The sequence below is a fragment of the Orbicella franksi genome, chromosome 9 (assembly GCF_964199315.1).
Source record: "Orbicella franksi chromosome 9, jaOrbFran1.1, whole genome shotgun sequence".
Classification (NCBI taxonomy): domain Eukaryota; kingdom Metazoa; phylum Cnidaria; class Anthozoa; order Scleractinia; family Merulinidae; genus Orbicella; species Orbicella franksi.
The window spans coordinates 5634897-5705923 of record NC_138153.1 but is presented as its reverse complement, the minus strand read 5'-3'; the positions used below and the strand labels follow the sequence as shown (position 1 = coordinate 5705923).

Genomic DNA, 71027 nt, shown 5'->3' with positions numbered 1-71027 from the left:
GAAGATGGTGTGTACAAAACATTTCCTCTCTGAGTAGTGTCGCAGTTTTACACGGGCGTTCCATTCAGAGGCCCTTTCGACAGTCAATTGTCAAGTGCTCGTACATGACGCACTTAGTGAACTCTTGAACTTCTTTCCCAGCCAGGTTGCGGTGCGATCACGGGATTAGCCGCTGGAGGTTCGCTCGCCGGCGCATCTGCTAAGGGTTGCTGCTGTTCATATGCTAGTGGCGGTGGAAAAAAATTACTCTGTTCGCTTGGTGGTAGTTTATCGTTTTGAAGCCCCGGCCCCTGATTTTCATTTTGGAGGGCGTTAATCAAGGAAGCATCGCTAAGACCAGTTTCCATACCAGGTTGATTTCCTCCTAAACCGGGTAATAAACCGGCTTCATTACCAAGTTCGTCGTTTTGAAATGCACCCATAGGTGGCATTCCCGGTGGCATGGCCGGTGGCATGGCTGCTGTCATGGGCGCCATTGGTGGCTGCATGAAAGACGCTTGAGGTGCCTGTGGCTGCGGTTGGTATGCCAGCGGTTGCTGGGCCATAGGAGGTCCATAGGCTCCTTGGGCCGGGATCGCTGGTGCTGCCGGAGGCATTGCTGCGAGAAAACAAAAAGTACAGTCTGTTTCTTTTGACCAATTTCAATACAACATTGGGGAATGGAACCTTTACTTCTTGAACAATGGACACATATATGGACGAACAGACGATGAAAGGTAGTTGCACTAAGAAAGGACATCAGTTGCGTTTTCTCTCGGCTGACACCAGTTCACCGTAGCTTGGGTTGGCTCAGCCTGTTCTAGGCTCTGGGTTGGCGAGGGCGTACGAAAGGGGACCAAGGCGAGTGCAAGAACGAGTGGAATCTGGGAAGAAAGTGACCCCTTCTCGCCCCAATTTCCTCGCCTTTTCAGTTTCCACTCGTGCTTCGCATTGACTTCCCACTTCTAACCAAACGAATAGAACAGGCTAGGTTGGGCTCGGTAAAGGCAACGGAAGTTGCTGTGACGTCTTACTAGCCCTCCCGCGATGCCATACGTTCAATTCTATTTTAGAGACAAAAGCTTTTAATTCTCCAAATCTGATTTTCCTTACCTGGAGGAGGTGCGGCCGCTGTAGAAGAAGCAGGATCACATAGAACCAAAGAGAGCAACGTTTAAAAGATGTTGATAATTGAAAATAGATAGAAAATTGTTAGCTCGTTAGTTAGATAGGAAAACAAACGCAATGTTCCTTACTACCGGGTCAGAGCGCGGAACGTGACACAAACGCTTAGCGCCTCACGTTCTACCTCACCAAACTACCTGTTCTGCGGGCTTATCATGTCAAGAGCGTTCTATATGGCAGTACATAAAGACATATGGTTAATGTGAAGCCCGCAGTACGCTCTCGACTTTCCTGATTCTCGCAGTTTGTGAAACTTTTGTCTATATGAGCCTGGTACATGCCCTTGCCCACCCTGAGTCTCTTCGTAGGGGATAGAGCGCATGCTCGGTGTCAGAGAGTTCCTGGGTTTGAATCCCGTTGGGGAATCAAATTTTTTTTTTTCCTGGTTATTCACACGCTCGTGTGTAAATAAACATTATCTTTCTATTAAAGGAGCCCAGTCACGGTTTGCGCATATTGAAAAGTTTAGCCTCAATTTTTCAAATTCGTCGTTTGTAATCTGTGTCAGTCATCTCCATCCCTAGCCATCCTTGTTCCTTTATGGTTTATAATTATCTCTTTGGTGTTTTCTATCCTATTAAACTGTTATTTTCAGGTTTCCTACCATTTAAAGGTAATTTTGTATGTGGCCAAAATAACTCAAAATACAGTGACTGAGCTCGTTTAAGTTGTTGGCGGAAAATTCCCCATTTTGTCTCTCACCAACCCCACCATTCTCAACAGAAACAGTTTGTTTTCTCCACACTGCACGCTGTAGATCGGAAAGAGGCGAGACCAAGATAGGTCAGTTTGTCAAACGTACCTGATGGATCCTTAATACATGTTGGTCTGTTGACGGCGATGGCGTCTTTGCATTTGGGCATCACGCATGGAACGTACTGAACCTTGCATGTTTGACCGACAGGACACTTGAATTGCTGATAAAACACCAAAAAGGAAGAAAACGAGATTAGTGTTATTTTGTCTTCCCCATTTCTTAGAAAATAGTTTTTGTGAGAGCGAACCGGGAATTACTTTCACCGGAAGTCACACGCGAGGATTGATTTACACATTGATTGATTGACATAAGTCACACGCGAGGATTGATTGACATATTGAAATTTAGAGTTGCAAATAAAAGTTCCCGGATTTTGCGGAAGAGCGCTTGCGCCATGGAAAATTTGTTGTGTTGTTGTTTTGTTGTGGTTTTCTCGGGGAAATTTTGTCAATTGAAACTCGGGAGTTTTGGATTGTCAACCGCGAACTGAAATACAGGAACTTATGGAGAAACAATCAGACAGCCTTTTAAAGGAACGGAATGCAGATATATCAGATAATGAGATGCAGGTGGTTGTAAATTTGCAGCGTCTCAATCAATAAGCCATTTCCAAGTTGCTCTTACCTCTGTTTCAAAACGAGTCTCCGTTCACAAGCTTTCATATTAAAGCTAGTTTTTCTAGCATGTTCATTGTCTTGCAAATCAAACTCATTTCCATATGAAAGATAATGAAAGGTTGTGCACCAGGACTCGTTTTGAACAGAGGTAAAAAGTAACTCGGAAATCGCTTATTGCAAAAAATCGGGTTTTAATAGAAATCGCTTTCAAATAATATCCTTGGCACGTAGCTTAACTTAACATACCTTGCACGGGTCTGGATCTCGCACTGAAAGAAAAGAAGAGATACAAGGTTAAGATTTTTAAAAGGGCCATCTCACCACACAACATGAAAGTTTAGAATCATTGTTGGTGACATCAAAATTGTTGTGACAAGGTAAAAAGGAAAAAGCTAGAGAATAACCTGCGACAAGATCATGGTCTCTTGCCTGCAATGGATAAGCTTTCTGTCCAGGGAAGGTATATCTTCACTCCTTGCCCCTTTATCGTAGATAAACCTTAGCCCTGCATGCAAGTGAGCCCTGCGGCCGATCCCTTACGCTGAATCCTGAGGCTTTAAACTAACTTTCAATTCCTTTATTAAAGGAGCTCAGTCACGGTTTCCGCATATTGAAAAGTTTAGCCTCAATTTTTCAAATTCGTCGTTTGTAATCCGTGTTAATCTTCTCCATCCTTAGCCATCCTTGTTCCTTTATGGTTTATCATTAAGTCTTTGGTGTTTTTCTATCTTATTAAACTGTTATTTTCAGATTTCCTACCATTTAAAGGTAATTTTGTACGTGGCCAAAATAATTCAAAATACCGTGACTGAGCTCTTTAACAATTTAAGCGAAAGCATTTCACTCCTAAGTGGGAAACTCTCATTAACGGAAGGCGTCAACCTTGCCCTGTAGCGTTCTTCGTAAATAGGCCATTTCCGAGTTACCTTGTGTCTCTGTTTCAAAACGAACCTTTTATATGAAAATGAGTGTGATTTGCATGAAAATGAACCAGTAGGCGGAACGCATTTTCATATGAATGGTTTGGCATGAAGACTCGTTTTGACACCCAGGCAAAAGGCAACTCGGAAGTGGCCGAGAAGAATAGTGCTTACTTGTAGGTGTGCACACCATGCCTCCACAGTAGTTCCTACAGCACTTCCGGTCAGCGTCACAGTGACTGTCTTCCGAACACTCAGACTCAGTACATTTGGGGTTAGCGTCATCTGGCAGCACATATGCCACGCCCCAAAAATTCAGCCGAGGGTCTTTTATTTTAAAGTTGGCCTCAGGCTTAACACACAAACCAGTCCTCGAGAGGTATCCTGTGGGAGAAAAGAACTTCTAGAGTTATAAAACCAGTCGCGTTGCTAAGCAACAAACGGTATTACTATAACAATAAGTTGTCGTGGGTGATCCGGTGAAGCTCTTGCTATGATCAGGGTAGATGTGCGTGTTTCCGAGGACTTGAGCCTTAGTTGTCAGTGGACTGCAACGATGTCTCATTAGGAGAAGGAAAGCTTATTCTACGCTTCTTGGACTTATATAGTAGGTTAATCACCTGAGTTCAAGCCCTTGCAGAGATCATCTTTGTATATTCGGCTTGGACAAGACGCTCTTTTCTTACAGTGTCTTTCCCCCACCAGGAGTATTAATAGATACTAGTGAGCCGTTACGGCGACCTTGCAGAATGCTGAACTAGCATCTTATTCGGGGATGGAAAAACCTATTCTCAAAGTCGCCTCCTTTACCGAAACAGTTCGTGTGAGCAACGTGACCCGAATGCCATCCTTAATACTACACACTTTCACATACGGTAATTCTTACCTCTTTTAATTCTCTTTATGGATCCTGCATGGAAATAAAAAAAAGCAAACAAGTAAGTTAGAGCAGTTTGAGACGTTGCACATTTGCTGCGAGATAATGGTTTTGACAAGTCTCTGAATTGTTTCCTGTAAATTAAATCTACAACCTCCTTAATTACTTAATCAACAATTCAAGCGAAATTACTAAATTCTTTAAACCCTACGACAATTCTGGCCTCGGACAATGTTTAATGTTAAAAGTGGCGTGCAAATTTTTGTGCGCGGAGGCGAGGACCCGTGGTATAAATGCCGCGCGTGCATATGCATAAACCAGTCATGGGACAAAGTTACAACCTTTCATCCACATAATCATTATAACAAATCAGTAGTGGGCTCTCAGCTTTCTTCTGTTGGAAATACGCGAATCTGATTGGTTCCCTCGTTGTTTTCTATTCGGTGATAGACAAAGATCGCGCTCGCCTTGACTGCTCTTGAAACTGAAAAGTATTCTAACTTATAGGTTAAAAATTCACAAAATTGTCGGCTTTGTGTTCTAATCTTTAGAGTGTCTACCAAAACAATTAGACTACTTGCCCTCGTTTTCTGTGAGCAAATTGTCAACTCCGGCTACGTCTCTTTGACTATTCGCTCATAGAAAACGAGGACAAGTAACCTGATTGTAAAATAGATCTCCAAATAAACGAATTGAAACTGTGCTTACCTGACTGGCATAACATAGCATATCCAGCCAAGAGTAAAACTACAAATGCCCTCATCCTTCACCTCATCCAGGGATTCGTTTCCTAATAAGGGAGGAAAACTAACAAATAAAACCACAAATGGAAAAACGTAGTGCGCATTGTTTACTGGCGTGATCGCCCTGGCTATATAGAACTGACAGCGATGCTCGTTGTATCTTTAGGAGGTTAAGGATGTTGTTTGGCTACCACTTAAGATGTGTAGCATAAAATCCCACTTTGTTATAGTTACAGTTGCTAAGACATGGCATTTATTTAGTTAAGGGGCTCACAATCCACTAGAAATACAAAGAATCCGTTAGAATTCTGTACAAATAGGTGTTCGTTGGAATCTTCTTGGTATAACTCTTCCTGCCGGCAAACCTGAACCACACCCGTAGAGGTAGAATCTAGAAATTTTAACGGTTCGTTGTATGATTTCCGACTTGCATCCGTGTCATTCCGCTGACCATATGGCGGCCGGATCGGAGCCCGGGCTTCTTCCCACCCCTTTCCCTTCAACCCACCTCTCACCTCTGTCACGTGAGGAAAATAGTTCTTTTAATGGCCTGCGAAGCTGAGTAATTATTTGCGAAGATACAGTACCGGTCGCAAGATCAAATTTAAGATGTTCATATTTGATTTCTGACATTTTGCTAACTAGTTAGCTCGTGTGGCTCTATTTAATTATTATGCCAAGTGATGAAATCTACCGGCCGAGGGAGATTAAACCCGGGAAGCGCATTTAGCCTTCCTTGATTGACATGTGCTAAACTCAACATTTACTGGTGTATGCTTCTGTTAAACATTTTGGATTGTTGCCTGCGAGAGAGAGCTTTCTGGCAAAAACGTGTGCAAAGACTGACAAACAGTAAGCAAGAAATGTTTCTCGCTTTTTCCGTTGCTTTTTCACAACTTCATTCCTGTTATCTGCCTGACGTACATTTCAGACTACAACTTAAGATAGAAAGCCTCGCCTGAGGTCTTCAAAGACTTCATATTGTATGTTTCGAGAGTGTTACGCTCTGCGAGTCCGTGATTGTTCTGTTTATTTCTATATTTATTCTGTCGCGATCACTGGGCACCCGTTTGTTTCAACGGCAGGTTGTTGATACTTTCGCACACAAGTAGATTTTAAATATTCTCCAGGCGGCTAAGTAAATCAAAAGTACTTCAATTAGAAATATTCTACTATGGGGGAAATACCGTATATCTGTCGACAACAGAGGTGTAGAGCGATTTTTGTTTTTAAAAAAGCACACTGGTAAAAACGTAAAATGACCCAAAGTAAACGAGTTATATTTCCCTTGTGCAGGCCATGTCCAAGTGTCGAGAACTTAACAACAAAATATCGACAATTCTTTGAGACTTTGAGACTGAAGTTTAAGCATCCAATTACGTCTTTACCATATTGCAGATCTTACAGCAAAAGGGTGAAACACTCCGGTAGAACGTAAGGATAAATGGCAATATTAATTTGATTCCGTCGAAACTGCCCCCAATGTTTTCCAGTTATCTCGATCTCTCAGCGACGAAGCAAGCGAAATAACCTGACGAATGTTTCGCAAGAATCAAATTCAGACCCAGTAGAAAATATCTCTTAAAATTATTTAACTTACCTTTGTTAGGGCAACTTGAAATTTTCAATATTTTTTCGTCTCCTTTCCTTCGCGCATAACTAATTCTCAGGTATTACCTCATTTCCTGAGTATGAAGGAATGAAGGAATCGACACCATAAACCGCTGACCAGGTGAATCGTCATTTAGCACAAAATGGAGCGTGATTTGATATGTTTTAGCCGTGCGATATTCAGTTTTCTGCGAGGACAGCAAAAACATGAAGTTCCTAATTTTAATGCCTTATATAAGTTGATTCGGCCAGAGTAGACCTTTTCGCAAATATCCGGATATTTTTGGGGATATTTAGAAGTTTTCGAGATATTTAGAAAAAAATGGTGTTTTGAGGATTATTCACAGCTTTTTTTGGCCCTGTGTTTTCTTCGCCGTTTTCTTGAAGCATTACTCAATTCTATGCTAGACTGAACAATTTAGTTCAGCGATTTTCCACTTGGAAAATGTATGTCACTGAACGCGCTAAAGTAGCAATTTTGGAAACTGGCGGATACTGGTAACATCGGAGCGCCTGAAACTTCTTCCTGAACTCCTACTACTGCAAGAAAATTTAGAAAATTTTGGCCTAAGTGATTCAAAATCGATTAATTTTTAAAACAAACAAAAACTTTTGGATATTTAGGGGATTTTTCCAGATATTTAGAAAACTGTTTCTGATATTTAGAAAATTGTTTGAGAATTTCCGGAGAGATAATTAAATAGGCGATTTTATGTGATATTTGTGTAAAAGGCTTAGGCCAAATTTAAAAGTCTGCACATTGTGAAGTATGGCGTTTCCGTGGTCTATAATAAATCTTAAAGACTTCTGGCGGGATTTATTAAATCGCAGAATATAACTATTTACATTACTGTCCTAACATTCAGTTATAAGCTTTCCCAACTGATTATTTATGTTGCTCATATATCGTCTGAATTTTCAATGTCCTCTTTGACGTGCAACGCGCGTATATCGAATCCACTGACAACTTTTGTCAATATTTGCATCTCGTTTTGTAACACAAAATAAACTCTTGACAGTCCCTTGCACTTTTCCCCGACGAATGTGCATTAAGTTCTGTTATAATTTTTTGTTCCGCTGTTATATGGTGCAAACGTTTTCAAAACAAAGTGAATTTTCTCAGGAAGGCAGGCTCTAAAATTCTTCTTTCCTCTCCCGAAAGCCCTTCACCGTATTTATTCATGTTTAACTAACTCTGTCTGTTTCAATCAATTCACTAAAACAACTATCTTGCTATAGTGTCAAGCGTCGCGAATAATTTTCAATAGCATTTTCGCGGCGTAAGTGCTATTAATTTATTTTTTGTCGCACGAAAACCGTCAAGGACAACAAAGAAAGCTAAAGAACATCAAAAGAACGTGGGTTGAAAAATGGTTTACTCATTTGTCAACTTTTTTTCCTCCCACATCGATCTCTCGAGCCAATATTTAGCCTTAATTGCTAGTGTCGCACACTCCGCCCGATAGCAACTCTTTCGCGTGCTGGAGTATGTCTGCGACTAGGAGAAACTTCCAGAAGTGCAACATAACTGCCAACATGAGCGATTATTAATCGAAAACAGAGTGCATTCAGTTACTGAATTAAAATATAAACTTTAAAATTGACTGGTAAAACGATTAGCTTTGAACTTTCAGCTTTGACATAGATTTCTAACCTGCGTTGTGGCGACAGATCCAGTAAACAAGCATTGCTACTTGTGCCTTTCGGCTTATACATAGTTTATGAAATCCATTTTTCAATTTTCCTCACAAATTTTCAGTCAATTGATCCATACATAAAGATGTCGCTTTGCAGATTACCATAATGCTTACTAGGGAATTGCTCTTGTTTATTTCATCGATTATGCAAGTGGAACTGAAAGAAGCTACACGCAGGGAACTGTTTTTTGCGAAGTTTCTCTCAACAAAATTAATTCTGCAAATTAAACACCATTGAGTACCGAGTTGGAAACTGCTGTTTAATCACAAGCTATAAGTTGGAAACGACGGAAGGCATGCTAATAAAAGTTATGAAACATGTCAACATCGATGAGTATAATCTATAATTTTTGCGTCCGCATTTTCAATAAAATATTGCACACAAATTTAATGGCCAAAATCACACTGTCTTCTCAAAGTTAATATTGGAATAAATCGGAAATAAGTTACAAAGAACTCTGCATTTTCAGGGCTATTTTTTCCTCTCTGACCATAGTGCATGTCAATTAATCAAGAAATTAGTTTTTCTGACTAAAAGCTCTTTTATATTCGAGTCTATTTTTATTTTTTACATCTACATAAGAATTATTCGACCACTCTGCGTTTACAGGTTTTAGACAGGCAGCTGAATCAATTTGAGCGCTTTAATTGCTGTTTATCCTAGGAGTAGATATTTTTTTCAGTGTCAAAATTTACACGCTCGCTTGAATGAATATGTGCGGTGGAAGCCTTGCGGGGTTTCGGTCAAGTCCGTTCCCATTGCGGTGAAAGTGCAGGGAAGCAGAACCCATGTTTGGCCGCGTGTGATTGTTGATCATGGAAGGCTGGGTAAGACCAATTAAGGAAACATGGCGGAAAAAAGCGTCGAAGAGAGCATTCTGTTGAAAATCGGCTAAATTTTTCCCGGGATCATGAGTCTTATGAGACAGGTTAGTCTTTTAGCAGCTGGTTGTCAGCCTTGGAACCTCGATGTGTGCGCAGCAAGCAGCAATGGGGACCGTTTTGCTTACTGTGCGACGCTCGCCGTTTACGTTTACGAGGTACGTAAATGACCTCGCGGTCACTATAGCGATAACTAGTGGAACGATATTGAACAATGGTTGAACTCTTTGCTCCTTAATCTAGCAGTATTCCAACGTCTTTCTGGTGGTAATATTTCTAGTAAGCGTGGTTCACGACTGCTGTCTCTCTTATTTGCACTGTCGCCTTTAATTAAGGGAATTGGAATTCTCACTGTATTTTGTTTATTTTGCTCGGAGAATCTGTAAGAACTGCTGGAGTGGTTTCTCAAAATTCCTTTTTCCCTCAGTAAACAACGTCGCTCCTTACCACCCACTGCTAGAACTACGGCACTCTCCATTCTACCGGAACAAATGTTAGCAGCGTTTTGATGTTAAGCTTATAAGATCTATTTTGATGTAAATTCGCAAAATTGGGGACAATATCTTTTAGTGCGCAAACTTTGAACTTAAACTTAAAGCTTGTGCTTAATATATTTCAGCGACATAAGCTTAACTGTGTCAACTCGGTAGAATATTCCAGAAAAAACCCACAAGAAATTAACTTTGACATTTGTAGGGTCAGTAGGGATCCCTTTTTCGATCTGTTCGATGTGCTTAAGCTATAATTGTAAACATTATCGGGTTAGGTATCTCTAATCACAATTTTATGATAGTCAATTGACAATATTTAGAATTTTGATGCATTTTAATTTGCGCAATTCTTATCAAATTTCTTTTAAGTAAAACCTTGCAAAATTTTTGATTGCTTTTTTTTTTTAAATTGACATGACTACACTGTAGTTTCTTAATATATAATAGACAGCACGCTCTCTGGCCTTGCTGTTTCTCAATTCTTGCGTGAAAATACAATAATTTGATTTAAATTTCTTGAAGTGTTTTAGATTTTTTACATTTTCCAGCTGGATTAGACAGATTTTCTCTGTTTCCATAACACTTGTTGATGTAATATGTGTGGTGTGAAAATCAGCCCAAACAGGAGGGGGACATTACCGCAATACCGCAAAAAAAAAAAAAAAAAAATCGCGGAATACCACAATACTTCAATACCGAGTGGAAATGCGAGGTCATACCGAAACCACTACTCTTCATGTTAAAGTTTAGGGCAAATAAAATGGAAATAACAATTGAGAATTTGATAATGAACGTTAGGTCAGGTAATTTTTGATTTAGACAAAATAAGTAACATCCATTGGCTGGGTAGCTAATAATTAACAAAAAGTAACATAACCTTTTACGATTTGCAGTTTACCATTACCATGAGAGCTAAGTTTCATTGGGAATGTCCAATTGGAAACTGGAAAAGGCTCAGAAAATGTCGGAGGACTAGGAGGATACAATGTAATTTTTAATACCATCCAAAATGCTGAAAAACCACATCCCACAGGTTCGGAGAATACTGCGATACCACATTTTGAGAGTCAAATTACCGAAATACCACTGGAAAAATTGTCCAATACCGCAATGCTGCAAACCCCAATGTCCCCCTCTAAACAGCAATCCTGCAAGATTTGCACAGTCCAAGTAATTAGACAATTGACTCCCTTAAGATCAGGGTTGACTTTGACCAACACATACAGTCATTTTGCATGGGAAAGTTACATAGCTAGGTTGCACTTCTTGCATTGTGTAAAAACAGACTACAACTTTTGCTGTCTGAGGTAACAATTTTCACAGGAATTTAGTACATATGTTGTTTCTAAATTCTATGACATGTTGCATACAAAGATCAGGAGCCAGGAGGGGGCAGGGGGGGTAATACTCCAAGAAATATTTGGTTGGGGTGTGTGGCTAGCTTCCCAAAACCCTTACCCTATTTATTACCAAAATCAGGGATTTTCAATATCCTATGACTTTGTATGACCTGATCCAAAATCAATACCCTGTTTCAGACCTGCCTTATACTTAGTTTGCTTGTTCAGACCGACGTTAAAGGTATCGTGAAGGGCGTTTGTTGATCAGTCTTATTGATAATGATGAAAAAGTAGCTTCTTCTAAGAAAACATGCCCAATTCAAGACTAGAGTGCAAAAACCAGACCCTTTTAATGATCAAAATGGCTAAAATTGATACCCTATTTATGACCAAACGGCTGAAAAACCATACCCTTTGGGGCCGCACATATAGCCCATATAAGGGAGTAGCTCCCCCCCCCCTGGATCAGGGCTCTCAATAAGGGCTGTGACCTGTTGACCTGTTGCACCTGTTACAGCTGAGTATGCTTGAAATTGGCTGTAGTTGATGCGATTCACCCATAAAGTAACAAATTTGTAATGGGTGTGAAGATGAAGGCTACCTGTAGGTGAATCAAAACTTAGTGAGAGCCCTGGTCATACACTTATTAATATATGCAAAAATTAAGTTAGCCCTGGGAAGAAAAAATATCGTGCTTGCTCAGTGATTTACCAGTCTGCTGTCATATAGGCATGTTGAAACTAAAGTAATTTACCATAACACAGTGAGCCCATATTTTCTATGGGCAAAATTTTTTATAAAGTCAATGAGCTGCAGCCAAGTGCCGGTGTTACCGATGAAACTATCACCAAACACGGCAGCTGTGTGGGCGAATATTGGTCCCAGATCTTTATGTAGTGGACCGTTTTACCGATGTCACGCAATATACATATCAACAATTTTTGGTCTTTTTCAAATAAACAAATATCACCTCCATAGTCCAACATGTATTATTCTGTATTTAGTAAATCTACAAAGTTTTATAAGAATCCATTGGAAACTCATGACAATATGGGACTCCAACCTTACAAAAAATTGTATGCCAAGGGGCAAGCATTGTCCCCTGGCATACATTTTGTTGTAAAAATTGGAAAATTAGGGATCTCATATTTTTATGTGTTTGCAACAGATTTTAATGAAACTTTCACAGATGTACTAAATTGGCATTATAAATTGAGCAATGTAATTTATTTTTTACTGGAATGGAAAAAAAAACTAAATGGAAAAGTGTGACACTTTTAAAAAGGTCCATTGTTGAAGTGCAATTAAAACATGTGAGCTTTAAGATGGTAATGCAGGTCTAGTTCATAAGGATGCCACAACAATGGGAGTCAACGTCCGTAACTTAAGGGTTTGCATGTTGTTGAAAAGCACAGTAAATACTTAGTACATGTACATGTACAGCCCCGAATTGATTCTTGTTTCTTTTCTTTAATTTGTAGTTGGATCAACAATTCAATGAATTCCGTCTATCTGCCATCATGGCACAGCATAAGAAGACCATCACCTGCATTTCATGGCATCCCAAAAACCCTGACCTCCTTGCAACATCTAGTAGTTATAGTTGCATTTGTGTATGGAGTGTGTCACAACAAAGTGTCATTGCTACACTAGAGAATGTCAAGTCTGCACCAATTACAAGCATTGGGTGGTGTCCACATGATTCTGATTGTATAGCTTATATATGCGGCCGAGGGCCTATGCACATTTGGAACTATACCTCTACCAATGGAGGGGTGTTGTCCAAGCATTTAGAATCCATGATGTTTTTTTCTGAGGTGTGTCAATTTCGCTGGAATCAAAGAAAGATAGGGAAACTTGTGTTTGGGCATAATGACGGAAGTATATCTGTCGTAAGTCCAGGACAGAAAGCTTTCAAACATTATTTAAGACCTGAATCTGTTGATGATCCTGATGATGAAGATCCTGTGACAAGCCTCGAATGGGATCCATTGTCTGCGGATTACTTGTTGGTTTCAAATGCTCATCATGGAATGAGGCTGATTGACACCGATTCTATGACTGTGGTTATGAATTTTAAGTTACCAAGCTCTGCAATAAAGATTCATACATTGGCATGGGTCCCCTCTGCACCTGGAGTGTTTGTAACTGGAGGTAAAAATTGCGATTAGAGCAGTTTTAACATGAGTGGTGAAAAGTAACTGGTTTTGTTGAAATCATGATTCATTGGCTTCAAAACTCATACCATTTTTTTATCCAATCATGCATGTAAGTAATTTAACGAAAACCAATCGTGGCTCGTTGGCATACGTTTTCATGCGCTTTGTGTCGGTTAGATGTCATTACTTCAAGTTTTGATTGGTTCACTGCATTGTCCATGTCCTTTGTGATTGGCTAGTCAAGAGTGATTACTTTGGTTTTGACAGTTTTACGACACTCAGTTGAAAACTACTATGTTTTACAATCTGATCTCTCAAGTAATTTCCTTATAATTTACTGAGTGCATATTCTGAAAACTTTGCTTCTCAGTTTTGAATTTCATACAAGTAATAGCCAAGGATGTTACTTTGCATGGAGAACTTATCTGATAATGATTCTGTTTAGAGCCGTCCTTCCAATAAATGCTCCCTTTGTAATGAGCACTCCCCATTGATTTCATGAGTGCTGTTGTCTAATAACCCCCCCCCCATTCCAATAAGCACCCCCATAGTGAAAGTAGCATTCAAGACACTGACGCAATAGACTGATTAGACAGATGAATATGAAGTTATGAACTTAGAAAATTTAACTTGATTTATAAATCTGCCATTCTTTCTAGATACTCAAGCTGGCATTCTGCGGGTCTGGAATGTGTCCAAGAGTTCTCCTATGATCAGCATTAAATTAAAAATGACTGGCTTTCATGCTCTCATTGTAGTAGAACCATTCCAGAGCACATCAACCAACAATATTGAAACATCTGTTGGACTTTCATCAACTTCAGTGGCAAGTATGCCACCATCTCAGCCAAATCACATCACATATTCTCTACCTCCCGCAAGCATTCTGTGTACATTTATGGATGGGGGGGTTGGGTTATATGATTTGGGGAAACGTAAATGGAGCTTTCTTCGAGAAATGGTGAGTTAACTTGAACACATACTGGTACATCTATCATGTCTGCTCAGTGATAATGGTTACTTAGTAAATGGTTTGACCCCAGGAGTATCAGTAGTTCGTATAGTGTGATCGTCCGGGTGAGGGTAGTTGTGAAAAGAACTGTTGTTGGTGACTGACGTTTCGACAACCTGAGCGGAAGTCATCTTCAGAGTCAAGTGAATAGTGTTTGTCAGTTGATGATGTTATAAGTCTGGTCTGTTGCACATGATTGGTCAGTTTAGCCATGATGGTATTGGCTGACTGTAATGACTTGTGTAAAGTTTGTCATCAGTCATTGGTTGGTATCTGTCTATTGTTAGTCAAATTGGTCGGTTTTTGGTTCGTCTATTGTTGGTCAAATTAAGTCGAATTGGTACTGATAGGTAATTCGTAATTGGATCAAGTGGAGTAAAATTCCAGGAGTAATCACACAAAGCAAAATTATAAAATCTTTCAATCTTTTGTATAATAGTAGTTGATTCTAATCATTTTAATTTGGTAATTTTCAGGGGCATGTAGAGACAATATTTGATTGCAAATTCAAGCCAGAAAGTCCAGACTTGTTAGCCACAGCATCATTTGATGGGACCATCAAAGTCTGGGATGTTAACACAATGAATGCTGTAAGTATCTATTCTGTTTGTATTGGCTGACTTACTTTGTATATAGCTGTTTTGAGGAAGGTTGTCCCATGAAAACATAAGCACAATGTGACTTTCTCGTCAAATATACATGTACCAAAAGAAATAATGGTGTTAAAACTAGTTTAGCAATGGTTGATCAAAGTTCAAGGTATTTGATCCTGATAGAAGGACAATCCCAGTGTTTATGGTATCTTCTTTTTTCGTGCTGAGACAGCTTGAACTTTGATCAAATGAAAGAAAACCAGCCCCATCCTTGGTACCTTCTGGCATTGTTGCTTTTAAAGCTTCTGTAGGACAACTTTTCACAAAACAGCTTTTTCTATCCAGAAGTAACGTCTGCTGGACTAAAAAGCTTGGCTTCCCTTAATCATTACCAGTAGTCTTTGATATACATGTACATGCATATGAAAATTCACTGAACAATGTAATTTTATTTCACAGGTGCATTCTTCTCCCGGGAACGAAGGGATCATTTATGCTCTTTCCTGGGCACCTGGTATTTTTCATACTTATTCTTTTGATCGTTTTTGGTATTTTGTTTAAATTTCAGGTCTTGAATCTTTTTATATATACATAATCTGAGATCAATTTACATGTATGTTTCGTTATAAGATGAGAGACTTGACGCACAGTGCCTCTAGTCACCCAGTCATTTATATTTACTTATTGGACATGTCAGTGCATAGTACTGCAGACTGTGTACATTTTACAAGTTGTGCCATGTTTTTGGCAAGGTCATTGGGCAAGTCAAAATGAGTGAAAATGTAGAGTTCTGCTACAAACTAAATTGATTTACTTATCAAGATTTTCCTTTCCTAAACACTGCACATCTGAATTACATGCAGGGAGAAGGCCATAGAGGACTGCAGCTAACCTTTTTATTCACTAAATACCTGTTTTCCTCATGGTACAAATACAATGGGAAAACTGACTTTAATTTTGACAATTTGCAGGAGACATCAATTGTATTTGTGGAGCAACTGCAAAGAATGGTGTGTTCATATGGGATATAGCCAAGGAAAAAATTATCAAGAGATTTACTGAGGTGATTATTAGGAAAAATGTCCATGCCATAAAAAAAGTATTTTCAATCTCCATTACATGTAGAGTGTTGATATGCAAATGGGACTAGGGGTGCTTTCCGCTCAACCAGAAATTCTGGAAATTTTAAAATGGGTCACAAATGGTACAGACAATTTCATGGAAAAGTCAAATGGAACAGAAACTCTCAATGAGATATATCCGTAAATTCCTAGCTAGGTTGTCCTCTTTTGCGGAAATAATTCCTGGAAAATGCCATTCCATCCATCACTGGAAATGGTTCATCGTTAATTGAAAAAGCCCTAGGTTTGAAGGAATAAATATTGGGCCTGTCACCAACATAACTTCCTCTTATGGAAGTGAATGTATAAAATATCCGTGAAATCAGATGTACCCTTACTTTCAAGTGACGTGAGATGAAATTTTGCTGTTCTGAAGTTTCTTAAAATGTTAAATGGGGTGACGGAATCAATATCAGTGTACTGTAGGATTACTGACTGACCTCCAGATAATAAATTACAGGTGGGATACACTGCTAACCCTTTATTAAACATGTCTAGTAAGTAGTTGAATAGTAAGCTTAATAGTGTATTTAATTGTATAACTTAAACATACATGTGGCCCACCTAGATTAGCCTTGACTACCTGAGGGTTCATGCTGTTATTATCTTTAAGTTTCTAACTTAATTACTTTTAATAATAAAGTGTAGATGCACACTGTAAGACACAGAAACAACTCATTAACCTAAAATTCATGGCTGTAAATTAATGAAAAAGGAATAAAAGTTTTTTGTTGCTATCCCCTGGCTTTCTTTGATTGATTTTTTTTTTCAATTTAAATTTTAATTAGCTTTTCCCATTTCTCCTTGTTTCAGCATGGAAAGCATAATGTTTACAACGTGAGCTGGAATCACAAGGATTCACGACGAATTGCCTCCTGCAGTGCAGATGGATCATGGTAAGTCTTCCCTTAATTTTACTGTTACTTAATATGAAATCTTTCAATTTATCTTCTTTCTTACCATCATCTTAAAAAAAAGTATATGTCAAGCAATTGTTGCTACCATCATAGTTTTAGTGAAGTTTTGATTAAGAAAATTTGAGGTAAGGGATAAGAATTTTGTCAGTGTGCAAGTTCAATATAACTCAATGTCAATCTTTAGGAATATGGGGGATGACAACTCTTTCAAAGCTCTTAGATCTGGTTTCCAAATTTCTGGCATTTCCATTATTTTGCTTCTTGGAAAAAATTTCTTTTCTCCCACAATCAGACTTATTGTTAAAATTTACATGATTGTGGTCATCTCAAAGATTATCGTGAAGTCACTGCTCTTGCAAACTCAAAATGCTTTCCCTTAGACGTGCTTTTTTTTCAGTCACTCACTATTGGGTTTATCTACCCTTGCCATCTCATCTGGACTATTTTGAGTTTGGTAAACCCTTGAGAGTTTGCGATAGTGTGGCTCAACTGCATGTGTAATGCTTATCTATTTTCAGTGTTGTGAGGCAGGTGGATGGAACTTTGGTCAAAAGATACAAACACCCTGGGCCTGTATATGGCTGTGACTGGAGCCTCAATAACAGGTAGGTGTATGTCAAATCCCTACACAAGTATAAATCAATAGAAATCACTTTTATGTGGTAAGGAATAAGTTGCTGATATAGTATAATTATTCAAATGTATCCATCTGAGCTCTAAATAGACTGTTTAGCTTGGTGCCAGCATGATCAAGTTACTTGTAAATCCATCTAATGATCAGACTGGTAGACTTGGGTTTGGAGTGTGATCCAATTTAAGGTTATTTTTCAAGAACATTTTCCAATGTGCAGCGTTTTCAATACAAATGTTGCATGCTGTCACAAAATCTTGCAGGTGTTGTTTAATGAACTCAATTTCATACTGTTTCTCTCTGTTTCATAGAGATATGATCGCAACAGGTTGCGAAGACAAATGTGTCAGAGTGTTTTATGTTGCTGCAAGTACAGATCTTCCTTTAAAGATATTCTCTGGTAATGTTCATGCTTCTTTAACATCTGAAACTTAATACAAGTCATGGGCTTAACGAGGCCTTTTAACATAATCTATATCTTGAAAAGCCTTTTGATCAGACCTTTAGAAATCTATTTTTTTTCTGTTGAGAGATGTAATTTGCAAAATATACAAATCAATAACTTACAAAGCATAATGTAAGGACATTGGGTTACTCTATTAATGTCTTTTTATTAAGAAAGAATTAAGCCATAATGCTTAAAGAGGGTAACTAGTTAATTAAAGGTTGGGCATTTACCAGGTAACCTTGTTTAACTGTCTTAATTTTATGATGGTTGATTCTGTGTAGGTCACACAGCAAAGATCTTCCATGTTAAATGGAGTCCTATAAGAGAAGCAATTCTCTGCAGTGGATCAGATGATGGGTAAGTCAAAATGACCTGTTTCAGGTAGTAATAATAATCAGTGTTAAAAAGACTTTTTTTCGCTTGAGCAAGTACAATGTACTGTGTTTTACCAGAAATATCCACACCCCTCACACAGGGCGTTTCTTGGTTTGAACAACTCTGCCCATCCCATTGGAAATTCCAGTTTTACTTTCCTTTAATCATTTTGGCTTTTGACACCCCCTCCCCCTTAGAATTTCCGATAACCCTCCTTAGGGTGGGTATGGATATTTTATAGTTTTTTCAGAAGCACACATTAGAATTTATTCAAATTGTATTTTAATTAGTGAGATGTGTTTTACCTGGCAGAGTCACCCCATAACACTAATCTGTTTTTGCTATTTCATCAGCACCATTAAAATCTGGGATTACACTGAGGTGAGACAATTTACCTTTTCATTCTTTGCATGTGATGTGCAAAGACCTGAATCCCCCCTTCAAGCTTAGCGCTACAACTTTGAGAAGGGATTTAGACTTCATAAGTTACAAAATATTCTGCTCTGTATGGTCTTAACTTTGTCTATTTGTTTTTATACCATGCCATAGAAAATACAGCCAATCAGAATACAGGAAAACCATTGTACAATCGACGGTATTACACCCAACCTTCCCATCGTGCGTTGTGCGTATGTCGCATTGATTGTGTTGGCCACTGTATTTTCTGTGGCATGGTATAAAATAGTTATGCAATGCCCTCTTGTGGTATACCATGAAATATCCCACTTATTGCCTGTATGTTCTTGGTATAGACACTGGCCCAAAAGCCTGTGTGTATACCAAGAAAATACAGTCAAGTGACTTGTGGGATATTCCATGGTACACCATGTGGAAGCATTGCATAACTAGTATGCAGTGAAAGAACTCATTCATTGCTTGTATGATTAGGATTCCTGTGTACACACATTAGAAGGTCACAAGGCTCCTGTACGTGGTCTCCTGTGGAACCCAGAGCTTCCGTTTCTTCTGATTTCAGGAAGCTGGGATTATGCGATAAGAATTTGGGATACAAGGTAATTGGCTGAAAATCTACAAAGTTTTTCTGTGAATTTGAATGAGGTTTTGAAGAGCTGTCAGTGTATAGTTAATCTTGTTACCATTCAGCAATATCAGTGTGTTTTGTGTTTGTACCGTTACAGAGATGGATCCTGTATGGAAACTGTGTTAGATCATGGAGCAGATGTCTATGGTATGGATTAACAATGTCCAACTTTTTGTTCAGTAATTTTCATGTGTTAAAAACGGGTAAAGTCTGCATACAAGCGAAGTGGCCTATTAGGCCAGAGCTTATCCCGGTTTCTGTAGCATGAAGCGACTAGGAGTATTTCTACTCCCCCTGGATGGGATGCTAGTCCATTGCAGGGTTACCCCCAGCATTAAGTTCGCCGGTACCCATTTATACTCGTGAATGGAGAGAGGCACTGTGAGAGTTAAGTGTCTTGCCCGAGAATTCAATGCAGTGTCCCTGGCTAGGGCTCGAGCTCGGACCGCTCGATCCAGAGACGAACGCACTAACCAAGAGGCCCCTGTGTCTCTTACAATTTTCATGTGTAGAACAGCCAAATTCACGTCAATGTATTACTTACACTGATATAGTGTTCTGTGCCTTCATTTGTAGGTCTGACATGTCATAGATACAGACCTTTCACTATTGCGTCTTGTTCACGTGATTCCACTGTCAGAATCTGGACTCTGTCCCATTTGGCGTGTTCCTTGCAGATTGACGTGCTGGCTAAAAGACCACTGGATGACATTGTCACTAACAATACTGGTACGTCGCATCGGGAGCTTGTCAGGAGTTTGTCTTCGAGTTTGCTTAACATCCCTCCCACCCCCAACCCTCCCCCGCCACCCCCGAATCTAAAGGTATATCCGTACAGTTGAATCTCCAGTATTAAGTTGTGCAGTAAAAGGGACTGACACCTCCTGTAAGCGGACACTTAATAATGGTTCCAGCCACATAAGCTGGGGCTTCTCTTAAGCGAACACTTTCTCTGGTCCTAAGGGTGAACATTCGTTTACGGGAAGTTTGATTGTCCTTGTCCATCCTGATTGCAGACATGGCTCTTTGAATATGCACCATTAATAGTACATTTGTTTGTGCCACTCAATCTGTTTTTCTCCACTTGTAGTCTCACAATGATATATCTCTTTGGGTGTACTGTGGTCCGGTGGTCCCAGATAATAGATTGTTACTCTAAAGAAAGTTTAAAAAAATCTCGATTGTTCTGGTCTACATCCCTGTTTTACACGTACTGGAAAACAGAGTACACTGGGAAAAGTAGTTTTCTTTCTCTTACTTCTTGTCATGGTACAGCAATGAAGTGTTAATTCTTAGTCATTTTTGGTTTCGTGCAAGAACATGAAACAAACGAGATCCAAGAATTCTAAGATTGGTCTCTTTCTTCTTGCATTTCATAAATGACGTATTTTTTTTGTCTTTTTGAAGAAACGGCCATGTCAACTGGTGGCTTACCGCTGTTGAATGGGAGAGTTTCTCGTGAACTGAAAGCAACTGTTGCAGCCAAAGGAGAAGCTGCTCACTTGTCAGCAATTAAACTCGTCTCAGACTTCTTTACAGTAAGATTTGCATCAAAATTCTCTCTATTGATATCTAGATGTTCCTACTGTATTAGTTGGAGGAATATGTGGATTTATAAAGAATATTGATTTGTCTTTCAGCCCCCATGTGGAGCAAGGAACCTGTGGGATTTGGTGTTAGTATTGAGGGATGGTGATGACAGCTTGTTACCAGCATCTTACAGCAAAGGCATCATGCATACAAAACATCTTGTGAAACACAAAGCAGTGAGTATTGTACACTGTACGTTTGCACTATGTATTTCCGGAAACTTAGGTCAAGAAAAGGTATTGGTTTCTAAAGAAACTGTTGGGCTGCGTTGGTGGACAACTGAAACGTTGACTTAGCTGTTCAGTTCTCACATTACCAGCGCAATCATAAGTGCAAGCACTAGACAAAGGAAACACTTTGATCGTTTGCGTTTCGGCTTAATAGAAATCTAACGTTGCTTTCCTGGAGCTATTCTAGTGAATTCAATGTCGTCAAAATTTGTAGACTGAACTTAAAATGACCTTCGCAGAGTATGTTCCACATTTTATTTCTCCTTACAATATCATTGCATTGTGAAGCAAACAATTAAGTATTGAGGATAAAGAGACTCATCAGCATGTTGATTTTGTCTTGATGTATCTCCATATTCTCAGATCTAACATAGACTGAAACGAACGACAATCCAAAAGGTGAATATCTTTTTTGACTGAAAGGGTTACTTTTGAAACAGCCTGACTCCACTTTGTTTGCTGTGTGTGTTTTTAGTCAGAGGCACAGGAATTAGAAACGGTGCGAACTTTGTCGGGACGAGCAGGAGGATTGGTGTCCAAGAGGGAGGACAGAATTAAAGAAGCGTCGAGTCTCCATGCCAAGATTGGCCAGCTACAGAGATACTGTGAGCTCATGGTTGAACTTGGCGAGGTACGTAATACTTACCAAATGCAAAATAATCTCAATGACCGATCACAATAGGCATAAACGGGGAGGAGGCGTGGCCTCGTGTTTAGAGCGCTGAATTTGAAATCCCGTGGTCCCGAGTTCAAATCCTCCTCCCTGCCACTAGATGGGTTTGCGTATGGTAGTCCCAAATTCAACTCCTCCATGCTTTGTAGTTTGTAACTAGCCAACTGGTTAGCCTTCCACCAGCTGGGATTTTTAACAAGGTTCTGTTCTACTTACAATATGTGTTTGCTTTTCTCAGTGTATCAGTACAGCAGTGTTAAACACTTCGACACTTGGATTAAGTGATTTAATATTTTATTGTTAAACACACAACGAATCAATGAGAACTCGGAGCAAGGACACGCGACTGGCGCCAAGCGCGGGAAAACAACAACAAACAAAAGCAACATTTCAAAGCGTATTACTACTAGAATTCATTTTGTATTGATTTTAGTCAGTACAAAATGAATAGCATTTTAAAAAATGCTACCCCGAGCAAATGGAGAAACACGTTCTGCTTTGAAGCGTTGTATGTATTCGACAAACTATGTCAGAATACGTTTGAGCTCCTCAACAATGTACCCAATTTTTTAACACTAGTCAGAAGTTTGGCTATACTGTAATTTTTGTCTCGACAACAACAACAACCATTTTATTTACGTAACACATAGAATATCATACAGCAAAAAAATAAATTAAACTTAAATAAGCAACAAAACTACTCAAAATAGTAAGAACTAAACGAACTGAGTAGTTACAAGGATTATTATGCTTTAAATTGGTTGTAGGAAAAATAAAGAAAAGAGGAGGGAGAAAAAAATATATATATAGAGATATAAATATAAAAAGAAATATAAGCAGTAATAGTAGCAGTTATTGACAAAGCATTGTTTAATTAAGAGCGATAGTAACTTAAAGAAAAATACTAAGCTAGCATTAAGCATAAGAACTTAGAAATTGCTTAGTCAAGTTTTGTTTAAATAAACGCAGAGATAAGCGTTTTATCTCTTCATCCAAATTGTTCCAGATAGAAGGACCAGAGAAATATAGATTGAACTTGCCATAAATAGTTCTAACCTGATCGATATAACATGTCTCATTACTTATCTATTTAATTTGTCATTTGTTGTGTTTGTAGTGGGACAGAGCACTCGCTATGGCTCCCGGAGTTTCAATGGACTATTGGAGAGAGCTAATTGAAAGGTGTCTATTCAAATCCCTGTCATTACCTTGTTTTTTTCTCTGCAAACCCTAGAGCACTTTGTGAAGTAAATGCAATACACATGTAATATAATTTCAATTTCTTGACCGCTTCCTGGATGAACTTGTTTCAGGCGAACGTCTCAGCTCATGAGAGAAGATGATGACGCTGCCGTCCCGTACTGTGCTGCGTTAGGAGATGTGACCAAGGTACCGCCACTAAAAAACCATGATTTAGCTTACTCTAAGAATTATGTGCGATTGTTCCAGTATTTTGGTGATACATCTGCCGATATGCCTTACGGTATTTCTGTCCCTGCTATTGAATGTACACAAGATCCTAAATGCCCGGGGGGGACTCGCATATAAGAACGACGGGGGGGGGCTCGTTGTACCTTTTAGGGGTTAAAAAAGCGGTTTTCGTACCTCTCAGGGTGTTCAGCCTCAAAAGTTCCTCAGTGGAAGCTGTCGTGGTAACTTTTAGGGTAATGAGCCGTAAAAATATACGACAGGAGATGATGTGTTGTTCTAGAATCGGTACCTCTGAAGGTTGGAAAAAATTTGAAGCCACGCCCTAAAAACAGGATCTTAATTCCTCTCAGGGGTTCCTTTAAACGTTTTCGACGAGCAACCCTGTCCTTTTTTATATGGGAGTCTCTCCTAGGGTTAAATGTTTTGTTGAAATTACGCAATGAGCGTCACACAACAATTCAAAGCTGCTAGAAACGCAGCTACTCACGTCGCAGCTTCCTGATGTTCCACAATCTTTCACGCTTACGCCGAAACAAATTTTAAACTTGAAAAGCTTATACCGGTACTTGTAAATAGTGTTGAAATTTACGAGCTTGGGGAATTTTTGAAAATGAATTCAGAATACATTATAAAGAAAATAAGAACAAATGAGGTCAAGCGAGTGTGCAAGATCGACAAAATGTTAGTATCCTTAAGATAGGGTCTAGGTGACCGAGAATTTCTAGAGGTTCATTAATTATGAACTGTTTGTACTTATGTTCGTTTTGTCGCCATATTCTCTTACAGCTCGTTGAATTTTTTACGTCACGTGGTCAACTTCACGACGCCCTATTGGTTGCTCAGGTAGCGTGCGAGGGTGGGCTGTCTTTGCCACAGGAACAAGAGAAGAAACCTCTTGATCTGAGGAAAAACGACATCTTGCCTTCACTGAAAAATTTTATGACTGACGAGAACAAAGGGTAAGTAACTGCCAGTGGAGGGAAGGGAATCATTGGGGTGAAGGAAAACAAGTGGGAATAAAAAAAAAAGGAAATAATGAAGGGAAGAGACGAATGAGGGATAAGCGAAAGGACGTTGAGGGGGGAAAGTCAGCAAAGCCCTGGAATAGAGGGAAAAAGGGATAAAGCGTGCGAAATTTGGGTTGCGCGGGGGGCGTGGGGAAGGGGGGCGTGGGAGGATTAACAGGAAGTAGGGGATGCTAAGAAAATAGGAAAAGTATTTTAAAGACCGCTAGCGGGACAGATAAGATTGGAAGCTTAGGGCTAGTAGGTCGGTTTAGAAAAGCAAGAAAACGCAGAGGTAGAAAACAACGTGTTTGAGTCTTGTAAGGGGTGATGAGGCCACTCACTCAGTGGGATATCTATGACATCATAAGACTAAGTTTCTCTTTTGCGTTATCTTCAGACTTCTTCAGTCCACCAGCGCAGGGCTGGCAGACTGGTATTTCTACAGTGGGCAGCCTGTGCTGGCAGCTTGTTGTCACTTAGCTGTTGGAGATGTCAAGGTTAGACTCAACCTGCACCAGTTTTAGCAGATTTAGTAGTAAACACACGCTGACTTGTTTAACTTTTCTGGCACATCTTATTTTTGCGCCTTGCTTCTCGCTTGGCCGAAAATTTATTTTACAACAAAACAACTGGCATAATTATCTCAATATTTCTCCTCCTTCTACTCTTGACAGTTTCTCATAAGTAGCTTTCCTGGATGAAGTCTGTTTTCCAAGTGCTCTTGACAATTCTATTAATTTCATCATTACTGTTTTTAACTGGCACCCTTGCTTTAGATATGCTAACTAGCTTATTTCGTCATAGTTTGCTTTGTCCAAACTCATACGAGGGAACGAGTTGGAACTGGCTGTCAGCATGGGAATCGTGATTAACGATAACAGTCACATGTATCACTTGGCTGTAGAGCTTCTGGCAAGAAAATGTGAAAAATTAGGAAAATGGTAAGAAAATGTTTTTGTTTACGGAAGGAGAATGACGTGAAGTCCGGAAGTAGGGTGGTGATTGGTTAACAGCGTCTCATTGCGTTTCACTCCAAACTCCGTTTTCCCGCCACTGGTTAAATGTTTTTCCCGCGTTTGCAGCTGCGTACTTGGTTTCCAGCGTTTGCCACAGGTGACATGTTTTCCCGCCCTTGCCACTGATAACATACTTTCCCGCGCTTGCCACAAATATCATGTTTTCCTGCGCTTGCCGCTGGTCATTTGTGATTGCCTCGCGTCCTGGTTGGTCAATTGCGCCATAAGTTGTGAGAGTTGCGATTATCGGTCACTTGTCAACTATCATAACCTTAATTTTTTTTTTAGGGACACTTGCATCGCTTTACTGAAGTTACTGCCCGGCAGCGAGAATCACCTCATCAAATCGTGTGCGAGATGTCAAGGAACTGTCACAGAAGTGAACGAATTACACGAAAAGGTGACTTAACTTCCAGAAAATTATCAATGTTTATTTCTCTGATATGATTTCCTTCAATTCCTTTGTCTTTGGTCTTATCAGGCGGGGTTACCAAGCGTAGAGGAATGCTTGCGGAAAGCAGAGCAGCTGTATGAAGAGAGCAAATTCTTGGACGCCATGAAATATTACCTAGCGTCCTCTTCTCCTGAGTTAGCGCTGGACATCGGGTTGAATTTAGTACGAGGTAGGGCTAGCCTAGAACTTGTTCAAACAAACGCGCCAAGATCTATAATTTATAGATGTATCGGGTTAAGTAAAGCTACCCGGTAATTAAAGCTACCCGAGCTTGCGGCTTTTTTTTTAGGATAGCGAGGCCTGCTGTAGGATCGTTTATTGTCTTATTCGCAAGAAAGGGATTTTGGTCAATAGACTACTTTACAGTTCTGTGAAATGTAACCAAGCCTCTGCACGGAAGCGAGGTAAAGGTTGCCCTTGTGAATATACGGATTAGAAACTAGTGTGCAAGATAACAGAACAATTTACCTTTGTAAAGTAACAAGGTTTGTATCAGACCAGAGTCAACTCCAGCCTAGCTTCTATTCAAAGGCCCGATCATTCAGCGCTGAACTGTAATATAGGCTATTACTCTACTTTAGAGAACCTTTTTTGGACAATGCTTCAGTGCGTAAACCTAACATTTTCAATTTCTTTTTATCCAGTCAGAGAATAGTATGCGCATTCGGCACAAGAAGTCTGAGCATGTGTTAACGTTATTTTTCAGATGGCATGAGTAAACCTTATTGGGTGCTAGATGACGTGCTAGGCGTCCTGCAGTGGATGTCGTGTATCAGGACAGACCGGTTACAGCAAAGCAGGACTTCCAAGTATGACAAGCTAATAGCGACCATTCATTCACTCAATGCAAACTAGCCCCTCTCAATGTTACATTGACTATTTTTGCCTCAAGTCGTTGTTGTCAGTTTTAAGTGAAATGAAGTGAAGTGAAGGTGTTCCAATAGTCGTGATAGAAGAGAAAATTCACATCCTACAGTAAAAGCAGGTTATGGTACACAATTCCTACGTGAAACTGTTGTATTCCTGGAGAACTATTTCACTTCCTTGAAATGAAATTATTTTATATGGAACATTTTGTAAAGAAATATATTAGTGCTACCATTTCAGCGGCAATTTAACAGAATAATTGTGATGACTTCCCCTCATGTGTTGATCAAAATCAAACGACTCACCCCTTATGTGGATTCAAAAACTCCCTTCCAACGAATAACCAACAGAGAGAAATGTCTTTTATCGAGGATATGGTATAACTAGGGAGGCTGAAGGGTAACAGAATCATTCCCCTATATAGGGCTTATTCACAAGGTAGTCCCTTTCAAGTTGTTTGTAGATTACTCACGGAAATCCCAGGAGATTACTCATGTGGACAGCCTGAATGGCTTCACGCAGTTTTTTCATCCCTCCACGTAATCATCCACTCAACGCACGTGGTCACATTATCCGCGGGAGGACTGGATACCATATCTAAAAATAACTTGAGAGGGTCTAAGGAAATAAGGCCTGTATGAGGGATAAACTTTCTCATTCTTCATCTTCTCTTGAGGGTAATTTTTAATTCGTGGCCTGAACAGTTCTCATGTATGCCATTGTTTATCCGCAGACAAAGACAGGAACTTCTGGCACTCAGCGCATATCTTGGAGCACTGTTGGCGATAAGGAGAAAATACACTCCGATCATTCACCCTCTCTTCAAACACGCCAGGTGCGGAGACAAAACACTGCTCAATTGTTTACCATTGTTTTACAAGGGATTCTTCTTTTCCGTCAGCCAAAAACAAGCAGAATGGGAGGGCGATTTTTCTTCTCAAACGTTCTTACTACTCTCGCGACAATCCGCAAGGGAACAAGAGAAACTTCTTATTTGGACTGAATAAATTATCAGCATTGCATATAAGTTCAGCAAGCTTTTGGCTGCAAAATGGGGTACCACTAGAGCCAAAGAAAATTCATTTCAACCTACGACCTCCGGATAACATTACCGTCGCTTTACCGACTGAGTTTCGAGACAGACGAGAATACATCTAGAGCTTACACTGTTTTCCTTTATTACCAAAAGTCTAAGACCATGCTGCATTTTTTTTCTAATCTTAGACATTTAATTCATCAAGACAAAGTGGAGTTGGCGGTCACAGCTTCTCAAATCGAAACCGAATCCGAGGCATGGCTCGCGTTCAACCGGCCTCTCAAGTAAGTACTTCGTGTATGCTTATCATGTGTTAACCCCAATAATCAGCATCTCATTTCTCTTCACAAGCTTGCAGCTCATGAGAATACAACAGTTGATCACTCAAAGAGACATTGTCTCAATTCACTCGCAATCCAGTTCTTTGAAGGAGGTCAAAAGGGTTTGCTTGGAACTAGAGCAACGAGAAGATCATTTATGTCGACTAAGACGATAATAGTTAACAGCATAATATAAGTTGGTCTTTTTTGTTTCCAGTCCCTCTGTCACTCCCACTCCTGAACAGAAGGCCGTTTGGGACTTGTTACTGAAGCGTGTTGGTAAGTAATGATTATGTCCAAGGAAGAAAGCAACTCTTCAACAACGTGACATGAAAGGTTTTCCTCATTTGACTGATTGATTACGACCGTATAACGAACATATTAAAAAAAAAAAGTTTCAAGTGAGTGCATCCATTCGAATCAGACGAGCGAGCGAGGCTTTTGGCGAATCTACGACATGATGCCAAGACGATCAAACATTAACTCAACAACATTACCGGGTTTGGAAGGAAAAATCTGGAAACTGTGTCAAGTCAATTCATACTTCATAGAAACGAGATTCCTCTCGAAAAATGATACTTGTTCCGCTTAAATGCGGTGTAATTTCAATCGTTTTTATTTTCTGTCAGGGACTGAGGCATCCATGTACGAGGTTGGTGTTGACATGGTGACGGGGTCTCTTCTCCCAAGTCACTCAGATGTCCAACTGTCATGTCTGACTGGAGAGAGAATCAAGGTAACGACGAAACTCGCGCGTTAATCATAGAAGACATGCTGTATTCTCCTAACATTAGCCAAACTACTGTCTTTGTTGGCGTGTTCAATTCTTCCATCGTGAGAAAAACCAAAGTCGTTCCTTTGGTACTTTCTGTACCTCGAGAAAGTACCTTGGTAACGGCTGGTTTCTCGAGAAAGAGAGCGGACCCTGGGAACGAGGTTATAGAAAAAGACGTCTTCTGATGACATAGCCCAGATCTACCTGATTGGTTACGACTTGCGCGAGAAAAATTTGTAACCTAGCAGCGACCTATCAGAAACGCTTAAAGGATCTATCTGGCATGATCATTTGTGTCATAGCATCAGCGCCGTAGCCAGTATATAGAGTATGAGGCAAACCGAGGCACTTGCCACAGTCATTTTTGTCGTTTTTATTGTTTTATATTTTGGATGGACAAAGTAAAACACTGCTAAACACCTTAGATGAGAATTTAGTCATGGACATTGCCTTTTTTCTGTCTACGGCCCTGAGTATAGAATTTTTGCGACGACATCAGGCATTCTTTGAGCTGGGATAGAATTTATACCGTTGTGCTACTGAACTATTTGTTTTAGCTGACCAGTTCGGCCGCTATGTTGTTTCTCAAACAGTGAGAGTCTTGCCAACTTGGAAAATTGTTAAATAATACAAATTTCCTTTTCAGTTTTCTTGTGACAAAATTTCTCTCTGGAAACTGCGTGCGACTAGCAGGAGACTTATTTCTTTCCAATTGACACGGTGTTTCTTGCGTTTCAGGGTCAGGCGTTCTTCTTGAACGATGGTCGCTCAGTGATGTCACTAAACAACGCGCTGATGTGGGCAAAGGTGAACCCCTTTTCCTTGGTGGGAAATGGAGTGAGACTAGAACCCTTCTACTGAGCAGCAGCTGGCGTGACATCTAAAGAAGCAGTGTCTATGTACGCTTTAGGGAAAAAAAGGGAGTGGAAAGTCGACCCTACACCGCTTAACACCCTCGTCGCTGGCGGACACCTCAAATCAACTGCCTTTCCGGCTTGGTTAAGCTCGGATGCACTTGGCAGTGATTAAGTTCTAAGTAAATTTTCTTTCCTCATCTTAGAGTGCCCGAGTGCAAAATGTTTTAAACGTTTTTCTATTGAACAACACAGAGAGACTTCATAGTTTTCGTGTGCGTATCCACACTAGTTAAGGATTTCATCTTTAGACTTAATAGTTATTGGTAAGTCTTGGGATCAAGAAAAGAAGGGAAGTGATGGAAAATGTTTGAAAGTCGGACTAAGTAAAATTCGTTTGGACGTTCTTAAGGAAGAACTTAATTACAGAATTACAGAAGACTTCTAACGATTGGTTAAGTAACCAAAACCAAAGCAACCGTAGCAGACCAATCACAACAAACGCAGAAAACACATTGAACCAATTAGAATTCCAGCTGAAAAAAAAACATGGAACCTGTACCTAGCGCGGGAAAACTTGCAACTGGTGCCTAGCGCGAAGAGAGAGAAAAAGGCTAGGTCACTTTTGGGTTTACAATTTCACAGATTGGCTAAAAGAATACGTTTGATGTGATTGGTTACAGCTTGTAGAAGGATTTTCTTTTTATTAACCAGTTTTGAAGCTGAATAGACGCAAAAACCAAAGCATTTTCATGTCACGCATTAAAAAAAGCGACTCTAAGCTTATTTATTTTGGTAAAAAATTGTCTCCATTCACGCCGTTTTTATTTGCGTTTAACTAAACTTCACCTTGATAGATTTTCATATTTAATAAACAGAGATGTTGCTGGCCCAACGACTGATATTTAGTAGAGTGAAATTCGTCAATTCGTTTTAACAATCATGGACGGTAAGTTCCGGGGGGGGAGGGGGGGGGGGACACCCATTTGAAAAGGTCGAGGATGCTCGTTGTCTCGCTTAGGGATATAATTCAAGGATTCTGGATTCACTCATGGTGTTCATGACGAAACGCCTCTATTTTTAGCTGTCAATATCTTTTAGGGTGCACTCGACGAAATGATAATAAAAAAACGCCCGTTTTTCCGTTTTCAGGCTGGATCTGTGCCGATCTCACGGGATTAGTCTACTAGCGCGGACTCGTTTCCTGAACAGCGGCTGATAATCGAGCTTATTCCGTTTTAAGTGGTATCTTTCTGGGGTCCAATAAAGCTCGAGTCACACCCAGATTGGTCTCCTGTAGGGGTTTAATTCAAATTTTCCAACGATCATCTCCGACCTTTTCATATGGGAGTGCACCGGTTAAAGTTGCTTTGAGCTTACGATGGAGACGATGTAATTTTCTAAGTAGTTAGTGGGAACATATTTATGGGTGGCTTGTGCGTGCATTTCTGGCCGTATTTATCCAGGAAGACGAGTAACGTCTAACATTATAAAGTGCGTCCGCGTAAAAACGAGATGCATGAAACTCGTGCGTTAACAAAACAATCTATGGTGAGAGAGAGTGGTGGTCGCTCGATTAATAATTTTAGTCAAGCGAATTCAAACTTCAGATAAGCTCGTTTAGTTGATAAGTTCATCTGACGTTTTATGTGTCTTATTTTCCGTATTCATCAAGACCTATTATTCATCTTCTAAGGTAAATACGGCCAGTGATATGAATTATGGATACTTAAAAAAATTAGGGTAATAGGCGTGGTTTTCTCTCAGTTTTGAAGTGACGACGCTGTGCGCCGTATCTCGGTGTTAGGAACGGTAGTAAAACATGGAATCTCGTGCACGTCTGATGGACGCTTGATAAAGCTCCACCAAGAAGCATTAAAAGATACTTGTGACGTGAGAGTTCACTTCCTGCCAAATTTATTTTTGTTTTGTAAAAATCTTGCTAGGCTGTGTGGTGGTCATAAGTATTAGATGAATGTATTTAGTGCATTTCCCAATTCTGCAAGATCGGCTAAAATAAAAATAAAATCTCTAATGTAAAAAGAACTGTGACTGTTATGTTTGTTTAAAAGCAAAAGTCGTCGATTGAGTCTTGTTTTCGAGCGTGTAAAAGGTGTCAACTGAAACCCCTTGAAAACCGCAAAGTCAAATCGAAAAATAACCGTGCTTCAGTGCCAGCAAAACACGTGACAGAGCCAATTATATTTTCCGTTATGATGGCGTGTGCACTTGCAGAACGAAAAACGAAAACGAAACATGAAATAAAGGTACAACACAACTTTAATGAAAACATGCTGTTGAACTATACAACAATTGCATCGCATGAAATTAGTTACCGGTGATTACAATTCTTACTACTCGCTTGGATCAAAATCTTCAAAATGCGCAAGTCTCGGTGTCTCATCTTGTCTGTATTGTTACTAGTTTGACTCTATTTTTCAAGAGGATGGAACAAGTAGAACTGAGAAAAAAATATACGGCAATAATTTAACTGAAGGAGGACAATGCCTTAATGATGGAATCGTTGGATACTTGGAACTGAAGGAACAAGAAAAAATGTTACCTTTTTCTTTCGTGGGCGTGCATTGAACCAACAGTTTGCAACCAAACAATTTACACATGACTTCAGTATTTCTATATAGGCCCTTGTATTCAATTCACACACGTACTATTTTTCAGTTTTAATTGAAGTTAACAGAATTTTCAATTTGTTTCTCGTTTTCGCTTGAGATATTGAATGTTTCTCCGACTGAAATGAGTTCAAGACCCACCATATTTCGAAGAGACTTCTGATCACAAGTTTTATCCGTCATAGGCCGAGTCAAGATATTATTAACTTGTTTTGAAAAACATCACCCAAGCTGGGTATTTTAACATTCTTCTTGGCTATTTATCGATCTGAATCTATACTAGACAATTAAGGGTTTTCCGTTCGATCAAGTGTATTCATCGATTTCATCAATATTCCAACAACTGATTGAGTGGTTCGATGTATTCCGCTACTGATGTTCACAGAAAACCTATATCAAGACAAGTGGGTTTCTAGTGCTGCTTTGAAGAGAATCACGTTCTCGGATGGAGCAATTACAGCTAATGTACTCTATCTTAAAGGAGCTCAGTCGCGGTATTTTGAGTCATTTTGGCCACATACAAAATTACCTTAAATCATGGGTAGGAAATCTGAAAGTAACAGTTTAATAAGGTAGAAAAACACCAAAGAGTTAATGATAAACCATAAAAAAACAAGGATGGCTAAGGATGGAAAAGATTAACACGGATTACAAACGACGAATTTGAAAAATTGAGGCTAAACTTTTCAATATGCGCAAACCGTGACTGAGCTCCTTTAATCTTTGGATAGTATTATGAAGAGCAGTCAAGGCATTTTTGCCGGAATTCACTCGCCCAAAAACCCCGTTATACTTTTGCAAAGTTCGTCGTTTTTGTTTGGTCAAGATTATTTTAATGTTTGTTTCTTTTTGAAGGAGTAGTATTCTGGGCTTAGGTGGCAAAGGCAAAACCCCAATACTTCCAAAAAATCGAGAGGAATAAATTTAGGTTCGGACTTCGTCTTACTCAGAAGTCTAACTGCCCGTCCACAATTAATACGCCGGAGAAATTTGAAAACGCAACTTTATTTCTACGGTCGATCAGGCCTACCGTCCACACTAATCCGTCACGAAAACGGAACTTTTCGCAAAAGCTCTTCAAACCAGAAAATACCGGCTTTGCGTTTTACTGGTGTGTACGGAAAACAATTTGAAATCGGAGCTGTTCGAAAACGATGACGTCACGTTAATCACGAGATTTCCCTGACGGAGATTTCCTCAAATGACCGAGCTAAGTGGCCGGTGATTGTTGCGTTTTCAAATTTCTGTTGGGAGGACGGGGTCTAAGCCCGATGCTGACTGAAAACTGGTCACAAATAATTTCTCAATAAACGACGTTTTCACAAAGGTTAAAGAACTTATGATCGAGACAATTTTAAAGGCGATGGTAAACATTAGGAAAAAAGAAAATACTTCCTAGAATCCTTTAATAATATTTTCTGCTCGATCAAATTCTTTAGTCGCTTCCAGGCCGAACATTTCTGAACGGTGACCGATTTTTCCAATTAATTTTGTCTAAACAAAATCGACTCGATGTAACGGCGGCCTTCTCTAGGTTCCAACAAATGTCTCAGTTGTTGTTGTTTTTTTTCATTGTTATATTTTTTTCATACGACCACCCTTACTACGAGCCGTCGAACACAACTGAAAAGAGTGTCCATACATTTTAGTAGGAGCAGGGAGAGTAAATACACTGCAACCGCCTCCCCCCCCTCCCACAGCAAATAATAATAATAATAATAATAATAATAATAATAATAATAATAATAATAACAATCAGTTTTAAATGTGTTATTTTAAAAGCCATAAGCGATTAAATAGGTACACTGGTAATTTTTAAAGATGTTTCACGCGATTCGCACAATTTTATTAATGAGAAAATGAAAAAGTATTGACATTTGTCATTTTCAGAATTTGAGAAACAGAACTGTGCTTTGAGAATTATATATTCGTTTATGATGATGATGATGGTGATCATGACTTTTTTATTGGAAAGTAAGAAAGAAAAAAAACGCAATTCACTTGAGTCGTATGATGTCTCGGCCGAACAGCATTTAATAGTCACAAAACACTCCTGGCTGCGCCAGTCGCGCGAACGTCTTCAAAATAACTGGATTACTAAGGTTAGGGATTTCCGTGACCGCAAGGATTTATTGGAGTCAACACCACTTTGGGTCAACACCGTCGATTTGGGGCTTCGATCACGCAGAGTTTACGAGCAGTGAAACACATCCTGATCAACGCATTCCCCAAGCAGAAGACTCAGTCGAGAAAGAAGGTAGGTAGGGTGAACCTCCGGGCTCCCTCTTTGATCTTTTACACAAAGGCCCGCAAAAATCATTTAAGATATTTGACTTAAGCTATACGAAAACACTTGAGTGCAGTGAGATTTGCTTGAAAATTAGAGAACTTATTTGGGATCGACTGTAAAACGCGGGAATGAAGCATTTGATTCTGTGAATTGCAGTATTTTAGAACTTTTGTGTAGATGGCTTTGGGCTTAAGGAAGTAGGGGGTCTTTTTTGCACGTCATAGTTCTTCTATACCCTGAGGTAAACTTGTCTATGGTTTAATCAAAGTTTTGCGGGACCTATTGTTTGCTATATGAAAACCACTTGATAGTTTCTGGTCTTTCTAGAAGGAATTTATTCCGTGCAAGAGTTGTGACTTTAGAAACTAAATGAAAAATGAAAACCTGTACCAATTATGAAATTGTTTTGTAGTGAGTTCTTTTCCTAAATGCTCAGTGACATGGTGAGTCGTTGAAACCATGCATAAGCCCAGCTAGAAGTCGATGTTGCTTACGTGAACGATATAAATGGCAGTTGAACTTAAAATTCAAGGCTTTAAAAGAAGCATGTATTTCCGGACATTTAAGACAAAACGTGTTTTTGCAATATGTAATGTCTACATGCTCCCAAGTGTAAAGAGGAACACAGTTTAGGTCGCCCAGGAATAAAATAACTCAGAGAGCTCGCTTGCGTGCCATTCGTAAGCGAAATCAAAACATGGCAATATTGATTTGAAGTTCGACGCAGATATTAAAAAGACAAAACCCCAAACACACGTAAATAAGTTCAACTAAAGAACAACGTATTCACATTAACAGATAGCCAGGCGAATTTTGAAACTAAAACAGTTTCGGTGTATTTTGTCTTCGAATTTATAATCCCCTATGCAACCACCAACCCCCTGTCTTGCCCCCTCGCACACCCCTAAATCCAATAACGGAGCATAAGAAGATCATCAGAAATATCAAGTGATATTATCAGTTTAATCCCGTTGTTATTTCATGGATCGTGCAATCAGTGTTTTAATCGTCTTAATTCTTACCCAATCTCTATCTTGACCGTCGTGTTATGTAGCGGCAGATTTCGATACTGATGAGCTCTCAGCAACACTAAACAGTCCAAAAAGCACATCCGCTTTTGTCACTATTCTCGGTTTGTGGTTTTTGGAGAAACGTATAGAAAATACAAATGACATTTTTAGCGTGTAGAATCGTGTTAAAATCCGAGAAATGATACCTGGCTCTCTGTGAGCGCATCCGGGCAATTACCTGGAAGACGCTATAATTCAATAATTCAGACTACACATGTTTGTCATGTCTGAGATGTTTTGGCAGCGAAACAAGCCATAACTCGATTTTCACTGAACCCAGTTTACACCGATATAAATTCCAGTGGCTTTAAAGGACTACACTGAACATGCAACAGTCAAGCTTACTATAGCACAAGTCTTAAGAAAATTGGATGTATATATTAATCAACAGATACTTAACGAATAATCGGCCAGCGTAGACAAAATCTTTACAATAACTATTTATAAATCTGCTTGGACAGTGGACTTCTGTCAAACACTGTTATAGTCACACCGTACAAGCTGACGGTTGCAAAGCAGACCACAATTGTATGTTGGATCAAATTTGGAAAAATATCGTGGACGCGGGTGTGTTAGGTGCGCTGTGTTATGGCGAGGAACTACATTCGCCCCCAGGCTACGCCGAGAGAACTGATTTATAACAAATCCCGCCATATCACCTTGACCGTTGGAAAAGCTGATGAAGTTTGCCTGACTTCCGCCGGAATTCCTGCGCTCTCTAGGTGATTGTAAATGTTTTCTTATTGTCTGATCTTTTTTAAGCTTTTCTGCATTTACAACGGCTCCTTTCCTGGAGTAGTGTTTTTAATCCCCCCTTTCTTTTTTCTGCTATCTGGGCTCAGGAATCTTCGTCATCACTTATCGGAAGCAAATTTCAACGTGAGCAATGTGGTCTTTGAGCTCTTGTCTATAACCAATTGCATTTTCAGTAACTTAAGATTCAAGAAAGAACTTTAATGGTACTTAAATATTAACGGGGGAGGGGAGGGTGGGGAGAAGAAGCAAGAACGTATAGTCCAATAACCACAAATAAATCGTGTTGTTTTTAGCTTCATATCCCTGAAAATTCATTGTATCAAACATACGTCACATGTAAATACAATAATTAAAAATGAATAATGAAAACAACAGAGAAGGATTACTGTACGTAATTTTTTAAGACTGTACGTACGATATACAATATAGATGTCAATCATCTTTTCCATCTGATCTAAAAGATTTTAAACTCCTGGCGTAAAACCAGCTGAATTTGCTAACAAATCCAGGCGTTAAAATGCTTAAGGGAGAAAGGAAGGATGTGGCCAGGGGCGGTGACTGATAATTATATATTCTGAATTAACCAAGAGGCCGACTTTTTATTTTCTCATGCCGCACCACTTTCAATATGAATAAAAAGGATATACAAATGACGACATGGATTTGGCGCTGTGGTAAAAGTAATTTATTTAAGCAAGCTACCCACGCGAATCATCTAAATCTGCTTAAGTCTTCGTGTTAAGTTGTCTTTAAAAAGAATAATTGTCGAAATACAAATTACATATTTTGATTGTGGCGTTAAAAACCACAAGTAATCATGGCGCCAGTAGGTCTCTAAGGGGTGTATCTACGTAACAAAACTGTAAAAATATTGACTTCACTTACATGTACTCTTCTCGACCGGGTTTCTATAAATAATACGTTGCATGTTTCATATTTTTAATTGCTGTTAATTTAGTGTAGTATTTATGCATCAATTACTGTCTATCACGTTTTTCTTTTTTAAGAATCGAGTGCCAGACAATTATATTCTATACGGATAGGGCTTCACTGAATGTGATGATTTTCAAATCGGGTCTTTGGCCTCCATAAACTTGCTTCGAGGTTTCGAATCGTAAAAGAAGAATGTCACCAATGTGTTGTTGTTGTTGTTGTTGTTGCTCAGTGTTGTTTATGTAGTCACTTGTTGTTGGCGGCATTTTCAACCAAAACAGATTACGTATTCCGGAAAACGCACCGTTTCCTTTACATTTTTGAATTCCTGAGCACCGTGCCGGCTTGGTCGTTTGGTAAGTGCTTTTGTCATCTGCCAGTCACGTTGCAAAACCTAAGCCGTGACTTGGTTTCCTTGCGTGGTCGAGTCCTCACTTATCCCCGGGTTTATTTTTGTGGCTGACTGTTTTTTTTTTAAAATTACTATTCACTTGAGGTTTGGGTTTGGTTTTTCTTCCACAACAATTGGAAATCTTGAGAACCTCTTAAGTGGATTACCAACTGTTGCTATTTTCTGCATAGTGTAAGTTACTTGCAGTCTCAGGGTGTCTGCCCAGTGAGCAATAATTTCACTAAGTCGTATTTATGACATTCATGTAGAGAATGTTCCAGGTTTTTATTACTTACTTATAAAGATCATCTCGAAATGGTCAGGGTTCAAGAATGTATCCGGAACTCATAATTCTTTCGACGTCGTACGTTGAAAACTTTTCAGAGCCCGAATTTGTTGTGTTGTGTGAACTGTTTAAAAGTACAATACAGGTTGACACAGTTGAATTCAGACTGAAAAAAACTCACCCAGTTGGGTAAGGCAACAGAGCACAGCTATATGGACAATTAACGAGGCAATCTTGTATATTATCTTTGCGATATCATAGCGGAAGAGGCGGCCTACAAGGTTTTATTTTATCAAGCGTCGCGACCATAAAAACAGGCTTCAGTTAACAGCACTGAAATTGCCTCAGAATTCAGTACAAACGTTGACTGGTTCACTTGGTAGCTATAGCAGCACTTGTTTTCTTTTACATAGATTAAAAATATAGATAACTGAATTGTGTTAAATGTCTGGGGCTAGATGCGAACTTAAACTATTTAGGATGCCCTCAGACAATACTATCAGGCTACGCAAGGGGGCTTCATTTTCGGTTCGAGAGCCGCCTTCCTTAGAGGTTTCAAGATAGTTTTTTTTAATCTCCACCAATGAGGTAATATTTATGTCTATTTTGTGTCCATATTTTATATCGTTCCGATCCAAATCCAGTCAAAAGCATACAATTGCTTATCGCGTGACAAAGCTAGTAAAGCCATTAAAATAGGATGTCGTCGGCATTTTCAGCTGGAAGACGACACACACTAGGCGGTCACGCACAAGGCGAATCCCGGCATTTCATTGTAATAAATCGTTGAATTGGAGTGTCGTGGGAATTCGACCGCAAAATCATACCAGCGACAGTTTTTAACAGCTATAAACGCCACTTTCCGACTTTTAAGTGAGTCCATTTCAATGGAGATTGAATCTAGCCCGTTCTCAGGTGTTTGCTTGCTAAGAAGCTTAGAAATATCGAGATTTATTAATTATGGCATAAATCCCGAAAGAATTCAAATACATCTGATATATTGCCACTCGAAATTGACCGATAACAGATAGAGTTGATCGATAGGTCTCGGCCGGGTCAGATTTTAATATTCTTTTCATGATTACTACCTATGATAAGTTTTTCATTCAGTGTAAAATTTTAACGACTTAGAATCTATCTTTTCTGATCAGAGCAAAAAGTGCTTTATTCTATGGACACTCTTTAGGATAACCTTTCCGTTGCAGGTACATTAGTGACTCGAATTAGCGGCTGTTTTCTGCAATCCGTACCACGGAGAGTCAGCAAGAGTCAGTTTTGAAACATATCAGTCTTAGGGAAAGCCGAATTTCATGATGTTGGCCTGAATTTGTTTGTTCGAAATCATGCATGCGGCAAATCACAAAGTCGCATTGATAAAGCTTTTAGAATTGGATTTCAACAAAAGCCATTTATTACACAGACACCAGCAGACAATGTTGGTTTTATAGTTATATGTACTGCACATACTGACATAGCGTTGAAAGCGCAAGGTGTAAAATATATAGCGCCAGTATTGACTTCCACTGAAAAAGGGAATTGTAATTTTTTTCACGTAATCGAAAGAATTTAAACATAATTACAAAAAGTCTTTAATTCATAACTCAAAGAATAACAGCACTGATTTAAAACATATTAATAAACTCCCGAGGAGCTCTGTTTTGATTGGAAATCGCCATGGTCTTTGTAGAGAAGAATTACTGAATCAAAAACTAAGATTTTTAGTTTTTTTTATTCTGTTCCAGACCTAAACAAACCGGAATACCATAAATCGAAACGTAATTCATGCTTTTTTACTCCAAAACGAAACACAGACAAGGAAGGAGTTGTGAGTTTGCCGATTGCCACAGGGCCGCAGAGGTTTTGCGGTTAGCTGTAAAGTCAATTTTCACCTAAATGCCCTCGGGCGTTTAACACATGTGTATGTAGTTAAATTTAATATTCGGAGAAATCAAATTGAAGTTGAAAATGAACGTCTGTAAGCAACGTTCTCCTCAACCTTATATCTTGCTATTTTTATCTGTGAAATTCGCAATTTAAATTTGGAAATTTTACATTTGATCGATTATGTTTGTATTTCCGCCGGAATATATTTTAAGATACGTCATTTCATTGGTTGCGTGGCAACAGGGCTATCCTGGATTTACATAGCCATTATCTGTGAAAGTCCATGCAACCTTTCTTTGACAGCTTTTGTATTTGCTGTCGAGAGTTCACAGAATTAATAACGAGTTTTGCTAGTTAATGGCTAAGCAATCAATACGTTTGACATTGAGAGCAATTCATCAATTCATTTTCTGGAGTGGTTTTCAAATTCTTCTTTCGTCAAGACAAGTCTGGATTTGATATTTATGTTATTGTACCACTCAACAATTCCCTCTCTCACGTTTCCATATTTATGCTAAAGCGAAAAATTCATTAACCGCGTTATCAGACTTTAACGGCTATCTCTCCAGGGAATAATGCTATTTTGCCTAAAAGTATGCAAACAGAAAATCAAGATCGTTCAAAGAGAAGAATTTAAAAAATTCACAGTTGGAGACTAAGACACCATTTTGCACTATTTCACGGCCGGCGAATGTTTTCTTCATTAGGAGAGAAAATTTGTAATGACATTCTTGAAACCCATTCAAGTATTGAAACTATCCGATTACATGTCATTTGGTCACGTGATATATGCATTTCATACAGAACGCTGACCAAGTTCGGTTGAAGTATCATCTTTAAAATTGGGATTTTAGTTGAATAACCTCTCTTCGGGAGCGTTTTAACCGCCAAAAGGGAACTTCCTGCGAAGATAAGTGCGTCCACGGCAGATCAGAAGCGATTTCAACGGTATTTTTCGTCTTTTAGATCGATCTTCAGAGTGCGGAGTAGTTTCCGTTCTGGTGGATGGTTGTTCTATTGTTGGCGAGTGCCGAATCGAGCTTATGATGGCGTCGTTTAGTAAATTCGAGGCTTAGAATCCTGCCGTACGGCTTATGGATGCCCTTCAAACTTGCTGGAAATTGTTCAAATCACAACGACGGATGTATTAGTGCTCTAGTTTCCGTGGCACGGCAAGAAATGAACTATGAGTCATTTCGAACGGACATGTATTCCATGGAATGTATGCCGATTCAAAACCAAACTGTGGCTTTGGTACATTGTGTTATTATGGACCACATGTGTGTTTGATCTTCATCCTAGCTTCACCAGTGCATCAACAGCCACTTTCTATATTTCTGAAGGACTCCCAAAAGGATCTTTTGTCGGCAGCCTGACACACGTCAACTTTAACATCGTAACAGGCATCACTCCTCAAGCTGGTGACTTGAACGTTGATTCAGTTACGAAGATCATTACTACAAACGTTGTTTTGGATCGCGAAACCGTTCCAAACTACGAAATTTCCTTAGTGGCCTTCGCTCCATTTCAGAGATTGCTAGTTTTAGTAAATGTAACTGATGCTAATGACAACACTCCGAGATTTGCGAACGATGTGTACAATTTCAAGCTGTACGAGGAAGGCTCTGTGCAGCAGCGAATCAAGGCATTGGACAAAGATTTCGGCTCAAATTCGACGCAAACATATTCTATATTATCTGGAAACATTGGTAGTGTTTTCAAGCTGACTGAGTTTGTGGATAACAACGGCGCTTTATGTGCAGAACTAGGTTTGGAGCAAGGAAAAGTCCTCGATCGAGAAAAGCGCGACGCATACATTTTGAATGTGTCTGCCAGCGATGGAGGTAATCCACGGCGGACTGGTTTTGCATTACTCAACATTACTGTGCTAGATATAAACGACCATGATCCTGTATTTACGAACAAATCTTATTCAGCTAACATTACCGAAAATTCGGCAATTGGTACACCGATTTTGAAAGTCTTCGCCACTGATAATGATATTGGAATGAACGGTGAAGTTTTGTATGTGATCGAGCGTGGCTCGCACTCGGATCCCAACTTTGTGTTTAGCATCCATGACAAGACTGGAGTGGTAGTGAACAATGTACTACTGGATTATGAAAAGAAACACGATTACAGCATATTAGTTCGAGCAAGAAACCCTGGCGTTCTGGGATCATCCAAGTTTGATGTTGCAACTGTGAGCATTCATGTCCTAGATATTAACGACAATAAACCCGATATTAGAGTAGAATTTCAGCTTGGCGGAAGCTATCAAGTTTCCGAAGACGCCAGTATTGGAACTTCGGTCGCACGAATTTACGTTTCTGACAAAGATTCGGGCAAAAACGGAGAGGTTGATGTTACTCTGGAAGGAGGTAATGGACATTTTAGTGCTAAGTCAGACCCTAATAATAATGTTGACATTATTGCAACTGCTAAACAATTGGATCGAGAAAGACAGGCAGCTTATACATTGAAAGTTGTTGCCAAAGACAGAGGCCAACCCCAGCAAACCTCACAGGAAAGTTTTATCATTAATGTTGGAGATGTCAATGATAACCATCCTGAATTTGATCAAGATGTGTTTACTGCTGTGTTGTCAGAGAATGCTACCATTGGATCAAGGGTTGTGGTCACTCGTGCTGCTGACGAGGACAAAGGTTTAAATGCCAAGTTAGTTTATAATATCTCCTATACACCACAAGATGCTCTTTTCAAAACATGGTTTAAAATCAACCAGACGACTGGAGAAATCTTTACAGCTGCAATGTTGGATCGCGAGAAAGTTCCCCAACCCAAGTTCCTTGTCACTGTGACTGATTCAGGCATTCCACCATTGAGTGCTAACTGCACAGTTATCGTAAACATAAGTGATGCCAATGATAATTTACCAGTCTTTACCAAAACTGTTTACTTTGCAACAGTCGATGAGAATACTGCTAGTGACACCAATGTCACACTAGTTTCAGCAACTGATCGTGACAGTGGACTTAATGGAATTGTAAGCTATTCTTTAGAAACCAATCAAGGAAATACACCTTTTGCTATAAACTCTAAAAGTGGAATTGTAACAACATCAGGACCGATCGACTATGAACTTCAAGCTTCATACATATTTAACATTGTGGCTTCTGATGGAGGCGGGCAAACGGCAACCTCTGTTCTGAACATTTCAGTTGTAGATGAGAATGACAACTATCCAGTCGTAAACCCAACAACATACAGTGTATCACTGTATGAGAATCTGACAGTGGGAGATGTTGTAGCAACAGTTTTTGCCAGAGATAATGATAGTGGTATATTCTCACAACTGACCTTTTCAATTTCAAATGGGAACAGTGACGGTCATTTTTTTATGAAATCATCAACTGGAGTAATAGTTCTGCTTAAATCCCTTGATCGAGAAACAAAGGACTTTCACAGACTTGATGTGGAGGTTACTGACGGTGGTGGATTGAAGTCCAAAAATTCAGCAGTTGTAGAAGTGACAGTCTTAGATGTGAATGATGAGCCTCCAGTTTTTGAACCCAGCTTTTACAACTTCACCATAGTTGAAAATTCTGATTTACACACAGTGTTAGGCTCAGTGTATGCTTCAAGTAAAGATCTGGGAACCAATGCTGATATTTTCTACGCGATCAGTGGAGGCAACATCCATAGTGTGTTCAGCATCAACGCTACTGGAACAATATTTACACAGAGCAACGTTGACCATGAAACAACTCCAAAGGTGTGGCTTAACATTCAAGCTAAAGATGGTGGTAAGCCCCCTCTATATGGCTTTGCGAATGTGAGCGTGACAGTAATTGATCTTAATGACAATCCTCCATCATTTGACAGCGGCATAATTGATGTTGACATTCTAGAAGACACCAAAGTTGGACATACATTTTATAATGTGACTGCGCAGGATCCAGACAGTGGTCATTTTGGACAAGTGAGGTACACTCTTCTTGTGAACCCTAACAACACATTTGAACTGGGTCAAGATACAGGCTCACTGTCATTGACACGTGCTATTGACTTTGAAGGCCCCAGGCAGTATTCAATTCGAGTTTTGGCAGAAGATGGTGGTTCACCGCCATTGAATACCACTGCCACTTTTAGATTGACTGTCGTAGATGTGAATGATCACGCACCCATCTTCCCAAACACTTCGTACACTGTATATGTCAGTGAACGCACACCAGCAGGGACTGACATCTTGAATGTGTCAGCATCCGATGCCGACACAGGGGACAATGCTAGAATTTCATACTCCTTTCAGTCAGGAGTGGATACCACCTTGTTTGGCTTGCGACCAAACGGTTGGATCTTCATAAAGCAAATACTAAACAGAGAGGAAAAAGAAGTTTATAAATTCACTGTGGTTGCAACCGACAAAGGAAATCCCCCAAAGAGTTCGACGGCTGATGTAACTGTCTATGTTGAAGATGTTAATGACAACAATCCAAAGTTCACGCTGTCTTCATACATATTCCCAGTTGATGAGAATGAACCGAACAGAACATTCGTAGGTCAAGTTTCTGCAACAGACAAAGATGCTGGAAGTAATGCCAAGATTGCATATATTTTAATGTCTCCAAGTCCCGAGTTTGTGGTCGATCGAAACACAGGCGTTATAAGAACCAACAAAGTCTTGAACCGAGAACAGGAAAAATCCTTCAGCTTCCTGGTCAAGGCAGTTGATCATGGGCAGAACCCCAGGACAGGCTCTGCCAGTGTCACCGTAACTGTTCAAGATCTTAACGACAATGCACCCATCTTTAAGGAACTATCTTATGAGAAAGCTGTGTATGAGAACATTGATGTGGGGTCTTCGGTCATTACAGTGCAAGCGACAGATCGAGATGTAGGGTCTAACGGTGAGGTCAGCTACTTCGCTGCTAGTACAACTAATATGTTCAGCATAGATGCGCAGACTGGACTGATCACCACTGCAGCTCCGTTGGATCGCGAGAAGAACGAGCGATACACGTTGAATATTGGTGCTAGCGACCAAGGGAACCCACCTCAGTCCACTGTTGTGTTCGTGACTATTCACGTCCTAGATGTTAATGACAATGCACCTCGCTTTGTCAACAACAGCTTCTTCGTGAATGTGCCGGAAAAACAAGCGGTTGGCACTGTCGTGACCACCGTGACAGCCAAGGACAAAGATGCCGGGAACAACGGAAGAGTGCGTTACACAATCGATCAAGGTAACGGTGGAAAAGTATTTGAAATCAACGTGACCTCCGGTGTTATTGTCCTGCGCAGACCACTGGATTTCGAGAAAAGAAGCAAGTACCAGTTGAGGATCGTAGCCAGAGACCAGGGACAAAACAGCCAAAGTAGCTTTTTGTACGTCACGGTGTTTGTGTTAGATTCCAACGACAACACACCCACGTTTGACAGGAACCCCGTCACGGTACAACTACCTGAAGGTGTGCCAACCAACTACAACGTGACCACTATAACAGCTCATGACTATGATTCTGGCCAGAACAGCTGGATTCGGTATTCAGTCGATTCTCAGTCCCCAGGACCTGCGAAATTTAAAGTGGATCCGTCGTCGGGCACCGTGCAGACTATCGGAACAATCGATCGCGAGTTGGTGGACGAGTACACATTGAACATCCGAGCCACCGATCAAGCGTTCACAGAATCCGAGCGATTATCGAGTACCATAACGGTTTTCATCATCGTGGACGATATCAACGACAACAAGCCAGCCTTTGTGTCGCCGAACTACACGTATGTTATGGAAGACGAACCGTTCGGCTACCCTGTCATCACCATCACTGCCATTGATCAGGACTTAAGTGGCAACGGTCGAGTGAAGTACAGAATCGAGCAAGGTGGCAGCGGAGATAGCTTTGGAAAGTTCTCTTTACAGGCGGACACTGGTCTGCTAATGTTGCAGGGCGCGTTGGATTACGAGACCACACCCAAGTATGTCCTGAACATTTCTGCCACAGATGAAGGGTCCCCGCCGCTGTCCTCATACCAGCTCCTCACCATTTTCCTGGTCGATGTGAACGACAACGCGCCGGAATTTCAGCCGAGTCTGTTCCTTGGCAACGTGAGCGAAAACGAGCCCATGGGTACCACTGTGATGAAGATCAGCGCCAGTGATCTAGACAGCGGGTCAAACGGAGCTCTGACCTATAGCATTCCCAGGGGGAAGGTGATGTCCAAGTTTGCCATCAATGAAAGCAGTGGGGTGATCTACACGAATTCGACGCTTGACCGTGAGACAAACGACAAGTATCAACTTACTGTGTATGCCACTGACAATGCGTTCCCCTTTCGCGTCGGCACTTGCAGTGTGATAATTAGAGTTCTGGACAAGAACGATCACGGTCCTGTTTTCAACCCTTCTCGCTTGAATTTGACTGTCTTGGAAGAGCAAGCCCCCTTCGTGTTTCACACTTTAACAGCTCAAGATCCAGACATCGGTGAAAATGGCCGCGTACGCTACGTTCTAAAGAGCGGCGACGAAGACGGGAAGTTTTCAATCGGAGAGTTCTCTGGCGCACTGTCGACAACAGCTCGGCTCAACAGAGAAGACAAAGCTCGTTATGATTTAGAAATAGAAGCAAGCGATGTCACATCTCCTTTTCATAACTCCACCGCTCGCGTGACAATCATTGTCGGTGACATAAACGACAATCCGCCGAAGTTCCAGCAAGATTCTTACGATGTAAATATCCGCGAGCTGACGAAGACTGGCTCTCTTATCCTCACCGTGACAGCAACTGACAGCGACTGGGGAATGAACGGAGACGTAGTCTACTCCTTGAGCAACAATACATTTGGCGTTTTCCGCATCGATTCTAAGACAGGAGAGATCTACACCGTGCAGGAATTCGACTACTCGGTCAGCAAGGAGTACAACTTCCTCTGTCACGCGACGGACAGAGGTGTGTTCCCGAGGAAAGCATCAGTTGCCGTGAAGGTGTCAATCATCGATGAGAACAACCATGCCCCTGAGTTTAAGATGATACCTTATGTCAAAGTGATCGAGCGGTCTGTCGTCAAGCCAGAGGATTTGTTGCTGACAGTTAGTGCAACGGATGAAGATTCTTCATCAATTACTCAAATGACTTACAGGTTTGCCAACGGTTCTTCGCCTCAGTACTTCCTCTTGGAAAGCAACACTGGGCATTTACGATTCAAAAATGTTTCCAGCATTCCAGACGGTGCGTACATTTTGAGCATCGTCGCTGACGATGGCGGCAATCTCACCGGAAGGGGAATAGTAGAGATTGTCGTTGGCACCGTCTCGGTTACTCCACCTCAGTTCGTGAACAGCACGCCAGTCTTCGTGTCCCTTCCCGAGAACAGCCCGAAGAATCACGAAGTGACCCGAGTGTTAGCGAATCCATCGAATGATATAGCGTACAGCATAGTTGAAGGGAACATCGGAAACGCTTTCTACATCAATCCTCAAAGCGGTGTCGTGACAGTGGCAAATCAAGCGCAGCTCGATTTTGAGAGATTGCGTGACTTCCGCCTTTATATCATCGCGTCAAGGTCCTCGTCACGAAATGCTTACTTAACCTTGTACGTCAACTTGACAGATCTGAACGACAACGCGCCAGTGTTTTATCCTGCTAACATTTCCGTCCAACTCACAGAGGACAATGCGTCTTTCACCAGCGGTTTTGTTCCAAGAACAGTAACGTCACTAACGACGACAGACAAGGATTCTGGAGATAACAACAAAATAACGTACGAAATGTTTGGAGGCAACGTGAACGAACAGTTTTCCATTAATTCACAGACGGGTGTAATTTCCACACGGGGACCAATTGATCGTGAAAATAAGACCCTCTACGACCTGGTTGTCAAGGCAACTGATGGGGGAACCCCGCCACAGTCCAGTTTAAGTCACGTGTTTGTCAAAATTATCGACTTGAATGACAACATCCCAGTATTCTCAGGGCCCTATTCAGTGGACGTCGATGAGGACCTTAAGGTGGGATCTGTCTTGAAGCGTCTTGCTGCTTCTGACAAGGACGAAAATCCAAATTTGGCGTACTCCTTCAGTAACGGCAAGAACAGCCAAGGTCTGTTTCACATTGACCAATTCACCGGAGACGTTAGCTTGCTGGGGTCTCTTGATTATGAGGGGACCAAATCTTACTTGCTAAACATCACCTGCAGCGACGGAGTCCACCTGTCAGAAACAACTTTGTCCGTGCATGTTAAAGATGTCAACGACAACGCGCCCAAATTTTTGGACAGCTCTTATCAGGCGACTTTGTCCGAGGAAACAGCGGCAGGGACGTCCATCCTGCGGGTCAGCGCTGAAGACGAAGACAGTGGCTCCAATGGGCAGCTCACTTATGCGTTCGACACTTCCGTCGACGAATTTCGGATTAACAGCTCCTCCGGCGTCATCTACACGGCGAAACGGATCGAAGTTGGCGTTCGGGAATCGTTGCTCTTCGTGATCGTGTCGGCCACTGACCATGGTACTCCCACTCAGCGTGCTTTTGTCACCGTGCAAATCAGAATCAACCGAAAACCAAGGTTTAGCCAGGCAGCCTACAAGGCGAGCATTCCCGAAGACACGAAACCCGGTACTTCGGTCGTGACGGTTTCGGCAGTCGATGACTCCGGTTTGAACGTGGCCAAGATCAGTTACGAGCTTAAATTTGGTGATCCCCAGTCACTGTTCAGGATTGGTCGCCGTAGTGGTGTCATAGAGGTCAATAAAGATGGTTTGGACTACGAGACGGAATCGAATTACCTCCTTGGTGTTGAAGCGCGGGATGACAGCACGAATAAGAGCGTTGTAGTTGAAGTGAACATTACCATCACAGATGTGAACGATAATCCACCAGTTTTCGATCCCGCGAATTACGTTCAAGAAGTCAACGAAGACGTGCCGAACGGTACGATGATTCTCCGAGTGAATGCATTGGATAGAGACTCGGGATTGAACGGACGCGTGGTGTTTTCCATCGGGTCAGGCAATGATAAACAGTCTTTCAAGATCGACAGCACGACTGGTGAAATAGTGACGATCAAGCCGTTAGATCACGAGAGTATCAAGGAACATAAGCTGTCGATAGAAGCTAGAGATGAAGGTAAGACTACTCTTTTATTTGATTTATTTTGGTTTAACCTAGGAATTACCGATGATGTGCTGGACCGGGTGAGAGTAATCTTGACTGTTGTGGACGATTGGCGTTAAGTGGATGGATCCCAGATGGCGAATCTTGAAAGAATCAACGATTTTTTTTAGTTTATCGTTCGTAATCTGTGTTTATAATCTTCCTCACACGTTACTTCCCTGGCGTTTTTGTTCATTAACCAACTGCTAGTTTTATCCTTAAAGCGGTTACACACGACTGAGTACTTCCGACCATGTTTAGTCCAACCAGCGATCTTGCACTAGGTAGTGTAAGTTTTCTTTCAATTGCCCTCAAATCCAGAGGAAACGTTGGACCCAAATCTATGGAAAACTGAAAACAGTCCTGAAAAACAGACTCGAGATGGGGGGTGAGGTGGTGCGTAACGTTTTGCGCTCGCAAGAAAATTGTCACGCAACCGTGGTTCAAGAAGGATAGGTTTCTATGCCTAACAACAATTGTTTCTCACCGAAGTTTCTCACCCTAAGGAATCAAAATAATCTGCTTTTAGCCAGTCTTGAAGTTGAAACATGTCTGTTTCTTTTTCAGGTGTTAAACGAAAGAAGAGCCTTGCATCTGTGATAATCAAAGTAGGCGACATAAATGACAACGTTCCTGAATTTTACATCCCTCATCCTGATAAAGTGGCGGTGGAAGAAAACTCACCCGTGGGAACATCCTTCTACGATGTTACTGCTGTTGATCGCGACTCTGGGAACTATGGAGCGGTCAAGTACAGCATCCTCGGGGGGAGTGGCTGGAGCCTTTTTGTCATCGACAGTTTCAGCGGAGAGCTCAGTACCAACGCAACGTTTGACTACGAAACTCGTAATAGTTACGTTTTGGAAGTCAAAGCTGAAGATGGAGGAAGCCCACCTCTGACAAGCAACGTAAACCTGACAGTTTACATCAAGAGCGTGGATGAAAGCGATCCCAAGTTTGAAAAGAGTAGCTACGAGTTTGACATCCCTGGTAACGCGAAAATCGGCGACGTTGTAGGGCAGGTAGTCGCCACAGACGAAGATGAAGGCGAAGATGGAGTCGTACGTTATTCGTTTGAGTTTAGCAGTTCAGATGTGTTTGCAATCAATGGAACTTCCGGAGTCATCTTCGTGAACAAGTCGCTCGAGGGAGTCAACAGTGCTAGGCGCAGCCGAAGAAGTATTGATTTAGCCGATGAAGAATCGATTGGGTCACGCCGGAGAGCAAGAAGAGAAACTGACGTGACAAAGGTCACGTTACGCGTACGCGCCGATAGCGGCAAAGCAAAGTCAAAGGCGAGTTTGGTCTTGGTTGTAGTAGGAATAGACTTTGCCTGTCCTGGATGTCCGACCACAGGAGCAAGAGATGATGAGGACGACGGAGGAATAGCTGGTAGCACTTTGTCTATAATTATTGCCTTAGCAGTCCTGGCCGGGGTCATTTTAATCGCCTTTATCGTCGTTATGGTCGCCATTTATATGCGAAAGAAGAAGAAGAAGAGGAATCGACAGCATCCTCGCTTGCGTTACGATGGCTCATTCGATGAGATCACCGTGCATCCTCAAGCTCCAAATGGAAATATAAACCACGTGGACTCATCCCTTGATAACGTCTCCACGCCGCGCGGCTATTCTCAGGAGTGCTCCCCGCTGAACGGCCCGAGTGACTCGCCTGCCCGTGGAACCGAATCCTCGGATACGCCGAACAGCGCGTCGAGCGGTCGAGGATCATCCGAAGGTGTCGATTTCGAAGATGGCCATCCGCCGGTGATCGTGAACGGAGATATCGGGAGTCTGCATTCGGAGAACTATGTCAAAACTGTTGTGGGACCGGATTCAGGGATTCAGCAAGACTCTGATCAAGTTTCTCAGCTTACGATCAGTGACGGAAGCAGCATGATGCAAGGGGAGGGCCTCGCGATCGATAAACAAACGGACAAAATCGATAAGTTACTCGCTCGGCTGGGAAGTCAAGAAAGCCTTCACGTGTTCGGTGAAGAAGGGGGCGGCGAGGCGGACGGCGGAGTGGACGTCAGTAATTTATTATACGCGAAGCTTGCGGAAGTCGACGCCGACGAGGATGAATCGATTATCGACGGCATGAGACCGTATGTCGAAGAAGGACACGATCATCCTTCGTACGGTGGCTCGTTAAGTTCGATCGTAGGTAGTCGTGAAGAACTCACCGGAAGTTATAACTGGGATTATCTGCTTGACTGGGGCCCACAGTTTCAGCCGTTAGCGGACGTGTTCCTTGAAATTGGTAAAATGAAAGACGACGCCCCTCCGAAGAAATCTTTGAGTCTGAGTTTGCCTTCGAGTCAAGGATCAAGGAATCCTGCAACAGGAATGGTGACAACAGACATGCTTTCTTCGGTTTCTTCACTTCCTCGCTCACCTATTAGCCCTCCGTCCACACGCTATACTTCGCCGGCATTTTCGCCGAACTTTACTCCTGCTATTACGCCTTTAGTGACTCGTTCTCCGTCGGTTTCTCCTTTGGACACGGGTGCGTCATCCCCGGTATTTTCGCCCCCTGCGGGGGCCACACCGAAGTCAGGCTCGCGACCGTCTTCAATGCACGTGCTGCAGTTGCGTAGAGACTCTCATGATGGTTCGAACTCAGATTTGACTCACTCGCCGTCAATATCAGACAATGAATCCAATCTAGAGATCGATGTATAGCGAATTTTGTATTGTAATAGTACCACAGTCCTATACAGTGGGGAAATCTTCGCGCAGATACGGTTCCTTATTTTTGCGGTGATAACAGATTACAAATATATCTCGTTTTTTTTCGTTACTCTAGAAATTGAGCTTCACAATGTTTTTAAGAGCTCTTAGAAGGTTTTTGATACAAGAAAACAAGTTTTGATCTTAGTTTTCATCGTGACATCCAGAAGTGTCTGTAGTTTTCGTTGCGGAAGATGTTCACCTATAACAAAGCGAGTCTTATTGTATAATATATCAAGCAGAGTATTTCTATTTTTGTAAATAAGCGATGATATCTTACAGCGCAGTTTTACAGTTTCCAGAATGTATATAATTAACGAACGAATCAGAGTTCAGGCCTTGGCTGTTTTTAAGTTTAAAGGTATTTACTAGTGAAAGCCTTAAGGGAATGGAACGCAATCGACGTGCAAGCTCGTGCTCCAGAAATGATATTTTATTATTAGCTTGTAAAATACCAAGGTTTTAACCTGACTAATAGAACAGTTTTGTATGAAGAAAGTTGTGCTGTTGTTGTCCATTTCGTTTTATGTAGGGGGTTGCGTGGAGGGGGGGGGGTGGGGAGAGTGTCAGTGGAAAAATGTCTGCAGAATTTCGTGATTTTCGGTCTTCGTATTTCTCTGCAGGGTTTGGGGAGGCACAGGTCTTAGTACATCTGGTTAAAAGGGCCAAAGCCCTTCAACCGGGCGTAATGGAAGGGAATGATCGAATAGTACTAATATTCGACAAACAGCGTACGGAAGTTCGTGGCAGGATTGCTTTCATGGCACCAAAAATAGGCTCGTTAACCACACCCACTACGGTGGGGAACAAGACCACACCTTAAATAGCGTCGTAAAATCCAGCCCATGCAAAGTACTAACACACTAGATAGGTGATCACAAAGGTACTAGCTGAAAAAAGTGCAAGTAGAGAGAAAAAGTGGATATAATCATGGCGGTAATTGCATCTTGCCCAGCCCTCTCAAAATGGCGTTCCACGCCTCTTGTCTTAGCGTTTATTCTTCACTCCGCACCCTTTTTAATATTTTCCTGGGAGCCCCTAGCCATCCTTCTTCGCTCCCCCCCCCCCCCCCCTGAGCCACTCGGGGAGGGGAGCGGCGGACGGCTGTTTTCGTAACCAAGGGAACCCCCTATTCCTTCCCCGTTCCCTCAACCGGGCCCTTCCCCCAACCCTAGTAAGCCATGCGATTGCACCATCTTAAGTGGAACAAGCCAGAGATTCCTGGCTACTCTGCAATTAAAAGTCAAAGAAGCTTTAAAAGAAGCTTGCAAAAAAACTAGGCTGCGAACAGGCTCCAGGCCGGGACGGGAAAGGACGGGAAAAAAAAACATTCGGCGAGCAAAGCGGGCGGCCGAAGAATTCGGGTTCGCCGGGATCGGGAACCTGTTCGCAGGCTACAAAAAATCCCGCAAGATGCTGCACGGTTTTTCAGTTTTTCAATTTGTATGATTGCTTACTTAACGCGAGCTAGTTATTAAAGGATCTATTGTAGGACTCCAAGTTCTCAATTATTTCCTTATTGCGTGGTATACTTGCTGTATCACGAGAACGAAGAAAGTGGGCGCGAAGCGCGAAGGTCACCCGCGAGTGACTCGCGAGGGCTTTGCGCGTGTTTCTGCTTGGCTACCAGGCTCCTTGTTTTTGCCGCCATATTTGATTTGTTCAAAGAGCGGTTGTCGATGCTCTTCTTTGAATTATTTTCAAAATGAGCGTTCTTTAGGGAAGGTAATCGTGTTGTACAAGCACTCTTGATTCTCCTGTTCCTCATGTATCGAGGTGAGATGATAATTTAGCCGTCGTTTGACAATCGTTTTCTGTACATTATCTAAGTGGCTTTGCAATTAATTGTCGACCTCTCGTTTGACTAGCGTATTACTTCAGCTTCTTTAAGTTATCTATGCATGGCTAAAGCGAACATCATCTTTGTTTATTTTCATAAAGAACAGTTCATCTTGAGTTATGTAAGAGTTACCTGACCGCAGTAGTTCAGCAGGATGGCTATCGACTTTCACAGGCAGGCAAAACCAATTTTAGACCGAACTTGTTTGTGAGAATATAAAATGTTCGACATGGTCAAACCAGGTAGGCAAATCGTTCTCAAAGCCGGTCAGTTTACTTGGTGCCCGGCCTAACGAGACTACTGGCCAGCTAGTATTCGTGTTAATAAATGGCTTTAAACATAAGTTTAAATTATCTGATGTAAAGGAACATGTTCAAAACAAAGCCTTTTAGTATACGTGTGTACAGTGGTAACTTTTTAATACAGGGTTGGTAATCTTGCTTGTAGTCTATGTGTAGCCATACCCACCCCTGTTCTTCCTCGCGGGGTGAGTACGTCCTGTTCTTCCTCGGGGGTTGGGCATGGCTTCATGTAGACTATCTTACTTGATGGTGCCAATTATTATTGCTTATTTTGATAAACAATAACTATTGACACCATCAAGTTTGATTACCAACCCCTTAATACTAAGCTAACATTTGTTTTTAATATGGTTTAATTTAGAATGGATGGCTTATTTCCTCATGTAGCAGAGAAGACCCATCCCTCCCCTCCTGACCAAAATCTTTTCACTCCACCCCACTCTGGCAGAGATGGAGCAACTACAATTTCTAGTTCTGAGAGGCGGATGTACAACAAGGCTTTGAAAGCCATGTATGAGATAGTTCGCTTGGGCTCCAAACGGTTAGAGCAGCCAGCGGCTGAGGATGAAGAGCTTATATCTGAGACTGTCACTGAAACATCTGAGACTGAAGATGACGTTGATGGTTTGTATTTTTACATGAACAATAATATTGGCCAAATATTTGTCCATAGACATGCCCTGGGTTGTTGGAAAGGTAGAAAATGCTATTCACTGGACAAATCACTATGTTGCAAAATTTTCGTGGCAGTAAGATTGAAATCAAACGTTTAAAAAAGACGACACGTTGTTTAAATTTGCAAGACATGTTTTGGATATTCAGTATCCATCTTCAGTTAAAGGATGCTTACAAGTGAGTGACTTTATATAAAGTAGGTAACAGGTAGGTGTAAATTACAAAATGTAGAATAATAGTACAAATCAGTGAAAAAGTTACATAATACATAAGGGATACAAAAACATCCTTTAACTGAAGATGGATACTGAGTATCCGAAACATGTCTTGCAAATTTAAATGGTGTGTCATCTTTTTTAAATGTTTGAAATCACTATATCCAGTGGATAGCGTGGTTTGTTTTGTTAACTCTTATCCACTGGATAGCGATTTGTGTGGTGGATAGCATTATCCAGCCTTCGAACAACTGGGACCAGAACTTTTTTCAAAAGAAAAATTATTTGTTTGAAAGAAAAGATAAAATATAAATATCTGTGCATAGTCTTCATGCTTATAAATGTATTATAAATCCTTTGAGCATTTTCACACAAGGTCCTCCTTGGAAGAAATCAAATAAATAATGTGATCAGATATTCAGTTTAAAAATTTGGTCTTTCTATGGTACATTTTGTCCAAGCACATTGTATCTGGAATGTATTTTTTTAAGCTATTCTGACATAGAGTAAATAAAGTATTGTTGTTGTTGTCTCTTGTAAACCTTGACAATATGATTTCTAAAGAATTTATACAAAAACATGTATACAATGTGATTGTTTGAACTGAGTCACTTGGAAAAGTGTTAACCAATCAGAATGTTACTTGAGAACAAAGGATAGCAATATTTTTCTCTAATAAACCAATAATATCGGGGCTCGAAAAATATTTGAATTCCAGTTTGCTCCATGGGCAAGTAATTCTCAAATATTGCTTGCCCCGGGCACTTCCTCACTTGCCCAAGTTTTCAAACTCATTAATAATTCATGAAACCAGAAATGCAAGTTATTCACTGGCGTGTTCGAATGTAACAACTTGTCTGACTTGCTTGTAATCTTCTTAGTTTTGATCTGTTTCATTTGCCGTTTCCTGAATTATGGGCTGGGTATCTTAGAAAATCCTTGAATCAATGTTTTCAATCTGTGGAACTGGGTTGTGTGCGACTCCTTGAACGTTAAACGGCATCTCACCTAAGTAACTCCAAAAAATTCATTTTGAAGGGAAGCACATAAAATTAAAAACGAAGTAAAAAAAAAGAACATTTTTGTTTCTCCTCTTCAGTTCTAAAACAGGCACCGTGTTGATTTTGTAAAGGCGGCAAGTTCGTATTTTTTTCTTTTAGGTAGTTGATAAATAGTTTCAATTGAGTGAAAACGTCTGCGTTGGAATGTAAAACTATTTTCAGTCAAATTTGGTGATGACTGCTAATCAATTTTGTTTTAATAGTCTGTGGCAGTATATTTCTGTTAGAAAACATTCGCAGAAGATCGTGAGGGAGATTTTTGGTTGCTGGCGAGGGATTCGTTTTTGCAGTAGAAATATACAGCTTCTTTTCAGGTACAGCTTCTACAGCTGTCAGTGACACAATTATGTCGCTTTTACTGTGAAACTGGTAAATGCTCACAAAAAAACCCTGGAAAAATACTGCTGAAGTTTTAAGAAATAAACACAGCATTTTCATGCTGGTCACAGTTACTTTTAGTTGTGGAAAGAACTTTGATCAGGGCAGATTTTGATCATATGCTAGGTAACCACTTCTGAACTGTGAACTGTCACGTGCCATGCAATAACCAAAACAATGCTATGACTTGTAATTTTTGTCAAGACCCATCTAAACACTTTCCATGCGCCAAAAATTTAGTCGTTACAAAGTTGTTATCAAACATTTATCAGTAGTTGGTGGACAGCTTGCTGGGTTCTTGCCAGTGGGGCAAGTGAGGAGGGAAAGTTACTTGCCCAAGAGGAAATTGTACTTGTCCTGGACGAGCGGACGGGTTTTTTTTCGAGCACCGAATATGGAAGAATACGCTGTACGAACAATATCTATCTTATCAAAATTGAAAACGCAACAAAGTGTGGGGTGTTGCAAACCTCTAAGGAAACTTTGTTATTTGTTGATTGGTTTGTTTTGATCCTAAATTTTGTACGCTTATCAACAGTTTCAGTTTAGTTGTCGCAAAACGAGTTTTTGAGGCAAATTTTGCGAGCAAGATTTGTAATTATAATTCACTGTTACATGTAAGGACTGAATCTCTAAGGGTGTTTATAATGCAGAGGAATCAATAGTGTTCATGTTTTCACGTCAAACAGACCGTTACTTGCTGTCATCAGAAGCTATATGTTACAAACTAGTCCATTGTTCTCATTTTATGTTTTGATTGGTTAGTTTTCTTCTAGGTGGCCTAGTTTGAGTAGTCACACTGTAACTCAGTTGATCAAGCTCATTGGGGACATTGTGCAATTTTGGTGCAGTGCATGTTATAATTTGCAAAAAAAAAATATTTTCTTTGTTTGCTCTTTCACTGGTAGAGCATGGAGATCATAGTCATATGGAGCCTTCAAGTTCCCATTTAAGAGAAAGGTTAACATCAAAATCATATGAGAAAGAGGTGAGCTTTATACACGTACAAGGTTTGGCAAGTAGTTTTACTTTTAGCAGGTGTAGTTAAATGTACTTGACTTTTTCCTAGTTATTATAACTTGGTCAGTGGATATATGCAATTGTTTCATCATCATCTTCCCATTCTCTCCTCGAGGAGAATGGGGCCATCAATCAGTCTCCTCCAAGCAACTCAGTCTTTTGCCACCATGTCTGCCTCCACTCATATCTTGAATCCAAGATGTTCTCTTTCCTTGTTGACTGTTCTTTGCCATGTCTCTCTTGGCCATCTTCTTAGTGCTACCTTGGGTTTGACAAGTAGTTTTATTTTAAGTAGGTAATTATCGACTGTTTCCCCATAACAATCTGCTTGTCTTTAAGTGACATGAGGACCCACTTGGTTCCAGATGATTAAATTTGCAGGCAAATATTAACCCTAAGAACAGCAACTGAAATATAATAAGGGGTCACTTTAATTTGTTTTAAAATAAGAACATGTAAATTTTTAAAGGTGCAGCATCACTTAGAGGCAGACAATGTGAAAAGAGTTCACAGGGAGCTGAATAAAATAAGCATAATGTTACAGGTTGGTACTGGAACAGGTCTGGTTTGAAACAAGCTTATAAACAGGCTCCCAATTGGGTTATGGGATAAAAAAAACCCCTTACAACAACAACAACAAACAAACCGGGGAGCGGAGCAAGCTGAATTTTGTCTGAAGTGAGCAGAGTAGGCTGAGAGTATTCTGGGGAGGAAAAAATGACACTTGTTGGGAGTCTGTTCACAGCTAGTTTGAAACAAGAACATGGGGCAAATCTTATGGAAATGTATCTTGATACGCATGTTTTTAAGGTGGCCGAACACAGTTTTCAAGAGCCTCTGCCTAATTCACCATTACTTTAAAGCTATTTGGCGCCCGTTTTTTGCAAGAGGCAAGGTTAACCACAGAAGGGTTTATTCTCACATTTTGGCTAAGGTGAGTGCTGTTGCCATGGCAATGGGGCTGGTTAAAAACAAGGCTTAAAAAATGGTTTTTGTTTATTTAAAAAAAATTCAGTCGTTAGATTTTTTAAATCTTTTGCCCACTATGAATTGACATTAAATCCCTTCTGTCAACACTGTTCTAATAAAATTTTGACATAGGCGACTTTTGTAATTCGCTGTAAATCGTTTTCACTGCATGTTCTATATTATTAAAAATTCCCTATGTCAAGATTCAGATTTTTTGCGATAGATCATTCGCGTGGTTTCTGAATTATTTTTTTGCCAAATTTCTTGAAATTCTAATGACTGGATCGTTAGAAATTGGCAAGTTTCTGCAAAAGCAATTGGTCTTAATTTTTCGAGCAACTGCGCATGCGCTGCATTTAACTGGGTTCTTTCGGTAACAAAGAAAAAGCTGAGAATTGCTGGGTTCTTTGCGTCATTACCTTTTCTAACGTAGCATTGTAATAAAAGACTAAAGGCATCAATACACTGCGTTCAGTAATGGAGAAAAATACTGCATATAGTGCGGGTGTTGAGTAAATAAAATGATTGCTCTATTGAAGGCATGTTTGTTTTTCAATCCTCGTGCATGCGCTGAATTGCATCAGCAAAAGTGTGCGCGAAAACTGTGTTTGGCCACCTTAATTTACTGATTTGGTGTTTTAAATGCTTACATGTATTATTATAGCAGATCAAACCACAGAAAGAGTTAATGAGAGGTAGCGAGAGTTCAAACTCCCACTCTTGTAAAACTGCAAAGCATTTGCCAAGTAGATTTATGTCATCCTCAAAAAAGTGTACCAGACTACTTGTCACGTGTCTAAAGATGGAGCTGAGTCATGAAAGATGCACAATGAATGGTTTTGGTTTTGCTATTTAATTGCTTTTTTTAGTGTTGAACTTTCTTAAACTATTTTTTTTCCTTCATCTGGAATGTACAGCAGTTACAAAATATATGGCTAGAAATTCAGCATTTGATGCCATTTTATTTATTGATTTTCTACTGTAGAAAGAAAGTGAAGCACTCCATAAACGTGAAGTTCAGCTGCGTGAGAGGGAAAGGGCCTTACGAGATGCAGAGAAACTCAGCCACACAACAGACATTATCATAGACAAAGTCGTGACACGAGAAGTGGAGAATCGCTGCCAAGCTGTTGTTGAGGTGAAACCTCTTGTGGTAAACTGGTAATGAATATATCAGGTATTGATTCATGCTTCTGCTTACTTATAAGCAGCAGCTTTCCCCTCAGATCTTCTCAGAACATATATTCATTTACTCTCTCAGCAAAATACCTCAGTTTATCAAATTTGAGTTAAGCCCTGATCAGGAAGCAATTCCTGATAAAGAGTGAAAGCCTGTTGCTTCAAAACAAATGATTTTTTCTGAGGTGACCATTCATGCTTAGATTTCGTAATATTTTTGTTACCTTAGTTTGTCAATCAGAGCTAACAGCAGGAACATGAAACCAGTTGAATAATTTCTATCATGTAGTCATATTGTGCCCACTCTTATGAGTCTTTTGCTGAGTCCCCCCTGAAAAGGGGTAGGGAGAATGTGAAAGTCTGTTAATAAATATTAAGGAGGCAGACATCAAGAAGGTGTGTAGTAAAGAAAAAACTATGCTGACTCTTCAGAAAAGTTCAGACAACTATTCTGGCCTGTACATCATTGTTTTCCAGTGAAATTTTATCCTGGAATAAGCTCTGTTTCAGTTGGCGAAATAAGCTGCCATAATCATTAAGAAATAAGATGCCAAAAAGAGGTCGAGTGAAATACACAAACAGGGCGTACATGTATTCAATGAAATAATATATATCAGGGGTGTAGCCTATAATTTTCAAAGGGGGGTCACACTGTGTCAAAGTGAGGGTACTCACCAGATTGTCATGTCATTTTTGTCACCTGTTGTAGGTTGTTTGCTTAAAAAAGGCTTACAAAAGGGGGGTTATGGGTCCCCCATGACCCCCCCTAGCTACATCCCTGTATATTTTATCAGAAAGATTCTTAAGTATGCTCTTTTATATAGTTTACACAATTTGTTTTTTTTTTTATTGGGAGTAATTTCAACTGCGATGTCTTCTTTATTACTTGCACAACCTCTAGGAATATGAACAGAAACTAACAGAACTTGAAGAAATCATCCAAAAGAAAACCAAAGACCTCAGAAGGATGAAAGACTCATTTGATACAATAAAAACTGCAAATGATTCATTGAAGAAACAGGTAACCACATGTATGAGTATTTGGATTTCTTTCTTACCAGAGTGATAATCATAAAAAGTGCATTTCATTTATGGCTTAGTAGGTGTTTTTACTTTTATTTGGAATATTGAAGGGGGGTGCTTATGTGTTTTTTTTATTTTCAATGTGCCATCTCTGAACTGCCTATTTGGTTGAACCTAAACTGTCTAACAAAACAAACCATTCTCAACTCAAAACTAAATTACACTGGGCAAAAATATGGGAGGATGGAGGCACATTGTGTTTATTGGGTTAGGGGGGCATGAACCTGTATTGCAACAGGGAATATGGATGGTTACTACAGATGGAAAAAACCTTTGACTTGGGTGATGTCTTTTTAAGGGGGGGGGGGCTTACTGGAATGAGGGCACTAAATCAAATTAGTATAATAATGTACAGTTAGAACCCTGGTAACTCAAACTCAGATAACTCAAACTCTCCCGCTAACTGGAACTAAGTTCTGTTTCCCTTGGAATTGACCCCACTTTTCGGTCATTTTAACTCGGTTAACTCGAACTCAGATAACTCGGATTCCCTGCTGACTCAAATTAAATTTCGTTTTCCTTGATCAAAATTTACCCCAATAACTCGAATTCTGGTTCATGTAACTCACCAGGGATGTCATCCCATTAGCTTTTCTTGTAGTGTAATCGGTAAAGACACTCAAAACTAACACTACAGCAATCTGAGACCATTATAATTGAGTTACACTTTTCACAGTACTGTATTATCATCGGAAAGGTGCATAATCGTGTTACAGTTTCTGACAAGATAAGTTTTATTTGCACTGTACTGTATACTGAAGTGCTGAAAAATCAGTAAACTATCAATTGTTAACATGGCAAGTTGGATATTCAATCGACCCTGATAACTTGAAGCCTGCTAACTCAAACTGTTTTTTGTTTCCCTTTGGAGTTCAAGTTACCAGGGTTCTACTTTATTGCTATGTGCAGTGGGAGGCCAGATATTTTTAGACACCCTAATACTATTCAGGGAAAGACCCACTTCTACTGATTTCTTTAAGTTTTCTTATGATCATAGATCACTGACCTCGAACAACAAAACAGAAAGTTGGAGACACAAGCTCTGAGTGTACAACACAGACTCTCTAATTTGCAGGTTGGTAAGGACTGAAGACTAACTTTCAGTACACTGGTCTTCTAGCTAGTGACACTTCAGATTTTACTTGCCAAATGAAAACATTTTTAACCAGCCATATTTTCTGCTTGTGAGGTTTAGGTATAGTTTTTTTTTTTTGCATGCCTCGCTACAGCTCACAAAAGATCTGGAAACACTTAATATATGTGAAGCTGCAGTTGGTATTGAAGAGGTTAACTTCAGTGATTTTGAGATGTACATTCCTACAGGCTGCATTCAGCTTTCACATTGCTATCTGCCCAGTTTGATTTTCTTCAGATACTGTAACAATACAGCTGTTTTTTTAATACCAAAGAGGCTGGTAGGAATGTAATTTAGCCAAATCTAAACTTTTACTGGTCTGTGACTTAATGCCTGCTGTTAGTCTTAAGGCCTGTTTGTTACACTTTTTAATTTCAGAGCCTGGCTGGTCAAAGCCAGTGAGCTTTACTCTATAACCAGTCTTGATTAAAGTCAGAGAAGGTTTTATATTAACTTGTTCTAAAACTAAAAAGTAGTTTATAAATTATTTTTTTAACAGTTTGAAATGGGATGTACTGCAGGTTTTTGGAAATTTTAAAGGGGTTGACTCCCTGACTGTATCATAGTATTGAGAGTCAAAGTTATTTTCAGGCAAACACCTTAAAACATTTTTTAGTTCATAAGTTTTTTTTTCTTTTTGCCTTGTAGAGAAAAAATGAGTTTTTACAGAGGAAGCCAGAGGATAAACAGATTGAAAAACAGAGAAATATCAAGCTCACTTTGCATGGGAAAGAAGGTGACTGGTTGCAATATGATTTTTGTTGTTACTTTGTGATTGTAAGTAGCCACCTACCTTTTTCACTCAACTCCTAGGCTGTGGTCTAACAAAAATTATGGGGAGCCCAGAGGGTCCTAACCATGAAATCCTGGGTGCCCACCGCTTATTAATAAGCTTGTATGAAAAAAGTGAGTTTCTCCAGTCACCCAAAGGCAAAAATTAGTTGCCTGTGACACAGGGGGCTTCAATAGCACAGTTCTACCACTCTCTTTCAATACCTACACCTTACCCTTTTGAAGTTGTCACAAACTTAGTTCCCCATCCCCTTCCCCTATTAGTTGCACCACTTCATCATCATTTTAGTATAATTATGTTTATATTAGGTTCTGTAATTTTGTATTTGCATCTATAATAAATAATATGGAAAAAAATTGTCTTGATTTTACGCTCAAAATGCCTCTCTGAATGCCATCTATTTTTTAGCAAGTAATAGTTCTAAGTTGCTGTGTAAGCATCATTAAATTGATAAAACAGTGGAAATCAGTGTGCATCCTCACGGAAAGATCATAATCCTTGTCATCCATCATTGTGTATGTGCCTCTGTATTTATGGGTTGTTCATTTATCTTTCCTTTTCAAATGCCTTTGCATTATTAAACTGCTTGATAATTTATTTATTTTGTCATTTTGCTTTCAGAGGTGGTGACCAAGTCTGTTTCCTTTTCTCAAAACAAGGTACTTTTGGCTTTTTCCTTTCGCAGTTATACCATTGTGATGGTTTTACATTTTACCCAGAGTGTGCACTTTTCGGCTCCTTTCTTGTTTCTCACTACTCTGCTAACATAGCATTTTTTTTAGCAAGCATTTCTTGATATTTTGTAGTTAAACTTTGGGTTGAATTTTTTTTTTAGAGAAGCAAGGGCAACCTGTTACTTGAGATTTTCATATTACCTCCTTATCTCAAGTTTTGACAGTTAATATCATATCATAATTTGGAAATTTTAGAATGAACCGCTGAAGGTCTTGTCCTGTGGGCATGTTTTGAGCAATTGCATTGCTTTCGTTTAAGTTGAGAAAAAGCGCTTAATGGTACTTTTAGAGACGTTTCGGGAGAAACCCCTTCATCAGTCGTTTCATTTGCGACTGATGAATGGGTTTTTCCTGCAAAACGTCTCAAAAAGTACCATTAGGCACCTTTTGTTAACTTAAACGAAAGTAATACAATTCAATTTAAAGTGCTACACAGCAACAACTTGTTTTTATTGCTAAGTGTTTTGGGCAGTTGTTCATTTAAGCTCTTAATAAGAGAGCAATAAGATAGCAACTTAAAAATCTAATAGTGACCACAATAAGTTACAACTGTTGTAAACACTCTCTGTAATACCAAAACATTAAGGTTTTAAATTCTAGAAGGTATGATGAACATCCCTGTGAGCTATGCCTGCTTTGTTACTTCTTTCCTTACTCTAAAAATCTTCCTTCAGTCATATTTTCCAGTTTTGCTTCTTCCATAAAAATGAAGCGACTTTTTCATTTTCAAATTTGAGGTTTTTTTTTGTCAGAAATGACTGCGCAACCTTGTTCATTTATTTTTATTAATTTTTCTTTCATCAGGTGAATTTTTCCGCTCTTTTTGAAGTGTTGGCTGTGTTGCTGGAGTGGACATCAGAGGCTCATCTTCAAAAAATGCCAACATTTCAGGATTCACTGCAAGGAAGGCTTCAAGAACAACAGTTGGACTTTCCTTCAGCTCTAGTGCATGAAAAATGTTTGAAAGTAAGTAGGCAATCATTCAATCAATCAATCGATCGATCGATCAATCTTTCAATCAATCAATCTTTCATATATTCACTTGTATCTTCAACATCTACAGGTATATTACGAACTCACAAAGTGACCAGATCCCAGTTACTTGATAGCTCAGTTGGTAGAGCACTGCACCGGTGTCGGAAGAGGTCATGGGTTCGAATCCCGTTCAAGCCTGAATAGTTTTCAGGCTATCATTTCACAACTGCTTAAGTTGTGTATATAACTGTGATGATCAATCATGTCTTCTTTTCTTTCTCCGCAATTCAAATACATGATACTTCCACATATTCACTTGAATTAATCAATCAATCAATCAATCAATCAGTATGTCAGTCAGTCAAGTAAACGAGAAAGCGAGAGAGCAAGCAGTCAGTCAGTCAGTCAGTCAGTCAGTCAGTCATTCAGTCAGTCAGACAGTCAGAAAAAAAAAACGAAATTAGACGGAGTTCACGCACGGAACACGTTAAGTGGTTATAATAACAATAATACTTTATTCAAATACAGGGTACAAAGAGTATTTGAAAAGGAGGACCATGAGGTTATCCCTATTTAGGTCCCCTAACTAAAATTACAATCTAAAATTTAAAATTTTAAAATATCTATTACGTAAATAATTAACAATTTAAAATTTAAAAATTTGAAATATCTGCTAAGTAAATAATTGACAATCTAAAATTTAAAGATTTGAAATATCTATTATGTAAATAATTAACAGTCCAAAATTTAAAATCTAAAATATCTATGATATCTATAATATTGTTATAGTTGAAATATTATTAATTAACCAGCTGCTTTAACTCTAGCTAAGTGTAACCCAAAAAGATAAATGATGGCTTAACAATTGCTTATAATAACAAAGGGGAGGGTTACATTAACTTTTGGATTTATTAGTTGCGTCCACGTTGGAACAGAATTGTGAATTAATTTTGTGTCAATACATTTGTCATTTGTGTCAATACATTAAATAAATCTTTCGTTTGCGTTAATTGATGTCCTATAATAAGTAGTTTTTAAAAGGTTCTATATTTAACCACCCACGTTGGTAGTATCATGATGTTGATGTGTGATTAATCATCACACGCACGCTTTGTTCCTTCTTGTGATGCAGATTTTACCAGGCATGTCTGACATATTAGGGACTCTGCCAAGCGTGAATCCTCGTGTACAGCAGCCTTGTTTACAGTTCACTTACTGGAGTGTCGTGTTTATGGAGCAGACGGTGCAAGGATCGCAGGTATTTAGAGATAGCAGCTGCTACACTTACATGAAATGCGTGTACTGGCGCATTTCGTGCGCGCATTTTCGCGAGTATATTTTACTCGCGCGACATTGCACACGTGGCGCCTGATTACACCATCCTTTCTTTATTTTGACTCGAGTGATTTTTTTTATCTATACCAAAAAAAATTGTTATCCGACAGATGTAAACCAGTCCAGCTACCTCTGCCCTGTTTTTTTCTTTTCTTTTCCTATCATTACAGATGAGTATACGTCAAGTCTAGTTGATCCTCATTACACGCCGTAATGATGTCCCTTTGAGATTTCTCGTTTCTTTGTTTCACGCAGAGAACTGCTTTGGCGTCCACGCTACGTCACATTGGTGAAGAACTCTACAAACCTCAGGTGAAATGCCTTATTATTTGTTGATATCGACCACTAAATTCTCTTTACGCCGTTACGGTCTCTGTTTTTCATTCCCATCAGCCCTTGCTCGCTTTACAGGCTCTTTACAGGCTCCTTACCGGCGCTTTTAGTTTACCCTTTTGCTTTTATTTTGTTTATTGTTTTTTGCTGCGTCCACGCATTCAAGTTCTTCTTTTACTTTTAAAAAAGAGGTTCAGTTAGTAAGTGCTGTAGAGGCTTGCTTGTGATATACAAATGTTTGAGTGCTAACTGAGGAACCATCTTTTTAAAGGTTACAAAAGTTTCAGAGGAAGGATCAACTCCAAAAAGCGAGAAGCAGAAGCTTGAAATCTATTTCCACAGCCCTAATATCGCCGTCAGAATTCTCTCATCTCTTATCATACTCAAAACTCTCTCCAGAGGTGAGATCTGCAAATCTCATGACTTGTCCCAAGGCTGATGCAGTAATGTGTACTTAAAATGAATTTAAGAAAGGGAATATTTTGCCTTTAAGGGCGTTTTATTATATCATCTTGAGTTCTTAGTAGAGCTAGCACTACCATGTAAATTCAAGCTGAAATCTCTAGTTAATTATGTAGCTTGTATGTGTGTCATAATTCAGATCATTTGTACTAAGGAGGTGTATATCTGCACTTCATCAGCGATTTAACTCAGTTCTTAAATACAATTTTATAGATTTTCAACTGAAAATGATGAAAAAAATCTCCAAAAATTCAACGAATTCCAAAAGTGAGATGCATTTGTCTTCGGTCTTCGTCGAGTTTTCAGTAACGCGTCATTTTTTTCTTTTCTGTTAGTTGATTACCTTGCTCATGTGTTTGATGTCTTGAAAACCGACTTGAAAGACGATGTGGTGAGTAAACAGTGCTGTGAGTCGTATATTTCATGTGTAGAATGTAATAAAATGAAAGCTAAAACAGATACAAAATTGGCCGGCATGATCGTCGAAGCAGCGAAGTAAAAACAAGCTCTCAATTTAAATGTAGCTTTTATCCCGGTTGATTTCTAATTTTTACCTCATTCGAAGCCTGCGTAGTAGGCTTTAAACGGAGGAGGGGGAGGCAGAGCGGGGATGGAAAGGGGGGGACTCCCCCGCGTTGCTCCCTACTCCTTCTCCCTACCCCCGTTTATGCCTGCAACGCAGGCTTCTTATACGTTCCCTTGATCGAAATGTTTACTGTCCTTAGTGATTACCACTATGTTATTTTTTTCAATGCGACGTTTGTTGCTCGGGGGGTTGGAACAATTCTCAAAAGTTATGCAAACCCGACTGCGTCTCGGGTTTGCATAACTGTCTCGAATTCTCCCAAACTCCCTCGTGTTTAGACGAGGCTATGTGAACATGGAAAAAGTGCGCCATTGCCTAAAATAGTAATGACCAAGGCTGATTTTTTGCCCATCAGCAGTATGGCATCTTTCATGTTATATTTCTCTTAACAGGGCAAGCAAATATTTCTGACCTACGAAGGAGTGAACGTCGTGTTATCGTACATGAAGGCTGTTCAAAAGGTGCGTCATGTCCTTTACTTGAAGAAGTGAATAGATGACGTCAGATGTAGATTTTCATTACAGTTGGACTTCGCTATCCCAAACTCGGTTATCTTGAATTCCCCGCTATCTCGAACGAAAATCATTTTCCCTTTTTCAAATTCTTTTTCAATCATGTACTATTTCAAACTATCGGCTCTCTCGAACCGCCGCCATGTTGAATTATTTCTCGTTTTCCCAGCTTACAAGGGTTACAGCAGGGTTCAACGATATCGTCGACTGAACTGGGTTTTAAGCGTATGCCATGGCCTCTCTCGTAGCCATGGCTGAATAATAAGAAATGTGAATCCTTTCAGGTGTGTTCTGAGAGTAAATCTCGCTGAAAAGTTAGACAGTACTCAAACTGTTTGACTTGTTTTGACTTGCATTTTTTCTTCTCCTTACCAGGCTCTCCTCGGTAGTGCTGTCGATGTCATGCTTCTGATGTCTGTAGATTCACGTAAGTTAGTCTTAGCTCGCGGGACCGTCTGCGGGGCATGCCTGCGGGACAAACATACTCAGTTTTAGGTAGCCAAACTTTGTCCAGCTTTCTTTGTGTCGTAAAAAGATAATTGAATTCAATTTGTAATACCTGTGTTTTCTTCGGTATGGAACTCATTTCATTTTGTGTTAATAAAAAATTGTTGTCTGGCGAGAGAACTGTTGTTTTAATTTTGCCCCTATGAAATGTTTTATTGCCAGCGTTCACGTCGGCATTTTTGGACAGCTGTTCAAACGAGCTCTGGTTCAGGACGGCCGTGAATCTGCTGCAACACAAGGGACTGGATCCTAAAATATTGGAGAAATTGAGCATCGTACTTCAAAGACTTTCAAAACTCAAGTAAGTGAAACGCATGTGCAGAGGAACATGACAATTAAAGAGCTGTTGCAGGTAAAGTAATACATGCGACAGGGCCTTCCTTGTAGCTTCCATGTTAAAACTTTCTCGGAGGAATCCATTTTCGCCAATTACAGGAGCCTGTGCTACTTTTTTTGGGGTTGTTTTGGTTTGCAAAGCAACAAGGCATAGCTGACATGCTATACCTGTCTGTTGTCTTGGATGCTTATACCATTTTAGCTACTGGTTGCCTAGTAAAGTTTGTTTTCTTTCTGTAGCAGTTAGTGAGATTATGTGAAGGGGCGGTGGCCTCGCGGTTAGTGCACATGTACTCCTGGTTAGTGCGCTCGTCTCCGGATCGAGCGGTCCGAGTTCGAGTCCTAGCTGCGGACATTGTGTTGTGGTCTTGAACAAGACACTACTCTCACGGTGCCTCTCTCCACCCAGGTGTATAAATGGGTATCGGCGAATTTAATGCTGGGGGTAACCCTGCGATGGCATCCCATCTAGGGGGAGTAGAAATACTCCTAGTCGCTTCCTGCTACTGAAAACCGGAGATAAGCACCGGCCTGGCTCGCATGCAGACTTTACCTTTCCACCTTTCACTGGGATTATTCATTTATTTTCATCCCGCATACCGCTCTTGCCGATCAACTTGGCGAGACTCACGATCTATGGTTTCGCACAGTCCGTTATGTCTCGACGGGAGACTGTGATATTAAACTAAGTCACACTTTCTCTTCGCCGTGCTCATGTTCTTCTCTCTCGGTTCCTGTCTACTACGATTTGTGAACAAAAAGTAAAGGAGTGTTAGTAATGAAGTCTCATACCGCCGGAGTTTATCCCAGGCTTGGTAACATGTAGTGGTTAGGAGGCCCAGTTGTTCAAAGAGTGGACAACGAAATCCACTGCTCAAACCCGAGGTACAGCGCGCCACACTGACATTATCCATCAAAGTACTTTTGCTGTCATTATACAGGTCCAATCGCCGATACTTTGAAGCTTTCCAGATATCTGCCATTGTGCAAGAAATGTTACGGACTTGCGATCCACAAAACGCCTTCCTGGCTCTAAACCTCCGCTCCATCATCTTTAACCTCGGCAAAGGAAAAGAATGACTCGAGACAAGCTGCAATGCTATTGGGTAAACATGCTAGTATCCTCCAATCAGGATAAAGGTGCTCGCGGGGAGTCAGTCAATAGGAAGACGCTTTGCCTTTGGCGGGAACTAGAGTGGAAGGCGGGTCAGGGGTTGTTCGAGAAAAGCGAGCCCACGTGTTGTTTTTCTCACAGTTCGCGGTTAACAGCAAACAAGACATGCGAAAGGAGAGTAGAGTCGTCATTGTAACCATGTCAGCATTTCGTTTAGGGATGTTAATAGACATAGTGTTGTGGTAGAAACGAAAACTGAAGGTCAGAAAACAGTTTTATTCTATTTTTTTTTTTAACAGAAATGCAACGTTATGGAAAGAATGTGAAAGTCAACTGCTGTGAAATGTTTATTTTACTGAATATAGTAGAAATCTAAGATGTTTAAAAGTTCTATTTATAATAAAACGTGACGGGTGTTTTTCTGCTGTCTTTTTCCGCAAGTCTTTTTCTAAAGACTTCTGACGTTTTACATAGTTACGTTTAGCGAGTTGTGCAAACAGTATTTTCATGCAGATCTCAAGTCCCTTCGAAACGGATTATTCCTTCTGATGATAATATGTGCCCGTTTTAAAATAAAACAAGCCTGAAAGAGTACTTTGAACAAAAAATATGTGTAGGACTTCTTTTCGGAATTTACGGTAATTTAGAAACAATCTTAGCACTGTTGTGTTAAAAGCGATCGACTTTTGGCCACTCTTACTCACACGAATGCTAATTGTAAAAAAATACACAATATGAATGAAAGACAAACAGCTTCATAAAAGAGAACTATTTGTAACAACGTTAATAAGCTTTTAACTGTAGTAGGTGTTTCCATCCCGAAATAAAATAACAATAACACCGAAGATTTTCCGTGTACAATGATTGCTTGTACAGACCTACAAAATACACAAGCGTAGCTTTTAGTTAAAAGAGCTAAGTCAAAGGATTTTGAGTTATTTTGGCAGCGTACAAAATTACCTTTAAATTGAAGGAAACCTGAAAATAATAGTCTACTAAGATAGAAACACAGCAAAGAGATAATAATAAACCATAAAGGAACAAGGATGGTTAAGGATGGAGAAATTAACACGGATTACAAACCACGAAGTTGAAAACTTTAGGCCAAACTTTTCAAGATCAGTGCGAAAATTGTGACGAAGCTCCCCCAACACCCACGGTATATATCCGGAGTTTGGCTTGACTAGTTCTTTCCCTAAAATTAGAGCATTTATTCGCTGCCCCTTCCTTAAGAAGCTGTCAGACCTACTTGCCTCTTTTAATCTCCTCGTTAGAAAACTTAATTAAGGAATAAGTAAAGTTAAGTCTGTTTACTTAAACAGATACTCGTGCCTTACACTGTGTTAGTTCGAGCTTTATTGTTGGCTTTTTATTTAGAGAATTTTCTAAGCTCTAATCACCCTTGTATCTTGAGAAAACTGGGAAAAATGTAATAAGCCCTTTGTTTCTTAGTCCAGGATTAAAAGCGATCAGTCACAGTGTCAAGTAAGACCGGAAATGAAGCTTATGAGATATGTCAATCTCGAGGACCCGTGTCTCTTTTGGATCGTACACGCGAGCGCAAATTGCCGAAGGCTTGTTTTTGATACCAGTTTACACGGAAAGTGATGCAATTTTCATTTTTGCCCGTAACTTTTTATGAAATAGTTCAGGAGAAGACTACAGCTGAACTTAATATCTTGCTCTCTGGTTCTCGGCTTTGCGCTTGGCTTTCCGTGACTTGTCAGAAGTGACTTTGCTATGAAATA

The 71027-nt window shown here is 40.1% G+C and overlaps 4 protein-coding genes across 6 annotated transcripts in view; 3 read left to right on the top strand and 1 right to left on the bottom strand.

The window, feature by feature from the left end:
- LOC145497575 (uncharacterized) overlaps positions 1-6821 on the bottom strand; it is an 8036-nt gene extending 1215 nt beyond the window's left edge. Inside the window, exons 1-8 of the mRNA XM_081477392.1 lie at positions 6679-6821; positions 5044-5125; positions 4345-4368; positions 3633-3842; positions 2785-2807; positions 1967-2081; positions 1093-1110; positions 1-598 (exon numbers count right to left, since the gene is read on the bottom strand). The exon at positions 1-598 is cut by the window's left edge and continues 1215 nt beyond it. Of these exons, the coding sequence (XP_081333518.1) occupies positions 114-598; positions 1093-1110; positions 1967-2081; positions 2785-2807; positions 3633-3842; positions 4345-4368; positions 5044-5098 (930 nt within the window). The 5' untranslated portion in view covers positions 5099-5125; positions 6679-6821 and the 3' untranslated portion in view covers positions 1-113. The remainder of the gene's footprint in view (positions 599-1092; positions 1111-1966; positions 2082-2784; positions 2808-3632; positions 3843-4344; positions 4369-5043; positions 5126-6678) is intronic.
- Positions 6822-8863: 2042 nt separating this feature from the next.
- LOC145497572 (WD repeat-containing protein 17-like) lies at positions 8864-32289 on the top strand. 2 transcript variants are annotated; one of them, XM_081477389.1, is made up of 30 exons: positions 8864-9426; positions 12581-13253; positions 13918-14219; positions 14747-14860; positions 15323-15377; positions 15835-15926; positions 16798-16880; positions 17420-17506; positions 17844-17932; positions 18262-18337; positions 18709-18736; positions 19244-19368; positions 19495-19544; positions 19974-20126; positions 20805-20935; positions 21038-21163; positions 21693-21848; positions 23008-23072; positions 23204-23279; positions 24108-24280; positions 24726-24825; positions 25133-25269; positions 25633-25744; positions 25826-25967; positions 26505-26607; positions 27399-27500; positions 27890-27985; positions 28239-28300; positions 28651-28757; positions 29535-32289. In XM_081477389.1, exons 1-30 carry the CDS (start codon positions 9298-9300, stop codon positions 29655-29657), a joined length of 3867 nt encoding a protein of 1288 aa, XP_081333515.1. In that variant the 5' UTR covers positions 8864-9297; the 3' UTR covers positions 29658-32289. The 2 variants fall into 2 exon arrangements, with proteins under 2 accessions (XP_081333515.1, XP_081333516.1); XM_081477390.1 differs by having other exon boundaries at positions 9341-10929.
- Positions 32290-40575: 8286 nt separating this feature from the next.
- Positions 40576-53330, top strand: LOC145497571 (protein dachsous-like). The gene is made up of 2 exons (XM_081477388.1): positions 40576-48976; positions 49571-53330. The coding sequence occupies exons 1-2, from the start codon at positions 41077-41079 to the stop codon at positions 51685-51687; spliced, it is 10017 nt and encodes a 3338-aa protein (XP_081333514.1). The 5' UTR covers positions 40576-41076; the 3' UTR covers positions 51688-53330.
- Positions 53331-53387: 57 nt separating this feature from the next.
- On the top strand, positions 53388-69704 carry LOC145496879 (coiled-coil domain-containing protein 138-like). Of its 2 annotated transcripts, XM_081476649.1 has the most exons (18): positions 53388-53511; positions 54239-54501; positions 57115-57194; positions 57696-57770; positions 59181-59333; positions 60276-60395; positions 61455-61532; positions 62241-62328; positions 63007-63044; positions 63924-64085; positions 65227-65352; positions 65685-65741; positions 66034-66163; positions 66560-66615; positions 67203-67271; positions 67698-67749; positions 67992-68130; positions 69107-69704. In XM_081476649.1, exons 2-18 carry the CDS (start codon positions 54240-54242, stop codon positions 69243-69245), a joined length of 1824 nt encoding a protein of 607 aa, XP_081332775.1. In that variant the 5' UTR covers positions 53388-53511; position 54239; the 3' UTR covers positions 69246-69704. The 2 variants fall into 2 exon arrangements, with proteins under 2 accessions (XP_081332775.1, XP_081332776.1); XM_081476650.1 differs by lacking the exons at positions 53388-53511; positions 54239-54501 and adding an exon at positions 55220-56615.
- Positions 69705-71027: the final 1323 nt, after the last annotated feature.

Bases quoted from the DNA above. Each gene is read 5' to 3' on its own strand.
- LOC145497572 (XM_081477389.1), top strand. From the start codon at position 9,298: ATGAGTCTTATGAGACAGGTTAGTCTTTTAGCAGCTGGTTGTCAGCCT. The intron at 24,826-25,132 runs GTTAGACTCAAC...ATTTCGTCATAG, and splicing joins TAGCTGTTGGAGATGTCAAG to TTTGCTTTGTCCAAACTCAT. The intron at 28,758-29,534 runs GTAACGACGAAA...CTTGCGTTTCAG, and splicing joins TGACTGGAGAGAGAATCAAG to GGTCAGGCGTTCTTCTTGAA.
- LOC145497571 (XM_081477388.1), top strand. From the start codon at position 41,077: ATGAGTCATTTCGAACGGACATGTATTCCATGGAATGTATGCCGATTC. The intron at 48,977-49,570 runs GTAAGACTACTC...TTTCTTTTTCAG, and splicing joins GATAGAAGCTAGAGATGAAG to GTGTTAAACGAAAGAAGAGC.
- LOC145496879 (XM_081476649.1), top strand. From the start codon at position 54,240: ATGGATGGCTTATTTCCTCATGTAGCAGAGAAGACCCATCCCTCCCCT. The intron at 66,616-67,202 runs GTGAGTAAACAG...TTCTCTTAACAG, and splicing joins CCGACTTGAAAGACGATGTG to GGCAAGCAAATATTTCTGAC. The intron at 67,750-67,991 runs GTAAGTTAGTCT...TTTTATTGCCAG, and splicing joins TCTGATGTCTGTAGATTCAC to CGTTCACGTCGGCATTTTTG.